At 47.4% G+C, this 72,089-nt stretch overlaps 2 protein-coding genes and 1 pseudogene across 2 annotated transcripts in view; all 3 read left to right on the top strand.

The window, feature by feature from the left end:
- The first annotated feature begins 15,122 nt into the window (after positions 1-15,122).
- On the top strand, positions 15,123-17,324 carry LOC109784903 (protein trichome birefringence-like 19). Its single transcript, XM_040392222.3, has 4 exons — positions 15,123-15,944; positions 16,078-16,632; positions 16,788-17,044; positions 17,158-17,324. Exons 1-4 carry the CDS (start codon positions 15,366-15,368, stop codon positions 17,210-17,212), a joined length of 1,446 nt encoding a protein of 481 aa, XP_040248156.1. The 5' UTR covers positions 15,123-15,365; the 3' UTR covers positions 17,213-17,324.
- Positions 17,325-57,166: 39,842 nt separating this feature from the next.
- LOC109784904 (cytosolic sulfotransferase 10-like) lies at positions 57,167-60,430 on the top strand (annotated as a pseudogene).
- A 10,973-nt stretch (positions 60,431-71,403) lies between these two features.
- Positions 71,404-72,089, top strand: part of LOC109784905 (uncharacterized) — a 2,358-nt gene continuing 1,672 nt past the window's right edge. Inside the window, exon 1 of the mRNA XM_020343516.3 lies at positions 71,404-71,673. Coding sequence (XP_020199105.3) covers positions 71,404-71,673 — 270 coding nt within the window. The remainder of the gene's footprint in view (positions 71,674-72,089) is intronic.

Genomic DNA, 72,089 nt, shown 5'->3' with positions numbered 1-72,089 from the left:
TTATTGTATTTTTATATGGGAAAATTTGTGTGTCATAAAACTAAACATGAACTTGGAAAAAAGAAAAAAAGAAACAGTGGTAATAAAAAAAATGATGGGTAAACGCGTCAATTAGTCTACAATAGCTTTCTTGCTAACATTCTTATGGAAAGCAAAGTTCAGCTGCATGGCTGGATCGTGCCGGTAGTTCACCAAGAGGTGCCTCGTTCGAAACTTCTATGTGGTTTTTTCTTTTCCATTTTATTTCTATCTAGCATACCCTATAAGCTGCATGATTAAATAAAACTCGAGGTTGGTTTCTGTAAAATAATTCCTCACGAGCGGGCACATGGGCCACTGCCGCGCTAGCACGCCACGCGAACAGCGCGTACGTTGGAATACAGATGAAGGCACCGTATTTGCACGACCGGACAAGTTTGAGCGTCAGTTTCGTGTATTTTACAAATTTAGGCACCAAACTGACCGCATAGGACAAGTTTAGGCACCTCCGATGTATTTAACTCTTTTTTTTTAATTTCTCCATGTCTACATGACACACACGTTTTTTAGAAATTGCCATCATGATGAAAACAAACAAATATCTTAAATTGTCATGTGAAACATCATAAACAAGTTCTGTTTTACGGATTTTCCCATTTTTAAAGGTGACCCAGGAAAATGGAGAGGGTGAGGGCGTCCCGCGCTCCGCCGCCCGCTACCCCTGACGGCAAACCCATTCGCCGGCGGGTCGGTGGGAAGTTTTGGACGCTCGCGGGAGATTCGGACTGTGAAGATGAAGATGAAGACGCCGACCCTCGAGGTTCATCGAAGGCTCTGTCGCCGACACCGTCAGACACCTTGTGCGAGGCGCTCAGGGTGGAGTACTCTAAGGAGGTCCTTGCGGGCCTTGTCGACACGACCGTACCAGACGGAGATCCGGCATGGAAAGGGTTATGTGCGGCGGAGATTGTAGAGGTGCTTCGCCGGCAAACGATCGCCGACGGGGGTTTGTCCATGGAAAGGGCCCATCCCTAAGGTACGTCTTCCTACGCTAACTATGCAAGATTTCTTTTGGCTGAAAACATGGACGGTGGTTTCAAGACGTCATAAGAAGAAAAGGCCGGTGGTGGAGATGCCGCCGACGGTGGTAACCGATTCGATCGCAGTGATCCGGGGGAGCTCCTGTGTGATGCTCTTTGCGTCAAAAAGTCGATGGTTCGCACAGGGTGTAGCTCACCTGGGCCGGCCCATTTTGGGTTCGAGCGTTCGCGAGGCAGGAAAAAATGTGTGTCATAAAACTAAACATGAACTTGGAAAAAAGAAAAAAGAAACAGTGGTAATTAAAAAAATGATGCGTAAATGCGTCAATTAGTCTACAATAGCTTTCTTGCTAACATTCTTATGGAAAGCAAAGTTCAGCTGCATGGCTGGATCGTGCCGGTAGTTCACCAAGAGGTGTCTCGTTCGAAACTCCTATGTGGTTTTTTCTTTTCCATTTTATTTCTATCTAGCATACCCTATAAGCTGCATGATTAAATAAAACTCGAGGTTGGTTTCTGTAAAATAATTCCTCACGAGCGGGCACATGGGCCACTGCCGCGCTAGCATGCCACGCGAACAGCGCGTACGTTGGAATACGGATGAAGGCACCGTATTTGCACGATCGGACAAGTTTGAGCATCAGTTTCGTGTATTTTACAACTTTAGGCACCAAACTGACCGCACAGGACAAGTTTAGGCACCTCCGATGTATTTAACTCTCTTTTTTTAATTTCTCCATGTCTACATGACACACACTTTTTTTAGAAATTGCCATCACGATGAAAACAAACAAATATCTTAAATTGTCATGTGAAACATCATAAACAATTTCTGTTGTACGGATTTTCCCATTTTTAAAGGTGACCCAGGAAAATGGAGAGGGTAAGGGCGTCCCGCGCTCCGCCGCCCGCTACCCCTGACGGCAAACCCATTCTCTGGCGGGTCGGTGGGAAGTTTTGGGCGCTCGCGGGAGATTCGGACTGTGAAGATGAAGATGAAGACGCCGACCCTCGAGGTTCATCGAAGGCGCCGTCGCCGACACCGTCAGACACCTTGTGCGAGGCGCTCGGGGTGGGGTACTCTGAGGAGGTCCTTGCGGGCCTTGTCGACACGGCCGTACCAGACGGAGATCCGGCATGGAAAGGGTTATGTGCGGCGGAGATCGTAGAGGTGCTTCGCCGGCGAACGTCGCCGACGGGGGTTTGGCCATGGAAAGGGCCCATCCCTAAGGTATGTCTTCCTACGCTAACCATGCAAGATTTCTTTCAGCTGAAAACATGGACGGTGGTTTCAAGACGTCATAAGAAGAAAAGGCCGGTGGTGGAGATGCCGCCGACGGTGATAACCGATTCGATCGCAGTGATCCGGGGGAGCTACATTAGCTTCTTTGTTAAACTAGCAGCCCAACCGTAAAAGAATTAAACGACACCGGTAAAAAGCTAAACATTCACAAAAAAAATTCCTAAAAACTAAAGCACAAGTGACGGATCGAACAGAGGACCTCCTACTAATGAACAAGGTCACTAGCGAACCTAATTCCTAAGAATATGTGTCTATAGCCTCAAACATTGCAAGAAAATGTGACATTTTTGGGTATTTGCAAGCTTTTTTTTAAGGAACAAAATTGAACAAATATCATTTTTTGAAATAGCAAATGACAATTTTTTTAAATTACAAACTATATTTCAAAGCACGAACAATTTCAAACTATTTGTAAAAATGGGATTGATTTTTGAAGATGTGTACAAATTTTGAAAAACAGGAACCTTTTTTACAAAATGTGAAAAAATAATGAATTTGTGAACAAAATTTAAAGCATGAACATTTTTTGAATTTCTGAACAAATCTTGAAAAACAAGAACCTTTTTTAATACCGATTAATTTATGAAAATCACAAACAGTGAACATTTTTCGACTTTGTGAACATATTTTTCAAAAAAGGAACATTTTATGAATTTGTGAACAAATCTTGAACAACAGGGACATTTTCTAAAAACTCCGAACAAATTCCGAATTTGTGAACAAATTTTCAAAATGGGAAAGTTTTGAATTTGTGTACAAATTTGGAGAACAAATTTTGAAGCACAAACATTTTTTGAATTCTGTGAACAAATATTGAAAAATCCCGAACAAATTTGGAAGCGTGAATTTGTTTTGAATAGGTGAACAAAAAATTGAAATCCGGTAAATTTCTGAATTTTGAAAGTTTTGAACTTTTTTGTGTGATGAGAACAATTTTTGAATTTTGAGAACATTTTTCTAAAAAAATTAAACATTTCTTGAAAACAATAATGTCAATTTTTACCTTATTTGTTCAACATGGCAATTTAACTTTTAAATTTTCCATGGCAAATTTTCCTTTTTTACATGGCAATTTTAATTTAATATACATGGAAAATTTACTTTATTCCCTCATGTAAAATATACTTCTATGGAGCATTGTAAGTTTACTTTTTATTTGCCACGGCAAAAGTACATTTCATCCCTTGCAATTTTTCTGCTTTGGAGAAGCCGTTGAGGAGGCGGCCGATTATGCTGACCTGTTTGGTTGCGCACTTGGCCAATTCCTGATTAAATATCTGGGAATACCGGTTCATTATCGGCGTCTCACCATTGCGGAGTGGAAGCATGTGGAGGAGCATCTAGAGAAACGGTTGAGCAGTTGGAAAGGAAAACTGCTCTCAGTTGGTGGTCGACTGGTTTTGATTAACTCTGTCCTCACAAACATGGTTCTCTATATGCTTTCTTTCTTCCAACTCCCAAAAGGGGTCCTGCAAAGACTGGACTACTTTAGATCCAGATTTTTTTGGCAAGGAGATGGTGAAAAGAAAAAATACACGCTGGCCAAATAGAGCGTGGTTTGTAGGCCTAAAGACCAAGGTGGCCTTGGAATTCATGACCTGCAGGTCAAGAATGAGGCCCTTCTCGGTAAATGGTTATTTAAACTTCTTACCGAGGATGGTGTTTGGCAAACCATGTTGCGCAACAAGTATCTAGGCCAAAAGGCGGTATCCCAGGCATATTGGAAACCTGGCGACTCGCACTTTTGGGCTGGCCTAATGGCGGCAAAGAAACATATATTTCGCTTTGGGTCTTTCGCGATAAAGGACGGGTCGGAGATTCGTTTCTGGGAAGACATCTGGCTAGGCAATGCCAGTCTCAGAGAACAATATCCAGCCTTATATAACATCGCTCGCGATTGCGCACGTGCTCGGTTCTTCCCCGCCGAATATTTCGTTCAGGCGGGATTTGATTGACCCCCGACTTGTGTCATGGCATAATCTTTTATCTCGGCTGGATTCGATTAACCTGGCACAAGGTCGGGATGTGTTTCGCTGGAACCTTACTACATCAGGGTCTTTCGCAGTAGACTCTATGTATCGTGCACTCACGCATTCTGAGGTACCAACGAGTAATAATAAGAAAATTTGGAAGTCTAAGGTTCCACTAAAAGTGAAAATCTTCATGTGGTATCTTCGTAGGGGAGTTGTGTTAACCAAAGACAGCCTCGCACAGCGCAACTGGCGAGGGAGTAAGTGAAGGAAGTATGCCCTAGAGGCAGTAATAAAGTTATTATTTATTTCCTTATTTCATGATAAATGTTTATTATCCATGCTAGAATTGTATTAAACGGAAACTTAGTACATGTGTGAATACATAGACAAAACAAAGTGTCCCTAGTATGCCTCTACTAGACTTGCTCGTTAATCAAAGATGGTTAAGTTTCCTGACCATAGACATGTGTTGTCATTTGATGAACAGGGTCACATCATTAGGAGAATGATGTGATGGACAAGACCCATTCGTTAGCTTAGCATTATGATCGTTACAGTTTCATTGCTACTGCTTTCTTCATGACTTATACATGTTCCTCAGACTATGAGATTATGCAAATCCCGAATACCGGAGGAACACCTTGTGTGCTATCAAACGTCACAACGTAACTGGGTGATTATAAAGATGCTCTACAGGTGTCTCCGAAGGTGTTTGTTGGGTTGGCATAGATCAAGATTAGGATTTGTCACTCCGTGTATCGGAGAGGTATCTCTGGGCCCTCTCGGTAATGCACATAACTATAAGCCTTGCAAGCAATGTGACTAATGAGTTAGTTGCAGGATGATGCATTACGGAACGAGTAAAGAGACTTGCCGGTAACGAGATTGAACTAGGTATGGTGATACCGACGATCGAATCTCGGGCAAGTAACATACCGATGACAAAGGGAACAACGTATGATGTTGTGCGGTTTGACCGATAAAGATCTTCGTAGAAAATATAGGAACTGATATGAGCGTCCAGGTTCCTCTATTGGTTATTGACTGGAGATGAGTCTCGGTCATGTCTACATAGTTCTCGAACCCGTAGGGTCCGCATGCTTAACGTTCGATGACTATATGTATTATGGGTTTTGTGATTTGATGTACCGAAGGTTGTTCGAGTCCCGGATGTGATCACGGACATGACGAGGAGTCTCAAAATGGTCGAGAGATGAAGATTGATATATTGGAAGGTTATGTTTGGACACCGGAAAGGTTTCGGATGAGTTCGGGCATTTTCCGGAGTACCGAGGGGTTACCGGAACCCCCTCGGAGTTAATGGGCCTTAATGGGCCATAGTGGAAGAGTGGAGGAGGCGGCCAGGTGTGGCGCACGCGCCCTAGGCCCAATCCGAATTGGGGTAGGGTTTGGGGGGGCCCTTTCCTTCTCCCCCTCTTCCCTTCCTTTCCCTCCTAGTTGGACTAGGAAAGGGGGGAAACCTACTCCTAGTAGGAGTAGGAATCCCCCCTTGGGGCGCACCCTAGGAGGCCGGCCCTCCCCCTCCTCCACTCCTTTATATACGGGGGAGGGGCACCCCATAGACACACAAGAGTATTTTAGCTGTGTGCGGTGCCCCCCTCCACAGATTTCCACCTCGATCATATTGTCGTAGTGCTTAGGCGAAGCCCTGCGTCGATAACTTCATCATCATCGTCACCACGCCGTCGTGCTGACGAAACTCTCCCTCAGCCTCAGCTGGATCTAGAGTTCGAGGGACGTCACCGAGCTGAACGTGTGCAGATCGCGGAGGTGTCGTGCATTCGGTACTTGATCGGTTGGATCGCGAAGACGTTCGACTACATCAACCGCGTTACTTAACGCTTCCGCTTTCGGTCTACGAGGTTACGTGGACACACTCTCCCCGCTCGTTGCTATGCATCTCCTAGATAGATCTTGCGTGATCGTAGGAAATGTTTTGAATTATGCGTTCCCCAACAGTGGCATCCGAGCCAGGTCTATGCGCAGATGTTATATGCACAAATAGAACACAATGAGTTGTGGGCGATAATAGTCATACTTCTTACCAGCATGTCATACTTTGATTCGGTGGTATTGTTGGATGAAGCGGCCCAGACCGACATTACAAGACCGCGTTCATGAGACTGGTTCTACCGCCGTGCTTTGCACACAGGTGGCTAGTGGGTGTCTGTTTCTCCAACTTTAGTTGAATCGAGTGTGACTGCGCCCGGTCCTTGTTGAAGGTTAAAACAGCACACTTGACGAAAAATCGTTGTGGTTTTGATGCGTAGGTAAGAACGGTTCTTGCTAAGCCCGTAGCAGCCACGTAAAACTTGCAACAACAAAGTAGAGGACGTCTAACTTGTTTTTGCAGGGCTTGCTGTGATGTGATATGGTCAAGACATGATGATATATAAATTGTTGTATGAGATGACCATGTTTTGTAAAAGTTATCGTCAATTGCAGGAGCCTTATGGTTGTCGCTTTATTGTATGAAATGCAAACGCCATGTAATTGCTTTACTTTATCACTAAGCGGTAGCGATAGTCGTAGAAGCAATAGTTGGCGAGACGACAATGATGCTTCGATGGAGATCAAGGTGTCAAGCCGGTGACGATGGTGATCATGACGGTGCTTTGGAGATGGAGATCAAAGGCACAAGATGATGATGGCCATATCATATCACTTATATTGATTGCATGTGATGTTTATCCTTTATGCATCTTATTTTGCTTAGTACGACGGTAGCATTATAAGATGATCTCTCACTAAAATTACAAGGTATAAGTGTTCTCCCTGAGTATGCACCGTTGCGACAGTTCTTCGTGCTGAGACACCACGTGATGATCGGGGGTGATAAGCTCTACGTTCACATACAACAGGTGCAAGCCAGTTTTACACACGCAGAATACTCGGGTTAAACTTGACGAGCCTAGCATATGCAGATATGGCCTCGAAACACTGAGACCGAAAGGTCGAGCGTGAATCATATAGTAGATATGATCAACATAGTGATGTTCACCATTGAAAACTTCTCCATCTCACGTGATGATCGGACATGGTTTAGTTGATATGGATCACGTGATCATTTAGATGACCAGAGGGATGTCTATCTAAGTGGGAGTTCTTAAGTAATATGATTAATTGAACTTTAATTTATCATGAACTTAGTCCTGATAGTATTTGCATAACTATGTTGTAGATCAATAGCTCGCGATGTAGCTCCTCGTTTATTTTTTTGATATGTTCCTAGAGAAAAATAAAGTTGAAAGATGTTAGTAGCAATGATGCGGATTGGATCCGTGATCTGAGGATTATCCGCATTGCTGCACAGAAGAATTATGTCCTTGATGCACCGCTAGGTGACAGACTGATTGCAGGAGCAGATGCAGACATTATGAAACGTTTGGCAAGCTTAATATGATGACTACTTGATAGTTTAGTGCACCATGCTTTACGGCTTATAATTGGGGCTTCAAAGACGTTTTGAACGCCACGGAGCATATGAGATGTTCCAAGAGTTGAAATTAGTATTTCAGACTCATGCCCATGTCGAGAGGTGTGAGACCTTTGACAAGTACTTTACCTACAAGATGGAGGAGAATAGCTCAGCTAGTGAGCATGTGCTCAGAATGTCTGAGCACTACAATCACTTGAATCAAGTGGGAGTTAATCTTCCAGATAAGATAGTGATTGACAGAGTTCTCTAGTCACTATCACCAAGTTACTAGAACTTCGTGATGAACTATAATATGCAAGGGATAACGGAAACGATTCCCAAGATCTTCGCGATGCTGAAATCGGCAAAGGTAGAAATCAAGAAAAAGCATCAAGTGTTGATGGTTGATAAGACCACCAGTTTCAAGTAAAAGGACAAGGGAAAGAAAGGGGACTTCAAGAAGAATTGCAAGCAAGTTGCCACTCCCATGAAGAAGCCCAAGGCTAGACCCAAGCCTGAAACTGAGTGCTTCTACTGCAAAGGAAATGGTCACTGGAAGCGGAACTTCCCCTAGATACTTGGCGGATAAGAAGGATGGCAAAGTGAACAAAGGTATATTTGATATACATGTTATTGATGTGTACTTTACTAGTGTTTGTAGCAACCCCTCGGTATTTGATACTAGTTCAGTTGCTAAGATTAGTAACTCGAAACGGGAGTTGCAGAATGAACAGAGACTAGTTAAGGGTGAAGTGAAGATGTGTGTTGGAAGTGGTTCCAAGATTGATATGATCATCATTGCAAACTCCCTATACTTTCGGGATTAGTGTTGAACCTAAATAATGTTATTTGGTGTTTGCGTTGAGCATGAATATGATTTGATCATGTTTATTGCAATACGGTTATTCATTTTAAGTCAGAAAATAATTGTTGTTCTGTTTACATGAATAAAACTTTCGATGGTCATACACCCAATGAAAGTTAATAATGATAGTGCAACTTATTTGTGGCACTGCAATTTAGGTCATATTGGGGTAAAGCGCATGAAGAAACTCCATGCTGATGAGATTTTGGAATCACTTGATCATGAATCATTTGATGCTTGCGAACCATGCCTCATGGGCAAGATGACTAAAACTCCGTTCTCCGGAACAATGGAACGAGCTACTGACTTATTGGAAATAATACATAACGATGTATGCGGTCCGATGAGTGTTAAGGCTCGCGGCGGGTATCGTTATTTTTTGACCTTCACAGATGATTTGAGCAGATATGGGTATATCTACTTAATGAAACACAAGTCTGAAACAGTTGAAAAGTTCAAAGTTTTTCAGAGTGAAGTAGAGAATCATCGTAACAAGAAAATAAAGTTTCTACGATCTGATCGTGGAGGTGACTATTTGAGTTACAAGTTTGGCCTTCATTTAAAACAATGTGGAATAGTTTCACAACTCACGCCACCTCGAACACCACAGCGTAATGGTGTGTCCAAACGTCTTAACTGTACTTTATTACATAATGGCACGATCTATGGTGTCTCTTACTGATTTACCACTATCTTTTTTGGGTTATGCATTAGAGATAGCTGCATTCACGTTAAATAGGGCACCATCTAAATCCGTTGAGACGACACCGTATGAACTATGGTTTGGCAAGAAACCAAAGCTGTCGTTTCTCAAAGTTTGGGGTTGCGATGCTTATGTGAAAAGTTTCAAACTGATAAACTCGAACCCAAATCAGAGAAGTGCGTCTTCATAGGATACCCAAAAGAAACTGTTGGGTACACCTTCTATCATAGATCTGAAGGCAAGATATTTGTTGTTAAGAATGGATCCTTTCTAGAGAAGGAGTTTCTCTTGAAAGAAGTGAGTGGGAGGAAAGTAGAACTTGATGAGGTAATTGTACCTCTCCCGAATTGGAAAGTAGTTCATCACAGAAATCAGTTCCAGTGATTTCTACACCAATAGTGAGGAAGCTAATGATGATGATCATGACACTTCAGATCAAGTTACTACCGAACCTCGTAGGTCAACCTGAGCACGTTCCGCACCAGAGTGGTACGGTAATCCTGTTCTGGAAGTCATGTTACTAGATCATGACAAACCTACGAACTATGAGGAAGCAATGATGAGCCCAGATTCCGTGAAATGGCTTGAGGCCATGAAATCTGAGATAGGATCCATGTATGAGAACAAAGTGTGGACTTTGGTTGACTTGCCCAATGATCGGCAAGCCATAGAGAATAAATGGATCTTCAAGAGGAAGATGGACGCTGATAGTAGTGTTACTATCTACAAAGCTCGAATTGTCGAAAAGGTTCTCGACAAGTTCAAGGTGTTGAATTCGATGAGATCTTCTCACTCGTATCGATGCTTAAGTCTGTTCGAATCATGTTAGCGATTGCCATATTTTATCTGGCAAATGGATGTCAAAATAATATTCCTTAATGGTTTTCTTAAAGAAAAGTTGTATATGATTCAACCAGAAGGTTTTGTCGATCCTAAAGGTGCTAACAAAATGCGCAAGCTCCAGCGATACATCTATGGACTGGTGCAAGCATCTCGGAGTTGGAATATACGCTTTGATGAGTTGATTAAAGCATATAGTTTTAGACAGACTTGCGGTGAAGCCTGTATTTACAAGAAAGTGAGTGGGAGCACTATAACATTTCTGATAAGTATATGTGAATGACATATTGTTGATCGGAAATGATGTAGAATTTTCTGGAAAGCATAAAAGAGTGTTTGAAAGGATTTTTCAAAGAAAGACCTCAGTGAAGCTACTTACATATTGGGCATCAAGATCTATAAAGATAGATCAAGACGCTTGATAAGACTTTTGGTGAGTACATACCTTGATAAGATTTTGAAGGAGTTCAAAATGGATCAGTCAAAGAAGGAGTTCTTGCCTGAGTTGCAAGGTATGAAGTTGAGTAAGACTCAAAACCCGACCACGGCAGAAAATAAAAAGAGAATGAAATTCATTCCCTATGCCTCAGTCATAGGTTCTATAAAGTATGCTATGTTGTGTACCAGACCTATTGTGTACCTCACCATGACGTTGGCAAGAGGGTAGTGATCTAGGAGTGGATCACTGGACAGTGGTCAAATTTATCCTTAGTGGAATAAGGATATGTTTCTCGGTTATGGAGGTGACAAAAAGTTCGTCGTAAAGGGTTATGTCGATGCAAGCTTTGACACTGATCCAGATGACTCTAAGTCTCAATCTGGATACATATTGAAAGTGGGAGCAATTAGCTAGAGTAGCTCCGTGCAGAGCATTGTAGACATAGAAATTTGCAAAATACATATGGATCTGAATGTGGCAGACCCGTTGAGTAAACTTCTCTCACAAGCAAAACATGATCACACCTCAGTACTCTTTGGGTGTTAATCACATTGCGATGTGAACTAGATTATTGACTCTAGTAAACCTTTGGGTGTTAGTCACATGGCGATGTGAACTAATCACATAAATATGTGAACTATTGGTGTTAAATCACATGACGATGTGAACTAGATTATTGACTCTAGTGCAAGTGGGAGACTGAAGGAAATATGCCCTAGAGACAATAATAAAGTTATTATTTATTTCCTTATTTCATGATAAATGTTTATTATCCATGCTAGAATGTATTAAACGGAAACTTAGTACATGTGTGAATACATAGACAAAACAAAGTGTCCCTAGTATGCCTCTACTAGACTAGCTCATTAATCAAAGATTGTTAAGTTTCCTGACCATAGACATGTGTTGTCATTTGATGAACGGGGTCACTTCATTAGGAGAATGATGTGATGGACAAGACACATTCGTTAGCTTAGCATTATGATCGTTACAGTTTCATTGCTACTGCTTTCTTCATGACTTATACATGTTCCTCAAACTATGAGATTATGCAACTCCCGAATATCGGAGGAACACCTTGTGTGCTATCAAACGTCACAACGTAACTAGGTGATTATAAAGATGCTCTACAGGTGTCTCCGAAGGTGTTTGTTGGGTTGGCATAGATCAAGATTAGGATTTTCCACTCCGTGTGCCGGAGAGGTATCTCTGGGACCTCTCGGTAATGCACATCACTATAAGCCTTGCAAGTAATGTGACTAATGAGTTAGTTGCGGGATGATGCATTACGGAACGAGTAAAGAGACTTGCCGGTAACGAGATTGAACTAGGTATGATGATACCGACGATCGAATCTCGGGCAAGTAACATACCGATGACAAAGGGAACAACGTATGTTGTTGTGCGGTTTGACCGATAAAGATCTTCGTAGAATATGTAGGAACCAATATGAGCATCCAGGTTCCGCTATTGGTTATTGACCGGAGATGAGTCTCGGTCATGTCTACATAGTTCTCGAACCCGTAGGGTCCGCACGCTTAACGTTCGATGACTATATGTATTATGAGTTTTGTGATTTGATGTACCGAAGGTTGTTAGGTGTCCCAGATGTGATCACGGACATGACGAGGAGTCTCGAAATGGTTGAGACATGAAGATTGATATATTGGAAGGTTATGTTTGGACACCGGAAAGGTTTTGGATGAGTTCGGGCATTTTCCGGAGTACCGGGGGTTACCGGAACCCTCGGGGAGTTAATGGGCCTTAATGGGCCGTAGTGGAAGAAAGGAGGAGGCGGCCAGGTGTGGCGCGCGCGCCCCCGTAGGCCCAATCCGAATTGGGGTAGGGTTTGGGGGGGCTTTCCTTCTCCCCCTCTTCCCTTCCTTTCCCTCCTAGGTGGACTAGGAAAGGGGGGAAACCTACTCCTATACTCCTTTATATAAGGGGGAGGGGGCACCCCATAGACACGCAAGTTGATTTTAGCCATGTGCGGTGCCCCCCTCCACAGATTTCCACCTCAGTCATATTGTCGTAGTGCTTAGGCGAAGCCCTGCGTGGTAAGTTCATCATCACCGTCACCACGCCCTCGTGCTGACGAAACTCTCCCTCGGCCTCAGCTGGATCTAGAGTTCGAGGGACGTCACCGAGCTGAACATGTGCAGATCATGGAGGTGCCGTGCGTTCGGTACTTGATCGGTTGGATCGCGAAGACGTTTGACTACATCAACCGCGTTACTTAACGCTTCCGCTTTCGGTCTACAAGGGTACGTGGACACACTCTTCCCGCTCATTGATACGCATCTCCTAGATAGATCTTGTGTGATCGTAGGATTTTTTTTTGAAATTCTGTGTTCCCCAACAGTAAGAAGTGTTCTTTTTGCACTCATGACGAGACAATCAGACACCTCTTTTTCCAATGCAAGTTTGCACGTTCTACATGATCAGTCATCCAAATAGCGTCAAATTTGTATCCGCCCACAAGTGTTGCTAATATTTTTGGTCATTGGTTGGACGGTATTACAAATAGGTTCAAAACGCTAATAAGGGTGGGAGCGTATGCCTTAATTTGGTCGCTTTGGCTATGTAGAAATGATTTGTTTTTAGTGACAAAAATGCTTCTCCTCTACAGGTTATTTTCCGGTGTACGCACTCGCTACGTACGTGGTCTATGCTACAACGGCCGGAGTACCAACCGCTGTTCATGGCGGTGTGTATGCGATTGGAGCAGGTGGCTACGGAGGTTTTTTCCCAACATGGGTGGCAGCATAACCTACGGATCGATCCACCACCCTCTTCGACATAGGCATAGTGTCGGTCTAAAGGACTCTGCTATTGCCGATTTGTCGATTTTTATTTCATGAATTTTTGTCAGACTTCTGGATTTGGCTGTGTGCATCTTAGTTATGCAGAGGCCGGGTGTTACTCATAATGCTTTGTATCCGCTTGATGCTACATTTTGAGATAATAAAGTCGCCCTTTATCGGAAAAAAATCCCTTGCAATTTTTGCCTTTTCCACCGTTCATGGATTTTTTTTTGCTTATTTAGACTATTTTACATTTACTTTACATAATTTTAATCCACTTTTTTTGTCTATTGACATATATAGCACAGAAAACTATACATTTTTAATCCATATTTTACTTGCCACCATGATACAGATGCAAATTGCATGAACTTTTCTGTTTAGTTCCTTTTTTCACACAAAAAAGACCTTTTTGACCATGGCAATTTTTTCTTATAAGGATGATGGCATTTTTGGTTCTGAACCATTGGGAGGTTTTTTGTAGTAGCTTGTTTGTCACTCTATCTATCATGACAAATTCATCTTTTAATTTTTAAAGCATGGTAAATCTGGGCTTTATTAGTCACTTCCAAAACTTGGGGTTTTGTTTACTGTAAAAACTGGGCTAAACTGGGTTCTTTTATTTAATATATACAAACTGGGCCAAACCGGGCATGTATGGGAGCTGCAGGGGATGTTCGCGTTGGGAGGCTTCTCGCGCCGAACAAGCTCGTTCGGTAGATGTCTCCCTAGTAGCGAACGATTCGTTCTATCCGGGGCTCTCCCATACCGAACGTCAGGCAGATATCAGCGTCCTTTATTTATCTTCTCTCTAGTACCAACACGTAAAATATGACTACGCTTAATAGTTTCAACTCCTGCCATAATGCTCTGCCATGTATACGAGGATTTGTTCTTTAGGTTGGCCTTAAGTAAATCACGCTCCGAGAAGTATTTAGCTCTTAGAACAGTAGCACAAAGGGAATCGGGATTATCAATAAACCGTCATGTCTGCTTAGCAAGGAGGGCAAGATTAAAACAATAGATATCACTTGGTAGTTGAGAATGGATGCCCCCTTCCTCTTAATTTCTCAATCACGGTTGGGAATCGGAGAAATGCAGCTGGTAGTTGGGAACCTGGGATGCCCCCTTCCTCTTTCTCGGTCACAACTGTTTTTACTCCTTTCAATCCTTGAAAAGTCAAAGCACGGATCCTCGGAAGAATCAAGGCACTCTCGTGGTTGAAAAGTCAGAGCTCTTTTTCCCCTTTGCATGAACGCAAGATTCCTACGTACCCGTGGTCTGTGATCGAGTGCACCTTTACCATTAGGACAGTTTTTCTGGTTGACAAAAAGAGTTTAGCATGTGCCTGTATATATAGAAAGCTTATCCGTGGTAGATCGAACGTTGGATACAGACGAGACTGCTGTTTCCGGTCCAAACCATAACCAAGCAAAAAACCCACGGAAAGCTAGCGGTACACTGACTGCAGCAAATCATCAGCTGACGTCGATTTTTCCTTTCCGGATAGCGACCTGCTTACGATCTGTTTTGAAATGCTAGCAATACCAAGTTTGGGCTCTTTGATTCCGCGGCGATCCTACTCGGTTTCAGAACATGCAGATTTTTGTGGCCACCTGAATTTGACTTGCTTGTGACGTGCTCCGTCAGAATGCTATAACCACCAGAATTCAGAAAGAAGGCACGGGTGACGTGCCCAGGAGAATGCTTTGTCAGAGAGAGTCTTAAACTATGGAACGAGGCAAATGCATGCAGTCTACCCGTGGTCCGTGGCCAAAGGAGAAACGGCTTACTCGGGCTTTGACCCCCGCCGGCGGCCGCCAAGAGAACGAGTAATTACGCTATCTAGCTCAAGAACACGGCACGCGCTGCGTGCGCGGCGCGCATTCTTCTTCTTCTTCTTCTTCTTCTTCTTCTTCTTCTTCTTCTTCTTCTTCCTCAACTCCTGATCTCCATCGCGTCCGCCTACGCCTCTCGACCATGAAGCCCCACAAGAGCAACCCCTTCTCGCGCAAGATCTCCGTTGCTGTTGCCACGCCGATCCTCCTCCTGCTAGCCCTCGCCGTCGTCTCGCTCTACGATTTCAACTTCGCCGACAGTTACTACCAGTACATACGCCGCGCCTCCTCCGCTTCATCGTCGGCGCCGTCGTTTCCGGCGACCACCTCCGCGTCTCCCACGATCCCGGCGGCAACCTTACCATCGTCATCGTCGTCGGCGTCTCCGCCCAACTCCTCCTCGTCATCTTCGGCGTCCCCGACCAACTCCTCGCCCACTGGCGCCTGCGACCTGACGCGGGGCCAGTGGGTGCCGGACGACGAGCCGCCGTACTACACCAACCTGACGTGCCCGTTCATCGACGACCTCCAGAACTGCATGAAGTTCGGCAAGCCGGGCGGTCTCGACATCATGCGCTGGCGGTGGAAGCCTGACGGCTGCGACCTTCCCCGCTTCGACGCCGGGCGGTTCTTGGAGGCCATGAGGGGCAAGTCCATGGCCTTCGTCGGGGATTCGCTCGCCAGGAACCACGTCAAGTCTCTGCTCTGCATCCTGTCCCAGGTACGTACACGCCACATCTCTCGGCAAGTCGATGGCACGGGAATAGCATGTCCGCGAATCATGCATGGCACGCCGATCGTCCACTTCTATAGCTGCTAGCTGCTGATGCAACTGGCGTTTGAACATGTTGCAGGTGCCAGAGCCGGTGGAGCTCGTCACCACGACGGAGACGGACGTGACGGGGAGGGCCGTCCGGCGAGACTTCCACTACGGCAGCCACGGGTTCAACGTCTCGCTCTTCTGGTCGCCCTTCCTGGTCAAGGCCAACCTCTCGAACGCGGCGTTCGGCCTGGGCCTGTGGGACGTGCACCTCGACACGCCGGACGCCCGGTGGGCGGCGCACATCGCCGACTTCGACTACATCGTCCTGTCCGGCACCAACTGGTTCTTCCGCCCCTCGGTGTACTACGAGGGTGGCCGGGCCGTCGGGCGCAACGGCGGCGCCAGCGGCGCCCACAACGCGACCGAGACGCCCGTCTCCGGCGCGGTGCGCGCCGCGTTCCGCACGGCGCTCGGCGCCATCGCGGCCCGCGAGGGGTTCCGCGGCAAGGCCGTGGTCCGGACGGTCACGCCCGCGCACTTCGAGAACGGGGAGTGGAACACCGGCGGCGACTGCGTGCGCACGCGGCCGCTCCGCCGCGGCGAGCGCGCCCGCGACGCCGTCGTGGCCGAGTTCCGCGCCGCGCAGGTGGGAAACGGAAACCATGCATGCAGCGCCATACGCATGCCCCTCTCTCTTTCTCGACGCGGCAACAAGAAAATTGGTTGCAAACGCGGAGACGTGACGCGAGTGGCTGGTGACGCGGTCCGCTGATGGTTCGTCTTTGGGCTGTGCGTGCGCAGGTTGACGCGCTGAGGGAGACCGAGGCGGCATGGCGGCGGAACCGGAGCGGCGCGGAGCTGCGGCTGCTGGACATCACGGGGGCGATGGAGCTGCGTCCGGACGGGCACCCGAGCCGGTACGGGCACCCGCCGGGCGGGAGCGTGGAGGGGAGCTTCGTGGTGGACTGCCTGCACTGGTGCTTGCCGGGGCCGATCGACCTGTGGAGCGAGCTGCTGTTCCACATGCTGGCGGCTCATCCACGGCGTGCTGACATTGAGTGAGTTCTGCAAATGCATCGAAGCCAGACTTGTGTAAATTGATCTTCTTTTTTTTTTTGCCGCATTAATGCGGAGCAAAGTGAATTCACTGTCTGTCTGTGTGTGTCTGTAGCAGCAGGGTTTCTGTAAGAGAAACTGAGAAAAATGGTGTGCAAGGCACGCTCTGAGCTCCAACGTTCAAAGGCAACACGCAAACTCTTCCATTCCACGTCTCCTAAGCAAAGACAACATGTCACGTGCTGACAATGCTGAATGCTGAACATGTCTGATTCAGATATACTTCCCCTGTGTCCAATTAGGAGAGATCCAACTCCCCCTTCATATAAGGGGAGGTGGACTGTTCCTTGATCATTAAAAAATAGGAAAAGCAAACGCCCACGCACATCGTCCACACGCCTCCATCACCACTCATTTTGCCATGTATGAATATGAACAGATGACATCAGCAGAAATCTTTTTGGTTTTCGGCTTAAAAATGTTTTATCTCATAATTAAAAATTGAATTAAAAATCCGTTTTCACCATTAAATCCGTCTCGACGAGATCTTCAAAACCAGACCCCATGTTGATATGTTTGGACGAATTTTTTTTTCCCAAAAGTTGCCATGATGTTTACACTGTAATTGCCATAGTGCTTAAACTAAAGTTGCCATGTGGCAATTTTAGTTTGTAGAGCCTGGCAATTTTAGTTTTTTTTTATGATGGCAATTCCAGTACTTTGTGTGACGTCCCCGATTCAATCGTACACTAATCATGCACGCAAACGTGTACGATCAAGATCAGGGACTCACGGGAAGATATCACAACACAACTCTAAAACATAAATAAGTCATACAAGCATCATAATACAAGCCAGGGGACTCGAGGGCTCGAATACAAGTGCTCGATCATAGACGAGTCAGCGGAAGCAACAATATCTGAGTACAGACATAAGTTAAACAAGTTTGCCTTAAGAAGGCTAGCACAAACTGGGATACAGATCGAAAGAGGCGCATGCCTCCTGCCTGGGATCCTCCTAACTACTCCTGGTCGTCGTCAGCGGCCTGCACGTAGTAGTAGGCACCTCCGGTGTAGTAGGAGTCGTCGTCGACGGTGGCGTCTGGCTCCTGGGCTCCAGCATCTGGTTGCGACAACTAGGTAGAAGGGAAAGGGGGAAAAGAGGGAGAAAAGCAACCGTGAGTACTCATCCAAAGTACTCGCAAGCAAGGAGCTACACTACATATGCATGGGTATATGTGTAAAGGGCCATATCGATGGACTGAACTGCAGAATGCCAGAATAAGAGGGGGGTAGCTAATCCTGTCGAAGACTACGCTTCTGGCCACCTCCATCTTGCAGCATGTAGAAAAGGGTAGATGGCAAGTTCACCAAGTAGCATCGCATAGCATAATCCTACCCGGCGATCCCCTCCTCGTCGCCCTGTTAGAGAGCGATCACCGGGTTATATCTGGCACTTGGAAGGGTGTGTTTCATTAAGTATCCGGTTCTAGTTGTCATAAGGTCAAGGTACAACTCCGGGTCGTCCTTTTACCGAGGGACACGGCTATTCGAATAGATAAACTTCCCTGCAGGGTTGCACCACATAACCCAACACGCTTGATCCCATTTGGCCGGACACACTTTCCTGGGTCATGCCCGGCCTCGGAAGATCAACACGTCGCAGCCCCACCTAGGCTCAACAGAGAGGTCAGCACGCCGGTCTAAATCCTATGCGCGCAGGGGTCTGGGCCCATCGCCCATTGCACACCTGCACGTTGCGAGGGCGGCCGGAAGCAGACCTAGCCTAGCAGGCGTTCCAGTCCAATCCGACGCGCGCCGCTCCGTCGCTGACGTCAAAAAGAGCTTCGGCTGATACCACGACGCCGAGTGCCCATAACTGTTCCCTCGTAGTTGGTTAGTGCGTATAGACCAAATGGCCAGACTCAGATCAAATACCAAGATCTCGTTAAGCGTGTTAAGTATCCGCGAACGCCGACCAGGGCCAGGCCCACCTCTCTCCTAGGTGGTCTCAACCTGCCCTGTCGCTCCGCCACAAAGTAACAGTCGGGGGCCGTCAGGAACCCAGGCCCACCTTTACCGGGATGAAGCCACCTGTCCTTTCAGCCCCCTCATCAGAATCACTTGCGGGTACTCAACGAGCTGACCCGACTTTAGTCACCACATGTGTCATGTATATAAAGTATATAGTATATACCCGTGATCACCTCCCGAAGTGATCACGGCCCAGTAGTATAGCATGGCAGACGGACAAGAGTGTAGGGCCACTGATGGAACACTAGAATCCTATACTAAGCAGTAGGATAGCAGGTAAGGGTAACAACTGTAGCAACAATGATAGGCTATGCAGCAGAATAGGATTAACCGAAAGCAGTAACATGCTACACTACTCTAATGCAAGCAGTAGAGAGAAGGAATAGGCGATATCTGGTGATCAAAGGGGGGGCTTGCCTGGTTGCTCTGGCAAGAAGGGTTCGTCGTCGATGTAGTCGATCACAGGGGTACCGGCATCGGTCTCAGGGTCTACCGGAAAGAAGTAACGAAGGGGGAACACAATAAATAAGAGAGCAATCAAAGCATCACAAAACATAACATGACAAACGCGGTGCTAGATGTGCCCAATCGCGGTAGCAGGCGATATCGGCGAAGGGGGGAAACATCCGGAAAAGTATTCCCGGTGTTTCGCGTTTTGGACAGATGAACCGGAGGGGGAAAGTTGCATGTTCGATATGTTAGGGATGTGTGGCAGACGAACGGGCTACGTATTCGGATTCGTCTCGTCATTCTGAGCAACTTTCATGTATAAAGTTTTTTCATCCGAGTTACGGATTATTTTATATGAATTTTATAAGTTTAAATGATTTTCTAAATTTCCAGGATTTATTTTAGTTCAAAAATAAAAGAGAAATTGCTAAATGTACCTAGCCCTGTGTACACAGCAGTTTACACAGGGGCTGACATGTGGGCCAGGGGGGCCCAGTTGACCAGTCAATGTTTGACTGGTCTACACAGCAGTTTACACAGGGGCTGACATGTGGGCCAGGGGGGCCCAGTTGACCAGTCAATGTTTGACTGGTCAACAGGGGGTGGGGCCCCCGTGTCATTGACAGATTAGGCTAAACAGGGTTTAATTAAGTTAACTAGTGATTAGGTTATACTAATTATGATTAATTAAGTTAATTAATTAATTAATATTTCTATTATTGTTATTATATTTTTAATTCTTTTTTTTATTAAAAACGTTCTGGGCAGTGGGCCCCATTTGGCAGTGGCCCAGAGGCCTATGCGGGTTTGGTCCAGCGGGTGCGGGCGCACCGGAGCGAGCACTCGCCCGCAGGGCGGGACGAGGCCGCCAGGGCACCGACGGCGGGGCACGCCGGCGCGGCCAGCCGGGGACACGGCGGGCGAAGGCGAGGGGTGGCGCCGATGCGGCCATTGGCGCGCGGGCGGCGCGGTGGCGCGGCCACGGGAGGAGGAGAGAGCGGAGACGAGGCGCGCCGAGGCACGGGGCCATGGGGCGCGGGCCGGAGCGGGACGCGGGTAGGAGGCCGGAGTGGTGGTGGCGGTAGCGCCGCAGCACAGCAGCAGCTGTTGCATCCCGCGACGGGGCAAGGCCAGGAGCGGCAAGGGGGCGTCGGCGTGGCCGACGCGGTGGTGCACGTGCGACAGAGGAGGAGAGGAGGAGTCGGGGCACGGGGTCTCACCCCCGATGTAGGGGAGTGGCAGTGGGGCGCGGGGAGGAGGTCGTGGACGACGGCGACGACGGAGTGGAGAAGAGGACGACGGGGCGACGGCGGTGGCGGGGTCCGGTGAGGAGGAGGCCGTGGCACGGGCGCGAGGGAGGGGGGTCGTCGCCGGCGGGTGGCTCGTCCACCGTAGCAGGGTCGACCGGGCGGCGCGGGGCTCGAGCACGGAGCCAGGGCGTCGGCAGGCGCAGGGCGAGGCGCGGGCACCGGGTGGCGGCGACGGCGTCGGGTCGTCGAGGCGATGGGGGAGTCCGGCGACGGGGTTGGGGCGCTGGCGTCGCGAGAGGGGGGGAGGCAGTTCGTCCCCGATCCAGATCGGATCGGGAGGGGAGAGACGTGGGGAGTGGGGGGAGTGGTGCGTGGGCTAGGGTTTCGGGTAGTGGGGGGTTATGGAGGGGAGTAGGTGGGCTGGCCGGTTGGGCCAGGTGGGTCGGCCAGCTGGGCCGTCTTGTCCAGTTGGCCAGGGGGCTTTCTCTCTTTTTTATCTTTTTCTTATTTTCTTTTCTCTTTTATTTATTTTAGTTAGCAAAACAGTTTTACAAAAATACAACCCCTACTCCTAAATTAGCATAATAACATAGGCCACCTACTCCAAAAAGTTTGGTGATTATATAAACTAGATTAACATTTGTTTAGTATTTAAAAGCATTTAAATAATTGTTTTGCTGATGTTTTTACTTACTAAAGTGCAGTTAAATACTTTACAAAAGTGTGGTTTCTTCACCAATTTAATATGGACTATTTGGCTCACTCCGAACATTTTAGTTGTAATATTTGTAAACTTTTATTATTTGCCTTTATTTAAATTTTGAATTTGTTTCGGTTCTGAACTATCGAGAGTTTATCAACAGTAAACAGGGTGACGTGGCATCGTTAACGTGGGATTACTGTAGCTTAATTATCCGGGCGTCATACTTTGACCATGAAAATATTATTTTGTATGAACCATGGCAATGTTAAGTGCATGTATCATGTCAATTTTAGTTTATGGTGCATGGCAAGTCTAGTTTCTTAATTTTCTGTTTTATAATATGTCAAAATTTACTTTTAAATGTAGAAGAAAATAGTTGAAACATATCATGGCAACTTTAGTGTAAACATCATGGCAATTCATGTGCAATAGACATGACAACTTTTAATAAAAAAAATTGTTGAAATATATTGATATGAGATCCAGTTTCGAAGATCTCGTCGCGAGGGATTTAATGGTGAAAACGGATCTTCAATCGGATTTTTCATTTAAGAGATAAAACATTTTGTAAACTGAAAAGCAAAAAGATTCCCACATGCATGCATGCGGTGACATGACGTAGTCTATATATTATAGGACGTGTGGGCGGGTTTGGCTCCCACCACACGTGTGAGCGTTAGCGTTATCTAAAAAATATTGTGAAAACATGAGGTGTTTTTTTGCTCAGCTCACCCGAGACCACAAAATTACCGGGGAAAGAGAATTGGATATGCTCTTAAAGTGGTGCCATATATCACGTTGGTGCTTGAAAGTGTCATCTTGCACTTAGAATGCACCGGGGTGAACAGTAAATTATGAAACAACAACAACACAGCCTCTCAATCCCAAACAAGTTAGGGTGGACTAGAGTCAAAACCTATGAGATATCGAAACCAAGTCATGGTTCTCGCACATAGATAGCTAACTTCCACGCGCCCCTGTCCATGGCTATATCTTTGGTGATATTCTAGTCCTTCAGATCTTTCTTTACATACTCCTCCCATGTCAAGTTTGGTCCACTCAAACTTTTCTTGACATTATCAGCATGCCTTAACCGTTTGCTATACACTGACGCTTCTGGAAGCCTGCCTATATATGCCCAAACCATCTGAGGTAATGTTGGACAAGATTCTCTTCAATCGGTGCCACCCAACTCTATGATGTATATCATCATTTCAGAACCGATCCTTTTTTATGTGGCTACATATCCATCTCAACATGCGGATCTTTGCTACACCTAACGGTTGGATATGTTGCCTTTTAGTTGGCCAACATTTAGCTCCATACAACATCGCATGTCAAATTCTATAGAGCGTACCTTTTGGCTTTTGTGGCACTCTTTTTATCAGAACACTAGAAGCTTGGCGCAACTTCATCAATCCATTTTTGATTCGATGGCTCACATTTTCATCGATATCACCATTGACTCAAATATCAAACAATATCCTTCTGAGGCACAACCTACCCATCAAGACAAACTTTCTCATACTCTCGTGCCTAGTAGTAATGAAAGTGCACCTCAGGTATAACATAGGCTAACTCTACCTATGTTGCCTCAACATAGGCGACCCAAGCGCAGATAAAGAAAAGGGTTGTGATAAACTTGGTGAGCTAACGTCAAAACTCATCCACTCCTATGAAAATGAAACCCAAAAAGAACAGTAAATTTCAAAAATTGAAAGAAAAATAAAAAATGATTTTTTAAGAAAATATTCTTGACTTTTCCCCCTACATATAAATTTTCGTGAAGAGATTACACTCGTGATGCTTTGGTAAAAAAATGAGGCCCCAAATGCTTCAGGTATGAGCCATTTTACAATATCAATTTGTTTTTTAATATATCATGACCACATTGAATGCTTTTTCTTCGCGAAATACTGCACGGGGATAAACATTCAAACATTTGTGTTGTATATATTTTTAGATTCTTTTACAATTACTTTGGATTTTTTCTGTTCGGGATGCGTGTGCACTAGGAGCAGAAAACTCCAAATACCTTGGTGCTTGGTGCTTGGAATCACTGACCTCTCATGTATTGTCAGTCTCTGAGGGGAACATCTATTTTGCAATTTGCACTGTAGATGTGACTTGTGAGTCGGAGCTGGGTTTGGTTCCATCGGCAGTGGACGACGCCACGACGGACTGTAATAGTGACAAAGAAGCTGATCAACCCACCTCCGCGACCGCACCAACGGCGATCACTCTTGTGTTGCTGGCTCGTCGGTCGGGCATACCAGTTCCTCTCCGACTTTGGGGTCCTTTCCAACTTCACTCAGCAAGTGCAACTATATTGGTAAATGGCGATCTTTCTTCAGTTGTCCCTTTTTGTGTGATAATTGGATACAATTCATTGTTATGCCAATTGTTGAATTGCCTTCAAATTTATAATTGAGGCAAGAACACTAGAGACCCAGAAACTTGCAATGAATGTTATGGTTTAGTTCACAAACTTATAAAAGGTAATCAAACTACCCCTAAACTTGCATTCCATGGGATGATTTAGTACAGAGCCAATCATGAGTGGACCAATGGCACCCCTAAACTACCCCTGGCCGCATCATGGCAAAGCAGCTCGCCCCAACATTTTTGCAAAAAAGCCCTTGACCTTTCTATAAATTACGCGTGCGGTTCAATCCAGCTTATGTTTTGGCGCGCGGCGGTACGTACAATCACGCGCGGGGTAAAAAACCCCTTTGTCCTCGTAATCTCCTCCTTTTGTTTTGTCTTTTTCCTAACACTTGTTGTTTGGGCTGCATTACGGTAGCTACATGAGGACGGCCACAAGCCTAAATGCCTAATCAATTGGCTCGATCAACAAACGTCAATACTAGTTCGCAAAGAAAAAAACATATGTGAATTGTTTTGCATGTGCATGTCTTTAAAAAAGACGCCTTTTTATTTCAGTTTATGATTTTTTTACTTTTTCGTATTTTTATTCATTTGCAACCAAAAAAATAGAAAATTATAAGTTCAATCCAGAACACGTGACAAAAAAGTAGAAAATACAAAAGAAACCCTCTAGTTACACACATATTGCCACGCTAGCAGTTGCACGTGGAGTGCTCGTGTGTAGTTAGTTGCATATGGCATGTAGGTGTGCCCGACGAAGGAGAGCTACAGAGCTCAAGTACGTGTGCGCATGGCATGCCGTTAGAGCGTACTCCAGGAAAAGCAAATTTCATACCGGCGGATGTCAAGTTAGACATGTCATGCCATGCCCATGCCGATTCATACTTCCCACGGCCGAGAGCCGCCTCTCGCGCCTTGTTGCGCTCCGGCCGCCGGCTGGCCGTCTTTGAGATCACCAACATGCGGATGTTGGACACCCTCGTGTTCCCGCTCTTTCACGCCCGGCTGCGTGATCGTGACTTCAAAGCGCAAGACGAGGTCATGGAGACCACCCGGCTATCCCCTCCATCACCCTCCGGCTCGTACACAAGCACGGCCTCCGTCAGATGCTCTTTGTCCTCGCCGTCGACTTTGCGAGCCGCCCAAGCGACCACCGCGCACGCCCATACGTCCGCTCCGGCCGCGCTCCCCGCCTCCCCGCACTAGTGCTGCTGCGCCGAAGAACATCAGTTACTTGCAGCAAGGGCCGGGCGATGACCGCCGCGAATTGGCCGTGGTCAATCCCATCCAGACGAGTGCTACATACGAATACAAGTGGGGGCGTACACTTGTTTTGGAGGCGCGGGAGACAAAAAATGGTGCAGCCGTAGGATGTTATGCCAACGGTCGCGGTGCACAGATGGGAGCAAGGGGCGGAGCAGGCAAGCCGCGTCCAGATGCAGCCCAAACAACAAGTGTTAGAAAAAAGACAAAGCAAGAGGAGGAGATTTGGAGGACAAAGGTGGTTTTACCGGGCGCGCCCAAACATAGGCTCGATTGTACCATGCACATGATTTCCAGAAAGATCAAGGGTGTTTTCGAAAAAATGCCAGGGCGAGTGGTTGTGCCACGTCGCGGCCAGCGTGGCACCATTTGTCTGTTTGTGATTGGTTGTGGACTAAATCTTCACATATATTGCAAGTTTCGGGGTGACTTGATTACCTTTTGCAAGTTTGTGGATTAAACCATCATATTCATTGCAAGTTTCTGGGTCTCTAGTGCCCTTGTCTCTTTGTAATTGGTGTAGAATTCAGTATGTTAGTGTCTGATGAGGTCTGTAGAGTTCAGTGACAAAATCCAGCATTCTAGCTTGTATGGGGTCATTTGTTGTCTGCAAAATGCGAAGCTCCAAACTGATCTGAAAGTGTATACAAATTGGGACGCAAAAGTGTCGAATCATGATTTCAATCTATTGACCGAGACTTGTCAAAGAAAAAGTACTACTACTTGACTCAAGGAATCCCTTAAAAATTGCACTTGGATTACGTTCTATTTACAACAATACACTCATAATGTGGATCATGATGCTTTTAGAGTCAACTAAAACTTTGGTTATCCTAATCCTTTTCACTGTGGTCATTGATATGCTTCAACAGATCAGGAAGCATTTTGACGCTAATGGTCACCTTAAGCATCTGATACTCCCTGATCAACCCTGTCTCGTGCTTCAGGTGCTCTTCCTCCGGTACGAGCAGATGCTCCGGGACCCCGTGAGCAACGTGAAGAAGCTGGCGGAGTTCATGGGGTGCCCGTTCTCCGGTGAGGAGGAGGCAGCCGGGGTGGTGCAGGCCATCGTGGAGTTGTGCAACTTCCAGAGCTTGAAGAACATGGAGGTGAACAAGAGAGAGGAACATGGAGGTGAACAAGAGAGAGGATAATGTTTGTTTTAGTAGTTTGGATTACTTACCACATTCACATGGTAATAAGAGGATAATGTTGCAAGAAAATGCAGATGGATTTATAGATCACTGGAGGGTAGTTTCCAAACAATTTTCTTACAGAAAACGTTAGTGATTCCTACTACATATTTTGCATATAATGTGTACAATAAAAAAACTTAAAACTTGCACAAAGTTTATTCCAGGAGAAGTTTTTCTAAGTTGAAAAATATTATTTTCATGTTTATATTTAGAGGGCTTAGTTTGTCGTTTCGCCTTGGGCCCCCAAAATCTCAGGACAAGCCCTGGATGTTGTGCTAGTTGATGATGTCAGATGAGGGTCAATAGGAAGTTAAAGATACGGAGACAAACCTTCGATTTGAAATGGTTTAGACTTAGTAGAACTAAAACTGAGTACATATCTATAGCTATACCAATAAAAGAAGACCCAAAGGGGCAGATCCAATTAATCGCGGTTATCAAATCATGTCAATCCAACGACCTAGACTGCTTCAATGTCGAGCGCTCAACACGTTTAACATGCAGTTATTTCCATGCTAAATATAGTGCTAATCACATAATAACACACAAATAATATGCTACTTAATATCCGCATGCACTTAATACACTTTCAAATTAACGTGCATTGCACGTGCATATTGACTAATGAGGTACAATTTCAGTACTACTAGGCACGAGCATGCATGATGTTGTGCCCTCGATATATGTCGAGCCCTTTGTGCGCTGTGCTTGATTTTTCATAAGTCGAACATAAAGCTTACAAACACAATGGTGTCCAGTCCTTTGATTTTGCATCGCATTGTTGGATGACAGATAAATAGGTTGCTAGTGAATTGGGAATCAACTTCAGGAAGTCGACATGGAAATCAGTGTTGGCAGCCATGGCATCAATCGATGAATCAGCTTCACCAGGAAAACAATTGTCGACCATTCAAAGTCAACTACTCCGATCCAAATTACAAGAGATACTAGTTCAGTAATGATATCATGAATAGCCACAGGTGCAACCTACTGGCTACTACACTACATCACAGATGCTAATCTCGCTTGAAAGCTTCAGGGTGGACGCGGTCGGGATCAGATAGGATTGGCGGGGCGGGGCAGTGCATCTCCTCTTAGCTTCTCCCAGCTCCATGTAAGCGATCTTCTTGCCGGCAGCATTGGTTGTTGCGACGGATTGGTGCGGCAACGACGACGGCGGAGCAGAGCGTTTCTTTCCAACCGCTTCCTTGGTAGCGTTTGCCGGGGACTTGACGGCGGCAGGGCCGTTTGAGATGGAAGAGATCATCGCGGATCGGCATGCTGACGGAGAGGCAGATGACTTGTCGGGAATTCTCACGCTCGCTACGCCGGAAACCTTCATGGTGGACGAGGTCAGGGTCCTCATCGTCCTCTTCGGAGCTTCTCCCAGGTCGAAGTAAGCGATCTTCTTGCCGGCAGCATTGGTTGTGGCGATTCTGGCGAACGGGATGAGCGCGGGTCGGTGCGGCGTCGGCGGCGGAGCAGAGCGTTTGTTTGCTACCCCTTCCTTCCCTGCGTTGGCCCGATTCATGATGACAGCGCCGGTTGACGTGGAAGAGATCAGCGCCGATTGGCGTGGCGACGGCGAGGGCGACGCGAAGGACTTCCTTGCAACTCTCTCCTTGGCCGCGTTGACGACGTTCCTGCGGCGCTCGAGATCACGATAGATCTGGTCCTGCAACGCTGAGGAAGAGCACTGCGCCATGAGAGCGGGCGTGCTGAAGGTTGCGGAGGAACGAGACGAGGGCTCGGCGAGGGTGTTGCGAGTGCCCTGAAGGGGCCGCCCCTAGGCTTATATCCAGCGGAAGGTCGGTGAGGTGGAGTCGAACTCAAAGCGGGAGGTGTGCATGTCAAGCACTGCGTCACCTACATTGAGGAGGAGTCGAGTTGCAAAGCCTCATCTTGGAGCGATGCGCATGCTTTTTTTTCTCTTTTGAGATCAGAGCGATGCGTATGCCTTTTTTTTATTTTTTTAAGGGAGCCCCACACTTTAATTATTTCGAAGCAAAATTCAAAGGAATAAAAAGGGGTCATGAGGAGTTAACAGCCACAAGTGGCGACCTTGAGAAAGTGAAACAGAAAATTTTACAAGGTTATGTGCTTCACGATTAGAAGCTCCGCCCTGAAACATAAAATCGCCGCTCACAAAACTGGCTCTTCTTTTCTCTATCTCCTTGACAATTGTGATATGAGTGCCTCCCAACCCATTTTTGATGTCATCCACAACTGTCTTGCAGTCGCTAGCGATCGTCAAGCGCTCCAGAGACAAATCAGCAGCTAGAGCCAACGCCTCACAATTTTTTTTTTGCATACAGCGATGAATACCTCGACAACTTTTTTTTACATACAACAATGCGTATGCCGTTCATGGCGTTCGGCCGGCGTGCGCCGCAAGTCATGGGCTTAGATTAGGCCCAATACCATGGCTGCGTGACCCATATAAACAAGCGACTGACCTCTTACTAGTAGTACTAGAACAATGTCCATGCGTTGTAACAGGATATAAATATTATATTGCGTTAGCTTGTGATTTACCTGTTCATAATATTGTCCGGGGAAGGCCTCTCGAGATCGGCATATGGTTATTTGGTGGCAGAGAAAAAGTTCCTTATGCAAGGGAGACAGTTTATTCGCATGAAAATCAAGCGTGAGCGAAAAAGGCTGGCAGATCAGTTGGCGTCGTATAGTTGAGTAGAAAGTAGTACTACTTTATGGCTACATAGCGCACCATGTGTAGAGGATATCTTGCCTCACGATTGTAACTCTATTATGATGGAATAATACTCTTTTCATATTGCAAAATAATAATAATAATAATAATAACAATAACAATAACAATAACAATAATAAGAATGTGATTGTATAAATAAATGTTTATCAAATTCTGCATGTGAATTACCTTAATTATATTTTGATCAGAAGTTTGGTAAGTAAATTAAAGTAGAATTGGTTCAGAAGGTAAGTAAATTAAGTTGATTTATTATCATACATGGAAGGTTGGATGAAGTTCTGATGGGAAGAAAGGTGAAATAAAAACCATACGTTCTTTTTAAGTAGTATAAAGATTAGCGATTATTATTCCAGTGAACATAGCCATCCTGAGTCAGCCGTAGCAAGGAGTGTATATGCATACATATAGAACATTTTTTGCATGGAATAAAGGTAGGGCGGCCGCCCTGCCTTCCCCGAAGGGGTCCTCCGCCAGTGTTCTGCTGGTGAGGGTTGCAATGTCACATATGTAATCATGGAAGCAACACGGCTTAAATTGTAAACATTCTGGTACAACTGGCGTGGCTCATGGATCAGACATCTCTTGTCACGAAATCTAACAACTTGAAAGGCGGCCAATTTTCTTCTCGCATCAGTCGGCTATTCGCTAGTCAGTTGACTATTTTTTCTTCTGAAGGACACACACTGATGATGGACTAAAATTCGTCAGTTAGCTAAAAACAAATTTCATGACAGTCGACTTTTTTCTCTACCGTGTAGCAGCCCATATAAAAAGGCTAGGTTTCTCTTCTCTATAGTCTGGAGCAGCCCTCGTCAAAAGCCTATTAGCTGGCTGGAGCAGCTCGCAGGTCCCGTGAAAAGAAGGGAGTTGCTTTGTCTCGCCTTCAGCAGACACTGGAGCTATATCTTACTTATTACAATATATGTAGCTTTGCCTCGCCTCTGGCATTGGCCGCGTGGTGGCTTTCGTGGGCCAACCCATTAAGGCGGTTTTGAGAAGGTTCTTTACACCGGTTTGGACCGGTACTAGAATCTTCCATGTTTTTTTTTTCCTATGTTTCTTTATCAAATTTGTTTGAATCTATTTGTTTTTTCTTTTTAAATACATGTCTATTTTTTAGTACAAGTTGTACATTTTTCACATACACGTGGAATAATGTTTGATACATGTTGAACATTTTTTCTATACATTACGAACATTGTTTACAAATATATGTTTGATTTTTTTGTGAAAACATGCAAAATATTTTTTATATATAACCATTTATCTTTTTAAGTTGTAGTAAACAGTTTTTTAAACTAGGTCACATTTTCTTACACTGGGTTTTTCTTAAATATCACAAATATATTTTTAAATCATGCGAACATATATGTCATGGACATTATTTTGAATGGCAGGAACCTTTTCAGAAAATTATAAGTATATTTATTTATGTTGTATAATTATTTTAAGTGTGACGAACATTATTTTTTTACATTTGTGCAAACACTTTTTTATAAATATCATTAACATTTTTGTCACGTTATAGTTTTTGAATGGCATCAACATTTTCTAAAAGTTACGCTGACATTATTTTAGCACTGCATGAACTGTTTTAAAATGTGCGATGAATGCTTTTAAAGTTTTTAGTAAATTAATTTCTGATGTATAATCATTTAGAGCATTTCCAATATATTTTGTAAGAAGAAGATATTTCCAATATATAAACAAAAGAAAAACAACAATGACCAAACTAGAGGTTACCCTAGGGCGAGTGGATGCTCTGTCTTTGCAGCAGGCCAGACAAAGGGGCGCGGCGCAGAGGGGTCGAAGCGACTGGGTCGGACGAGTAACGCTACATCGACGGAAGATTACAAGCATTTTACGGGATGATACTGATTTGTCAAGTTGTGATTGGATTAAGGGGGAAGGGACAGGCCCCACCCCGGTGAAAATCAGGGGGGCTGGAGAGATTATTAAGAAAGGGCCTGTAAAACTCCTGTAATAGGCCCGTACGTTTAGCATTTTTGGGGTCGGACCACCGGGCACAAAGTGAGTTGTTTCTTGTTTGCAGCACGCCACGTGGAAACCCCCAAAAAAAGGACGACCAAGTAAGGAATTGAACTCGCCACGTGCAAAATGGTACAGGGCGCACACACCCTGTCGCCATCTAAGTGCGCTGTGGCCCAATATCTCTCCTCCTGCCGGTTTTTTGGGCTGGGTTATCTGTGGGTTCATTTTTCACCGCTTTTGTTGTTCGGTTTCGATTGTTTTTCGTATTGTTTCTTTTTTCCAATTTTTTTTCGTTCTACTTTTTATTTTCTTTAATTTTTATTTTTCCTTCTTTTTATTTATATTTTCTTGTTAGGTTTTTATTTATCTTTTCTCTTCTTTTATTCATTTCCAAATAATGATTTTTTTCATTTTCGTGAACCTTTTCGAGATTAGTGAACTTGTCTTCAAGTTCGCTAACATATTTAAAATTTGTGAACATTTTATAAATCCGGGAAATCTTCCAAATCTGCAAACTTTTTTCAAATCTTCGACTTTTTAACAAATTCGTGAACATTTTGAAATTCTGAGAACTATTTTTCATATCTGTGAACTTTTTTTAAGAAAAACTATTTTTCAAAATTGTTCAAAAAATTTAAGTTTAAGTGCAACTTAACTAAACGCTTTCCTGTGTCCACCAATCCAAAAGAAGTACAATCTCATTCATTGAAATGAGAAAAGAAGGTTCGAGCTTAGATCAAGTACAATAGTCCTACTTAGCAGGCTACAAGCGATTCCACCTCAGCAACAATCTGAGCTGGAGGAGAGTAAATGCATCAAAGAGAAGAGAGCGAGCGCTTCGTCAATCGCCCAGCTGCAGCACAGGACGCGAGAAATAGCCGCTCGCTTGCAGCCCAAAGCCAGCGCTAGCCCTGCTGCTCACAGTCCCCTATGTCTCACCATCCAATCAATTGTATTTTACTTTCTCCCCATGCATGCAAACATTGGTTACTCTGGTCATGCAACAGCTCGTATAGACCCAGCCTATTACACGAGGTTACTTTTACAGAGGCTATTGCTGACATGGCACAGATATATAGCCCGCGTTTCTATTAACCATGCTCTTAGACTAAACTGACATTTTTTTGGTAAATTAGTTCGATGCTTCTGCTTGTGGAGCTATCATTATTGGAGTGCTGAAGAAAAATCTATTTCAGTTTTCATACAAACCAACTGATGCCAGCAAGTGTAAAATCTGTTCTTACTATATTCTGCACAATCTACCAGAAAAAGTCCATTTAGCCCCAACCCCCGGTCTGAGGTCTAGTGCACACAAAAATAAACAAAATAATAGTGTCAACCAATCGCAAGTAACTCGTTTTCATTTTGTTCAATCACACCTCTTGTGCATGTGTCAAAATGTCAGCGCGACTAAGGGAACAACAGAGGGATAAATCTAAGTAAGGAAAGGGCCTGAACTGTCGAAGGGGAAGAAGATAGCAGTTGGGAGTTGGCAAAGCTGAATGCACCATGTCTGATGAAAACACAACACAAACTACTCAGCCCAGAAACAAGGTTTAAACTGCAAAACTTAGCTTTTCACAACAGATAAATATGTTTGTGCTTAATTTTCTCTTCTAGGTTTAGACTGATGCTCATAGCTAGAAGACTACCATGATTAGAAGTGGCAACAAAAGATCAGCTACAGCCCCCCTATACGTAAGTAGCAAAAGGTGCCCCCAATTATTTGTAGATTGCATTCCAGAACCACTTTGATTTTTTCATTTTTTCATTTTGACAATGGTACCAACTACCAATCAAAATGCATCCACTAGCGAGCAAGAAGCTAATAGCACTAAGAAGAAACAAGTCTGAAGCATTAAGAAGTAATGTATCTGATAATTTTGAGGCTTTAAGTTTTCAGCTACTATAGTTGTTGAGTTACTGGCTCCTTTTGTTGCTGAGCGAATCTGCAACAGCAAACACAGTAATTCAGTTAGCCAACATTTACCTGCTCATGACCCTGCATTGCGGCTTCCTAGATTGTCCGCTTTACTGGGAGTTACAATGCAGATTAATTACATGCTAGTAATTTGTACGTGCTTTGCACGTTAGATTAAAAGTAAATATCCTATCTCATAAAAATCAGAGTACTACAATGAATTCATATATGAAGAATGCATTAGAAAAAGCATATAGTTTTATTCCAAAAGAAATGATAAGGGCGTGTTTGTGAAATCTTTTAGTTTTTCAAATTCAAACTTATAATATAGGTAAACTTAATTTGATGTTATAATTTTCATCTTTCCACACCTTCAAGTCAGCGTTTTCTCATAAACTCTATCTCATCTGTGTGTTGTCGACCGCACAGCATTTTAAGTAACTTAGTGTCCCGTTAAGAAAAATAAAGTAAAGTCTAAATCTAAAATTTATAATGATATTTTGAATATTTCACTCAGCGAACAACAATATTGCCATGCGTACACTTTTTTTCTACTGTGTACTAATTCTTTTGAGAAAAAAATAATACTTCCCTACATGCATTCAACAGTATTCATGTGAGGAGCAAATTACTAATATAGACCGCTAGCCTCTACATGCACACTTGTTTAGATGCTTCTGGTCTGTACTGGAGTATTAACAGGAACAGTTCACAATATGAGGCTAGCTGCTCGCGCGAAGCTCTAGAAAGATCCTCCCAGCCTCGTTTTGGCGCCCAGCCGTGGGAGCGAATCCCACTGACCATAACCGTTGGATCATTAGGGTTCCACTTTGATAAACGGCGGCGATTCAACCCGTGGAGGAAATCAATTGCTAGCAAACGATTCTGCGTCACTGCGGGTGGCTATCCAAAGTTTGAAAATTGATGTACTATAATAGTAGAGATATGTCGTTCCGTCCTTGGCAGCCAGAGTGGTTTCATGAGTTTTATTATGGTCTACGATTTCTAATGATATGCTCACTGCCTGATGCACGACTGGCCTGGTAACTTGGGTACTGTTTGAGCTAGGATGTTGAGAGTTGAGACTCAGAAGGTGAAACCCCGCTCCAACTGGATGGCTCTCCCCTCCCCCCTCCCTTCCCCTGCTCCCCTGGCGGCGGCGGGCTCGCTCCCCCCTCTCCGTCTCCGGCGTCCCCGTGTCGCCCCTGTGCGGGTTCGCCCTCGGTTCCCTCTCCCTCTCCGTCATCCTCTCCTCGCTCAGTCCTGAGGGCTCCTGCCCCCGCTAACAGGTTCTAGGCTCTAGGTTCTGAGGCTTCAGACTCCGATTCTGATTCCCCCCTTCCCCTCCCCGTTCGGGGTCTCCGCGCGGCGTGCCTGTTGCCCCGGCTCCGGCGCGGCACCGGAAGTTTGCGCCTGGTGGGCGTGGACGTCCGGCCCCTGTTTCGGTGGTCGTAGATGGCTGGTCGCGTGTATCGCGCGGACGTCGTCGGGCTCCTCCGCCGTCCCCTGATCGTGGTATCCTTGGGTCGGGCTGTTGCTCCGCGCCGGCGTCCGAGTCTGGCTCTCCTTCCCCTTCTCCGGCGTCTCCCCCCGTCTGTGCTCCGTGCGAGGGACATGTGGTGGTCTCGCCGCCGGCGGCTGTTCCGGCCGTAACCCTAGATCTGGGGCTGCTCCCTGTGGTGGTGCCTGCGTCTGGGTCGCGGGCCTCCGCGTCGCTGGGTGGGCCTGTTGGGTCGGGGGCCCACTTCACCCTGGCTTGCGTTTCGGAGTCCCCCCCCTTCCAAGTGTGGCTCCTGGGCCTCGGGTGGCCCAGGCCCACCCCCCTCTCCCTCACCAGCCCAACCCACCGGCCCCGGCCTGGCGTGGTCCGGGTATTTATGGGTTCAGAAGGGTTCTCTCCCCCCATTTCTAGGATTTCCAGCATCTCTTTCCGACCATCGTCGTCTCCGCTCCCCCATTCATGTCTTCTCCAGATCTGCTCCTCTCCCCTTTCTCTCTTGTTCGCGTGCGTGGTCGCGATGGATCGCTCGTGCGGGTCCTCCAGCGAGGCCTTGTCGGGCCAAAAGCGGAGGCGGGAGGGTTCGACGGAGGGTGAGGTTGATCTGGAGTATGAGGCCGCTCTCCGCTCCAAGCTTCAGGCAGAGCGCGGCCTGGGGGGGGGGGAGGGGGGCGGCGCCTGGCGGTCCTCCTTCCCTTGGATCTGGCTCGGTGGCGGCCGACCCTTCGGCTCCGGGTGGATCTGCGGCGCGTGCTTTGGATCTGGCTCGGTGGCGGCCAATCCTTGGGAGGCGGCGGCCGCGGCGAGTCGGGCTGGCTCTGCTGGCCTGACCTCGCGTCCCCCTCCCCCTCGCGGTGTCCTGGCCCTGGCGCGGGCTCCGGTGCGGGCTCCGGCAGCCCTGGTCGGTACGGTCCTCACGGCTCTTCCGAGGCGCCGGACCGTCGTCCCTCCTCCGGTGGTCGTGGCCTTGTCGCTGCGGCTGGTCCTGTTGGTGATGGTCTGCTTCCTCCGCCTCCCTCCGCTCCGGCGCGTGTTCCTCCTCCAACTCAAGTTGCTAATCCCACCCTCACCTGCTTCACGTGCCACCGTCCTGGGCATTTCCAATCTAGATGCCAAAATCCCCCCTTTTGTCTGATCTGCAGAGAGGCGGCCACCTAACTGTTGACTGTCAAAATCGCATCAAACCTCCTGCTTTTGTGCATTATGGTCTCGGCCTTCCTGGATGCTCTTTCTTCGCCCTCGATCGTGAGGTTCCCCATGTGGTTCTGATCCCTGCCCTATCCAACTCCGGCATCATTACTGTCAAAGATAAGAAAATCACTCCCCAGGTCCTTGATGAGCTTCGCCTATGGGATGATGGGGGTTGGGATTGGCAGATCCGCCAACTTTCTGAGTATGAGTTCGCTACTTTGTTCCCCTCCAAAGAAAGCCTTCGGATGATTTCATCTTGCTCCAGTTTCACTCTTCCCCTAAACCAGCCGGTCGTATCTGTCAAGGCAGCCTCCAATGGATCGAAATATATCTCCTTGCAGACTGACGTTTGGGTCCTAGTCGATGACGTTCCACCTGCACTCCGCTCCACCTCTTTCCTCATGGCTTTCGGTGTTCTGATTGGCAAACATATCGTGGTCGATCCGGATTCTCTGTGTGTCCTGGGCCCTGTCAGAATGCGGGTGTGGAGCATAGATCCTCTCTGTATCCGCGGCTCTGTTGATGTCTTCCCCTCCACTGGTGGTTTCCGTCTCAGGGTTCGGGTGGAGGGTGATGCGGCTCCGGTTTCGCCCCCGCCTCCACCACCCGAGCCTATCTCGGACGACGGCGACAATGACAAGGACGGTGATGGCCTCCCGGACGATTCTAACCATGGCAATGAGCATCACTTTACCCAATCGGAATGGGATGGACTGACTTCTGAGGACCGCGATCTGCTCAAGGAGAATGCCCCGGTGGGGGGCGGGAACAAGGACGCGTTGGATGGCATTGGTGGGGGGCTGCGGCTTCTGGTGGAGCTAGGGGCACCCCCTTCTCTGGTGTTTGCTCCAACATCCCAGCCTGCCCCGCCTCCCCGTCCCTCTCTGTTATTGAAGACCCCCCCCCCCCCCGTCCGGCCCGGTGACCAAGAGAAAGAAGAAGAAATCTTCCGTCAAGAAGTTCTCAGCGCGCAGCAGGGCCTCCGGTGATTCCAAGCAGTCTGCGGCGGGGCTTTGCCGCAGGCTTGATGCTGATTTGGGCGCGGCTTCAGGCCCCTCGTCGGCGGTAGCCTCTCCAGGTCGCGCCCGCCCCGCGCCGGTGCGCTCTCCTGCTTCCACGGCCCGCAAGAGCGGGCGCATCTCCAACTGCGGCGAGCGGGTGGCTGATCGGGCGGCGTGGCGCGCGGTGGCCAGGGATCTGCCTCTCTCAGGTATTCCCCAAGACTCCCCATCTCCCCCCATTCCTGCTTCCTCTCCTGTTCGTCTCGTTCTTCAGTCGCAGTCCAATGCTCATCTTTTGCGTATCTTAGAGGACGTAGGTATTTCTTGTGATCCTAGTTTTGGGTCTCCCTCGTCGCTATTGGATATTATTTGGGCTAATGAAGTGGCACAGGCTGATATTGCGAGGGCTAAGGAGGCCGCGTCTAGGGCTGACGCCTCACTGGTTGTGGCCGGTGGGGTCGAGGGGGGGACCTGAAAGGGATCAGGCTCCCTCCGCTGCGCCTCGGCGCGGGGCTGGCAAGCGCTCTAAATCCTGCATTGCCCCTAGCAGGTTGAGTCTTCGCATTAAGAACCTCTCTCTCTGATGAAGGCCTTATTTTGGAATATTAGGGGTTTCGGCGCTAGGGGGCGCAGGGATCAACTTAAAGATCTTGTCCGGTCTGAGAACATAGATATCATTGGCCTTGTTGAAACTCTTAAACCTTCCTTCTCCTCGAACGATCTCTCTACAGTGGCTGGGATCGATAGGTTTGACTGAAATCATTTGCCGTCCTCGGGTCACTCGGGTGGAATTCTTCTTGGCACTAAAAGAGATATGTTCAACTTTGCTGCCTTTGATTATGGTATTTTTTGGGTTAGTACTATTGTATCTCACCGCTCCCTCAATTTACTCTTGGAAGTTATGGTGGTTTACGGGCCGGCTGATCACTCTCTTTCTCATATATTCTTGGATGAAATTCTGAAAAAGATAGAATCTTGTGACCTCCCTCTGCTTATTAGTGGCGACTTTAACCTGATGCATTCCCCTCTGGATAAAAATTCACCTAACTTTTCCTGGCTGCTCGCTAATGCGTTCAACGCTTTTATTAGGGACTCTGCTATCCGTGAAATTCCTAGGGTTGGTGCCCGTTACACCTGGACGAACCACCAAACGGCTCCCATCCGCTCTGTTCTTGATCGTGTTTTTATATGCCCCAGGTGGGACACTTTGCTCCCTCGGGCATCCCTACGGGCCTTGCCCATCGTGGGATCTGACCATGCACCCTTGATTCTTGACGATGGGATTCACTTTGTTTCTTCTTCGCGATTTCAGTTCGATGCGTCTTGGCTTCTGGTCGATGGTTTTGCTGACTTGGTTGCAAATAAGATCTCCTATTTCCTTCTTCGACTTGGCGTTCCTTTGGTCTGATGGACGACTGGCACCAATGCTCCTATTTCCTTCGTAAATTCTTGCGTGGGTGGTCTATGAACCATGCTGCCGAATCTAGGCGTGATAAGGCTCGGATCGCTGCCCAAATCGGGGCCTTGGACGCTCGTGCGGATGGCTCTGGTCTCTCTCCCTCTGAATGGCAGGCCAGGTACAGTTTAGAAGAGGCCTTGCTGGTTTTGCACCGGCAAGAGGAAGTTTATTGGAAGCAAAGGGGCACCATTAACTGGACTCTAAAGGGCGATTCCCCTACTGCTTACTTCTTCGCCATAGCCAACAGCAGGCGTCGCCATTGCATGATCGATAGCCTGCTTATTAATAACGCTAGGGTCTCTGACCCTTCCCAGATTATGTCACACGTGGTTAACTACTTCTCCTCTCTGCTCTCTGCTAAGCCTGAGGTAGGCTTTAGATTGGCCAGTTCTTTCTGGGCCTCTCAGGATCAGGTTTCGAGTGATAATAACGACGCCTTGCTGATTCCCCTCTCCGATGAGGAGATTTTCGATACGATTCGCACAACCAACTCAAATGCGGCATCAGGTCCTGATGGTTTCTCCATTCCCTTCTTTAGGCATTTCTGGCCTCAGCTGTGGGGTCTTGTCCATGCTATCATTCAAGGATTCTGGCTGGGAACCGTTTGTTGGGGAACATAGTAATTTCAAAAAAATTCCTACGCACACGCAAGATCATGGTGATGCATAGCAACGGGAGGGGAGAGTGTGTCCACGTACCCTCGTAGACCGAAAGCGGAAGCGTTAGCACAACGCGGTTGATGTAGTCGTACGTCTTCATGATCCGACCGATCAAGTACCGAACGTACGGCACCTCCGAGTTCAGCACACGTATAGCTCGATGACGTCCCTCGAACTCCGATCCAGCCGAGCTTTGAGGGAGAGTTCCGTCAGCATGACGGCGTGGTGACGATGATGATGTTCTACCGACGCAGGGCTTCGCCTAAGCACCGCTACGATATTATCGAGGTCGATTATGGTGGAGGGGGGCACTGCACACGGCTAAGAGATCAAGAGATCAATTGTTGTGTCTAGAGGTGCCCCCTGCCCCCGTATATAAAGGAGCAAGAGGGGCGAGGCGGCCGGCCAGGAGGAGGCGCGCCAGGGAGGAGTCCTACTCCCACCGGGAGTAGGACTCCCTCCTTTCCTAGTTGGAGTAGGAGAAAGGGGAAGGAGGAGGGAGAGAGGAAGGAAAGGGGGGCGCCGCCCCCCTCCTTGTCCAATTCGGACTAGAGGGGGAGGGGGCGCGCGGCCTGCCCTGGCCGCCCCTCCTCTTCTCCATTAAGGCCCATCTTGGCCCATTAAACCCCCGGTACTCCGGTAAAATCCCGATTTCACCCGGAACACTTCCGATATCCAAATATAGGCTTCCAATATATCAATCTTTATGTCTCGACCATTTCGAGACTCCTCGTCATGTCCGTGATCACATCCGGGACTCCGAACTACCTTCGGTACATCAAAACACATAAACTCATAATATAACCGTCATCGAACTTTAAGCATGTGGACCCTACGGGTTCGAGAACTATGTAGACATGACCGAGACACGTCTCCGGTCAATAACCAATAGCGGAACCTGGATGCTCATATTGGCTCCTACATATTCTACGAAGATCTTTATCGGTCAAACCGCATAACAACATACGTTGTTCCCTTTGTCATCGGTATGTTACTTGCCCGAGATTCGATCGTCGGTATCTTAATACCTAGTTCAATCTCGTTACCGGCAATTCTCTTTACTCGTTCCGTAATACATCATCCCGCAACTAACTCATTAGTTGCAATGCTTGCAAGGCTTATAGTGATGTGCATTACCGAGTGGGCCCAGAGATACCTCTCCGACAATCAGAGTGACAAATCCTAATCTCGAAATACGCCAACCCAACAAGTACCTTCGGAGACACCTGTAGAGCACCTTTATAATCACCCGGTTACGTTGTGACGTTTGGTAGCACACAAAGTGTTCCTCCGGTAAACGGGAGTTGCATAATCTCATAGTCATAGGAACATGTATAAGTCATGAAGAAAGCAATAGCAGAATACTAAACGATCGAGTTCTAAGCTAACGGAATGGGTCAAGTCAATCACATCATTCTCCTAATGATGTGATCCCGTTAATCAAATGACAACTCATGTCAATGGCTAGGAAACATAACCATCTTTGATCAATGAGCTAGTCAAGTAGAGGCATACTAGGGACACTCTGTTTGTCTATGTATTCACACAAGTATTATGTTTTCGGTTAATACAATTCTAGCATGAATAATAAACATTTATCATGGATATAAGGAAATAAATAATAACTTTATTATTGCCTCTAGGGCATATTTCCTTCAGTCTCCCACTTGCACTAGAGTCAATAATCTAGATTACACAGTAATGATTCTAACACCCATGGAGCCTTGGTGCTGATCATGTTTTGCTCGTGGAAGAGGCTTAGTCAACGGGTTTGCAACATTCAGATCCGTATGTATCTTGCAAATTTCTATATCTCCCACCTGGACTTGATCCCAGATGGAGTTGAAGCGTCTCTTGATGTGCTTGGTTCTCTTGTGAAATCTGGATTCCTTTGCCAAGGCAATTGCACCAGTATTGTCACAAAAGATTTTCATTGGACCCGATGCACTAGGTATGACACCTAGATCGGATATGAACTCCTTCATCCAGACTCCTTCATTTGCTGCTTCCGAAGCAGCTATGTACTCCGCTTCACACGTAGATCCCGCCACTACGCTTTGTTTAGAACTGCACCAACTTACAGCTCCACCGTTCAATGTAAATACGTATCCGGTTTGCGATTTAGAATCGTCCGGATCAGTGTCAAAGCTTGCATCGACGTAACCATTTACGACTAGCTCTTTGTCACCTCCATAAACGAGAAACATATCCTTAGTCCTTTTCAGGTATTTCAGGATGTTCTTGACCGCTGTCCAGTGATCCACTCCTGGATTACTTTGGTACCTCCCTGCTAAACTTATAGCAAGGCACACATCAGGTCTGGTACACAACATTGCATACATGATAGAGCTTATGGCTGAAGCATAGGGAACATCTTTCATCTTCTCTCTATCTTCTGTAGTGGTCGGGCATTGAGTCTTACTCAACTTCACACCTTGTAACACAGGCAAGAACCCTTTCTTTGCTTGATCCATTTTGAACTTCTTCAAAACTTTGTCAAGGTATGTGCTTTGTGAAAGTCCAATTAAGCGTCTTGATCTATCTCTATAGATCTTGATGCCCAATATATAAGCAGCTTCACCGAGGTCCTTCATTGAAAAACTCTTATTCAAGTATCCCTTTATGCTATCCAGAAATTCTATATCATTTCCAATCAGGAATATGTCATCCACATATAATATCCGAAATGCTACAGAGCTCCCACTCACTTTCTTGTAAATACAGGCTTCTCCAAAAGTCTGTATAAAACCATATGCTTTGACCACACTATCAAAGCGTTTATTCCAACTCCGAGAGGCTTGCACCAGTCCATAAATGGATCGTTGGAGCTTGCACACTTTGTTAGCTCCCTTTGGATTGACAAAACCTTCCGGTTGCATCATATACAACTCTTCTTCCAGAAATCCATTCAGGAATGCAGTTTTTACATCCATTTGCCAAATTTCATAATCATAAAATGCGGCAATTGCTAACATGATTCGAACAGATTTAAGAATCGCTACGGGTGAGAAAGTCTCATCGTAGTCAATCCCTTGAACTTGTCGAAAACCTTTTGCAACAAGTCGAGCTTTATAGACAGTAACATTACCGTCAGCGTCAGTCTTCTTCTTGAAGATCCATTTATTCTCAATGGCTTGCCGATCAACGGGCAAGTCAACCAAAGTCCATACTTTGTTCTCATACATGGATCCCATCTCAGATTTCATGGCCTTAAGCCATTTTGCGGAATCTGGGCTCACCATCGCTTCTTCATAGTTCGTAGGTTCGTCATGGTCTAGTAGCATAACTTCCAAAACAGGATTACCGTACCACTCTGGTGCAGATCTTACTCTTGTTGACCTACAAGGTTCAGTAACAACTTGATCTGAAGTTTCATGATCATCATCATTAACTTCCTCACTAATTGGTGTAGGGGTCACACGAACCGGTTTCTGTGATGAACTACTTTCCAATAAGGGAGCAGGTACAGTTACCTCATCAAGTTCTACTTTCCTCCCACTTACTTCTTTCGAGAGAAACTCCTTCTCTAGAAAGGATCCAAATTTAGCAACAAAAGTCTTGCCTTCAGATCTGTGATAGAAGGTGTACCCAACAGTTTCCTTTGGGTATCATATGAAGACACATTTCTCCGATTTGGGTTCGAGCTTATCAGGTTGAAGCTTTTTCACAGAAGCATCGGAGCCCCAAACTTTAAGAAACGACAACTTTTGTTTCTTGCCAAACCACAGTTCATAAGGCGTCGTCTCAACGGATTTTGATGGTGCCCTATTTAACGTGAATGCAGCCGTCTCTAAAGCATAACCCCAAAAAGATAGCGGTAAATAAGTAAGAGACATCATAGATCGTACCATATCTAGTAAAGTACGATTACGACGTTGGGACACACCATTACGTTGTGGTGTTCCGGGTGGCGTGAGTTGCGAAACTATTCCGCATTGTTTTAAATGAAGACCAAACTCGTAACTCAAATATTCTCCTCCACGATCAGATCGTAGAAACTTTATTTTCTTGTTAGGATGATTTTTCACTTCACTCTGAAATTCTTTGAACTTTTCAAATGTTTCAGACTTATGTTTCATTAAGTAGATATACCCATATCTGCTTAAATCATCTCTGAAGGTGAGAAAATAACGATACCCGCTGCGAGCCTCAACATTCATCGGACCACATACATCTGTATGTATGATTTCCAACAAATCTGTTGCTCGCTCGATAGTTCCGGAGAACGGCGTTTTATTCATCTTTCCCATGAGGCACGGTTCACAAGTACCAAGTGATTCATAATCAAGTGGTTCCAAAAGTCCATCAGTATCGAGTTTCTTCATGCGCTTTACACCAATATGACCTAAACAACAGTGTCACAAATAAGTTGCACTATCATTATCAACTCTGCATTTTTTGGCTTCAATATTATGAATATGTGTATCACTACTATCGAGATTCAACAAAAATGGACCACTCTTCAGAGGTGCATGACCATAAAAGATATTACTCATATAAATAGAACAACCATTATTCTTTGATTTAAATGAATAACCGTCTCGCATCAAACAAGATCCAAATATAATGTTCATGCTCAATGCTGGCACCAAATAACTATTCAGGTCTAAAACTAATCCCGAAGGTAGATGTAGAGGTAGCGTGCCGACTGTGATCACATCGACTTTGGAACCATTTCCTACGCGCATCGTCACCTCGTCCTTAGCCAATCTTCGCTTAATCCGTAGTCCCTGTTTCGTGTTGCAAATATTAGCAACAGAACCAGTATCAAATACCCAGGTGCTACTGCGAGCATTAGTAAGGTACACATTAATAACATGTATATCACATATACCTTTGTTCATCTTGCCATCCTTCTTATCCGCCAAATACTTGGGGCAGTTCCGCTTCGAGTGACCAGTCTGTTTGCAGTAGAAGCACTCAGTCTCAGGCTTAGGTCCAGACTTGGGTTTCTTCTCCTGAGCAGCAACTTGTTTGCTGTTCTTCTTGAAGTTCCCCTTCTTCTTTCCTTTGCCCTTTTTCTTGAAACTAGTGGTCCTGTTGACCATCAACACTTGATGCTCCTTCTTGATTTCTACCTCTGCAGCTTTTAGCATTGCGAAGAGCTCGGGAATCGTCTTATCCATCCCTTGCATGTTATAGTTCATCACGAAGCTCTTGCAGCTTGGTGGCAGTGATTGAAGAATTCTGTCAATGACGCTATCATCCGGAAGATTAACTCCCAGTTGAATCAAGTGATTGTTATACCCAGACATTCTGAGTATATGCTCACTGACAGAACTATTCTCCTCCATCTTACAGCTGTAGAACTTATTGGAGACTTCATATCTCTCAATCCGGGCATTTGCTTGAAATATTAACTTCAAGTCCTGGAACATCTCATATGCTCCATGACGTTCAAAACGTCGTTGAAGTCCTGGTTCTAAGCCGTAAAGCATGGCACACTGAACTATCGAGTAGTCATCAGCTTTTCTCTGCCAGACGTTCATAACATATGGTGTTGCTCCTGCAGCAGGTCTAGCATCTAGCGGTGCTTTCAGGACGTAATTCTTCTGTGCAGCAATGAGGATAATCCTCAAGTTACGGACCCAGTCCGTGTAATTGCTACCATCATATTTCAAACTTTAATTTCTCAAGGAAAGCATTAAAATTCAACAGAACAATAGAACGGGCCATCTATCTACGATCAACATAGACAAGCAAAATACTATCAGGTACTAAGTTCATGATAAATTTAAGTTCAATTAATCATATTACTTAAGAACTCCCACTTAGATAGACATCCCTCTAATCCTCTAAGTGATCACGTGATCCAAATCAACTAAACCATGTCCGATCATCACGTGAGATGGAGTAGTTTCAATGGTGAACATCACTATGTTGATCATATCTACTATATGATTCACGCTCGACCTTTCGGTCTCAGTGTTCCGAGGCCATATCTGCATATGCTAGGCTCGTCAAGTTTAACCTGAGTATTCCGCGTGTGCAACTGTTTTGCACCCGTTGTATTTGAACGTAGAGCCTATCACACCCGATCATCACGTGGTGTCTCAGCACGAAGAACTTTCGCAACGGTGCATACTCAGGGAGAACACTTATACCTTGATAATTTAGTGAGAGATCATCTTATAATGCTACCGTCAATCAAAGCAAGATAAGATGCATAAAAGATAAACATCACATGCAATCAATATAAGTGATATGATATGGCCATCATCATCTTGTGCCTGTGATCTCCATCTCCGAAGCACCGTCATGATCACCATCGTCACCGGCGCGACACCTTGATCTCCATCGTAGCATCGTTGTCGTCTCGCCAACTTATGCTTCTACGACTATCGCTACCGCTTAGTGATAAAGTAAAGCATTACAGGGTGATTGCATTGCATACAATAAAGCGACAACCATATGGCTCCTGCCAGTTGCCGATAACTCGGTTACAAAACATGATCATCTCATACAATAAAATATAGCATCATGCCTTGACCATATCACATCACAACATGCCCTGCAAAAACAAGTTAGACGTCCTCTACTTTGTTGTTGCAAGTTTTACGTGGCTGCTACGGGCTGAGCAAGAACCGTTCTTACCTACGCATCAAAACCACAACGATAGTTTGTCAAGTTAGTGATGTTTTAACATTCTCAAGGACCGGGCGTAGCCACACTCGGTTCAACTAAAGTTGGAGAAATTGACACCCGCCAGCCACATGTCTGCAAAGCACGTCGGTAGAACCAGTCTCGCATAAGCGTACGCGTAATGTTGGTCTGGGCCGCTTCATCCAACAATACCGCCGAACCAAAGTATGACATGCTGGTAAGCAGTATGACTTATATTGCCCACAACTCACTTGTGTTCTAATCGTGCATATAACATCTACGCATAAAACCTGGCTCGGATGCCACTGTTGGGGAACGTAGTAATTTCAAAAAAAATCCTACACACACGCAAGATCATGGTGATGCATAGCAACGAGAGGGGAGAGTGTGTCCACGTACCCTCGTAGACCGAAAGCGGAAGCGTTAGCACAACGCTGATGTAGTCGCACGTCTTCACGATCCGACCGATCAAGTATCGAACGTACGGCACCTCCGAGTTCAGCACACGTTCAGCTCGATGACGTCCCTCGAACTCCGATCCAGCCGAGCTTTGAGGGAGAGTTCCGTCAGCACGACGGCGTGGTGACGATGATGATGTTCTACCGACGCAGGGCTTCGCCTAAGCACCGCTACGATATTATCGAGGTGGATTATGGTGGAGGGGGGCACCGCACGTGGCTAAGAGATCAAGAGATCAATTGTTGTGTCTAGAGGTGCCCCCTGCCCCCGTATATAAAGGAGCAAGGGGGGAGAGGCGGCCGGCCAGGAGGAGGCGCGCCAGGGAGGAGTCCTACTCCCACCGGGAGTAGGACTCCCTCCTTTCCTAGTTGGAGTAGGAGAAGGGGGAAGGAGGAGGGAGAGAGGAAGGAAAGGGGGGCGCCCCCCTCCTTGTCCAATTTGGACTAGAGGGGGAGGGGGCGCGCGGCCTGCCCTGGCCGCCCCTCCTCTTCTCCATTAAGGCCCATCTTGGCCCATTAAACCCCCGGTACTCCGGTAAAATCCCGATTTCACCCGGAACACTTCCGATATCCAAATATAGGCTTCCAATATATCAATCTTTATGTCTCGACCATTTCGAGACTCCTCGTCATGTCCGTGATCACATCCGGGACTCCGAACTACCTTCGGTACATCAAAACACATAAACTCATAATATAACCGTCATCGAACTTTAAGCGTGCGGACCCTACGAGTTCGAGAACTATGTAGACATGACCGAGAAACGTCTCCGGTCAATAACCAATAGAGGAACCTGGATGCTCATATTGGCTCCTACATATTCTACGAAGATCTTTATCGGTCAAACCGCATAACAACATACATTGTTCCCTTTGTCATCGGTATGTTACTTGCCCGAGATTCGATCGTCGGTATCTTAATACCTAGTTCAATCTCGTTACCGGCAAGTCTCTTTACTCGTTCCGTAATACATCATCCCGCAACTAACTCATTAGTTGCAATGCTTGCAAGGCTTATAGTGATGTGCATTACCGAGTGGGCCCAGAGATACCTCTCCGACAATCGGAGTGACAAATCCTAATCTCGAAATACGCCAACCCAACAAGTACCTTCGGAGACACCTGTAGAGCACCTTTATAATCACCCGGTTACGTTGTGACGTTTGGTAGCACACAAAGTGTTCCTCCGGTAAACGGGAGTTGCATAATCTCATAGTCATAGGAACATGTATAAGTCATGAAGAAAGCAATAGCAGAATACTAAAGGATCGAGTGCTAAGCTAACCGAATGGGTCAAGTCAACCACATCATTCTCCTAATGATGTGATCCCGTTAATCAAATGATAACTCATGTCAATGGCTAGGAAACATAATCATCTTTGATCAACGAGCTAGTCAAGTAGAGGCATACTAGTGACACTCTATTTGTCTATGTATTCACACAAGTATTATGTTTCCGGTTAATACAATTCTAGCATGAATAATAAACATTTATCATGATATAAGGAAATAAATAATAACTTTATTATTGCCTCTAGGGCATATTTCCTTCACCATTGATATTTCTTGACTAAACTATGTTGTGCTTACCCTTATTCCTATAGTCAAAGGGGCTAACTTGATTACTCAGTTTAGGCCTATAGCCTTGATCAATAACTTCGCGAAGCTACCGGCTAAAGGCTTTGCCACTAGGCTATCCCCCATTGCCCACCGCTCCCTTAGCCCGTTCCAAACGGCTTTCATTAAGGGCAGGTTCATTCTGGATGGTATTCTTTGTCTTCATGAGATCGTTCATGATCTGCGAGCCCATGCCTCCAAAGCGGTGATCCTGAAACTGGATTTCGAAAAACTTACGACTCGGTCAGTTGGAAATTCCTTCGGCAAGTGCTACTAGCCAAAGGGTTTGATGGTGCGGTAGTTCATAGGCTTATGCAGTTGGTCACGGGTGGCCACACTGCGGTTTTGGTCAATGGAAATGTTAGCCACTTCTTCGCCAACGGTAGGGGCCTGAGGCAAGGTGACCATGCTTCTCCCCTTCTCTTCAACTTTGTCGCGGATGCCTTATCTCATATTCTAACTAGGGCTGCCGCAGCCGGGCACATTACTCCTATCAGCTCCCACCTTGTTCCTAATGGTATTTCCCACTTACAATATGCGGACGACACCATCATTATGGTTAAGTTAAATGAGGAGTGCATTACCCACCTGAAATTCTTGCTCCTCTGCTTCGAAGCGCTGTCTGGTCTCAAAATTAATTTCGCCAAGAGTGAAGTCATTGTTACTGGGGTCTCGGACGCTGAGGCCCAAAGAGTTGCTCACCTCCTTAACTGCTCTCTAGGATCCTTTCCTTTCAAATACCTTGGCCTCCCGATCTCCCCCTCAAACTCTTGGCTAGAGACTTTGCTCCGACTGTCACTAAGGTGGGAAATCGGGTCTTACCTTGGAGAGGTTGGTACAATACCCAAGCGGGCAAGGTTGCCCTTACCAATGCTTGCCTCTCTTCCCTCCCCATGTTCTTGATGGGATTCTATCTTCTCTCTGGAGGGATCCATGCATGGATTCGACAAGCACAGGAGTGCCTTCTATTGGAATTCGACTGATAATAAACACAAATATAGGATGGTGAAATGGAAACTCATTTGCAGACCCAAAAACCTGGGTGGGTTAGGCATTATTAATACGGCTGTCATGAATAAATGCCTTATCTTAAAATGGTGGTGGAAAATCATGTCTTCTGTTGAGAACCCTCTTTGGCTAACCATCATCAAGGCTAAGTACTTTCCGGGCTCGAGCCCCATGTTTGCTTCGCCCGCTGGTGGCTCCCAATTTTGGCGCCAGCTCGTTAAAGTTCGCCCAATTTTTCAGTCTCTGGTCAAATTTGTAGTTAGGAATGGTAAGTCTACTCGTTTCTGGTTAGATTGGTGGTACGGGGAGTCCACCCTCGCTGTGGCCTTCCCGGCTCTTTTTTCTTACTACCATAATCCGGAGATCTCTATCTTCGAACTCTCCCTGAATAACTGGGACCTAGACCTCCGCAGGACGCTCTCTCCTGTAGAGTTGGAAGACTGGCATCGCCTTACTGCTTGCTTCCCCTTGCTCTCGGAGGAAGAGGACTCGGTCATCTGGCCCCATTCTTCTTCTGGCCGCTTTTCGGTCAAGTTGGTCTATGCTAAATTGATCTCTGGCTCTCCCACGTCTAAGTTCAAATGCATTTAGAGAGCTCGTGTTCCCCCTAAGATCAAGATTTTCTTGTGGCAAGCTTTCCGTAGAAAACTTCCCGCGGCGGATCAAATTCGGAAAAGGAACGGTCTGGGCTCTGACAGATGCACTTTATGTGGGGCTATCGAAAACACTGATCATATTTTCTTTCATTGCTCTCTGGCCAAATTCGTGTGGAGCTGTATTCTTTTTTGGCTGCAAGAGCACTGGAACCGTCGTCCTTCGGGGACTTGAGGCGGCTTTCCAGCGGCTTATCTGGTACATCTAAAAGGATTTTCTGGGTTGGGTTTGCGGCGATCTGTTGGTCGCCGTGGACCATTCGCAACAAATTTACCATTGAGCTTTCCTTTCCGGCTAATTCTGTGAGTTGCTTATTTAAAACTGGTGTATTCCTGCAGCAGTAGAGATTATTGATTAAGGAGGCGGGACCTCGAACCTTTCGACGCTATGACATCCAAGATTCGGTCTACGGCTTCTTCCTTGATGCAGCGGAATCGGTCGGCGCCTTAGTTCTGCTGGCTTTTATCCTATCTTTTGATTGTGGGCCTGCGTGCCATGATCGGCTCGTTAGCCATGTACGCTAAAATTCTCTCTGCTGGTTGCTACCTTGTTGACTTGGTTGCTGGATGTTGTCGGTGATACTTTGCGTGGTGGCTTTATTTATAAAGTCGGGCGTATGCCTTTTCTCTAAAAAAAGGATGTTGAGACTTGAGGAGGTTATGTGATAAAGAAAAATTGAAGACCTGTTGGACGCGAGTTGGTGCGGATGCAAGCCAAGATACATACGCCCACCGTTCCTAAATATCAGTCTTTTTAGAGATTTCATTACAAACTACATATGGATGTATATAGACATATCTTAGAGTGTATATTTACTCATTTTTCTTTGAATGTAGTCTATACTAAAATCTCTAAAAAAATAGATTTAGGAACCGAGGGAGTACATGTGCATGCATGAACATGAGCATGAGCATGAGCATTGCTCTTGATTAATTAGTTTTTGCATGTACACCTGTGCTGTGCATGAGCTATTTTGCTCAAGTAGGCACCAGCTGGGGGGCGTATCCGGCAGGCTCATACATACGGCAAATTCAGAAGGAAAATACGTACAATTGCCAGCAGTTGATGCTTATCTTATCGTCAGCATCGCCCGTGCTGACGTGCACGCGGAGCAGCTAACGATCAAACTACCTCGCGTGGCGGGGCATCGTTATCTAGCGAGTTACTCTTATCTAGCTGCTGCTTGGAGCATCTTCAACAGGCGCCCAAAAAAAGCTCCACGTATTAAAATTTCAGTTTTTTGGGCGTCCAACAGCTCCAGCAGATGCTGTAGCGCTAAAAAATTTTGGACGCGCGCTGAAAAACGCTATCCCGCGCAGTATATTATGGGCTCCGGATTGGGCGCGCTTCATGAATTGCACTGTCTGCTTTTTAGGCACGCGTCTTTGGGCGTCTGTTAAAACAATGTTGGTCCCGACGCATTAAAAGTGCTAAAGTGGCGCGCTATAACTTTTATTGGGCGCGAGATTTTTGTGCGGTCGTTGGAGATGCTCTTATACAAGGCCACAACACAACTCACGCACCAAGCCACCAATACAGCCGGACGCACGCACGCACAGCGGCGCTATCCATGGCTGCCTCTGCCGTCGACAACATTGCCGAGCTCGCGATCACCTCGCTTCCCCTCTGTTAGAATATCTGTTTAAACTCAATTGTAATCTAAACCTCCCTCTATCTGTACTTCTCTCGTCTCCTTCTTGGACTCCTCATGTATCGATGAATCCTAGCGATCATTGTAATCTTGTACGCTATGACAGGGGTGATTCCTGTCTCTCATAAATAAACACAACGCGGCTCCCATCGGGAGTAAGAACGCTTCCACCATATCAATCTCACATGGTATACAGAGCTAGCCTCTTCCCTTCTTGTGACGCCCCCGATTTGACCGTACACTAATCATGCACGCAAATGTGTACGACCAAGATCAGGGACTCACGGGAAGATATCACAACACAACTCTAAAACATAAATAAGTCATACAAGCATCATAATACAAGCCAGGGGCCTCGAGGGCTCGAATACAAGTGCTCGATCACAGACGAGTCAGCGGAAGCAACAATATCTGAGTACAGACATAAGTTAAACAAGTTTTGCCTTAAGAAGGCTAGCACAAAAGTAGCAACGATCGAAGAGGCAAGGCCTCCTGCCTGGGACCTCCTAACTACTCCTGGTCGTCGTCAGCGGCCTGCACGTAGTAGTAGGCACCTCCAGTGCCGTAGGTGTCGTCGTCGACGGTGGCGTCTGGCTCCTGGTCTCCAACATCTGGTTGCAACAACCAGATAGAAAGGAAAGGGGGAAAAAGAGGGAGAGAAGCAACCGTGAGTACTCATCCAAAGTACTTGCAAGCAAGGAGCTACACTACATATGCATGGTTATATGTGTAAAGGGGCATATCAGTGGTCTGAACTGCAGAATGCCAGAATAAAAAGGGGATAGCTAGTCCTGTCGAAGACTACGCTTCTGGACATCTCCATCTTGCAGCATGTAGAAGAGAGTAGATTGAAGTCCTCCAAGTAGCATCGCATAGCATAATCCTACCCGGCAATCCCCTCCTCGTCGCCCTGTAAGAGAGCGATCACCGGGTTGTATCTGGCACTTGGAAAGTTGTATTTTATTCAGTATCCAGTTCTAGTTGTCATAAGCTCAAGGTACAACTCCGGGTCGTCCTTTTACCGAGGGACACGGCTATTCGAATAGATAAACTTCCCTGCAGGGGTGCACCACATAACCCAACACGCTCGATCCCAATTGGCCGGACACACTTTTCTGGGTCATGCCCGGCCTCGTAAGATCAACGCGTCGCAGCCCCACCTAAGCACAACAGAGCGGTCAGCACGCCGGTCTAATCCTAAGCGCGCAGGGGTCTGGGCCCATCGCCCTATGCACACCTGCACGTTGCGAACGCGGCCGCGAGCAGACCTAGCAACCCACACGATCACGGCGGTTACGTCAAAGCGGTCCAACACGGCGCGCGCCACTCAGTCGCTGACGTCACGAAGGCTTCGGCTGATACCACGACGCCGGGATACCCATAACTACTCCCGCGTAGATGGCTAGTGCGTATAGACCAAATGGCCAGACTCAGATCAAATACCAAGATCTCGTTAAGCGTGTTAAGTATCCGCGAACGCCGACCAGGGCCAGGCCCACCTCTTACCTAGGCGGTCTCAACCTGCCCTGTCGCTCCGCCACAAAGATCCACTTGCGGGTACTCCTACGAGCCGACCCGACTTTAGTCATCACATGTGTCATGTATATAGTATATAAGTATATACCCGCGATCACCGCCCAGGTGATCACGGCCCGATAGTGTAGCACAGCAGACGGACAAGCATGTAGGGCCACTGATGGAAATCTAGCATCCTATACTAAGCATGTAGGATTGCAGGTAAAGGTATCAACAGTAGTAGCAAGGATAGGCTATGCATCAGAATAGGATATCGAAAAGCAGTAACATGCTACACTACTCTAATGCAAGCAGTATAGAGGAGAGTAGGCGATATCTGGTGATCAAGGGGGGCTTGCCTGGTTGCTCTGGCAAGTAGGAGGGGTCGTCGACTCCGTAGTCGAACTGGGCAGCAGCAGTGTCGGTCTCGTAGTCTACCGGAGAGAAGAGGGGGAAGAAACAGTGAATACAATGCGAACATAAGCATGACGATGCGTGACATGTCAATGAGCGGTGCTAGGGGTGTCCTAACGCGACAGTAGGAGGTACCGGTGAAGGGGGGGAACATCCGGGAGGTATTCCCGATGTTTCGCGCTTTCGGACAGACGGACCGGAGGGGGAAAGTTGCTAGTTCGATAGGTTAGGGAGGTGTGGTGGATGAACGGACTGCGTATTCGGATTCGTCTCGTCGTTCTGAGCAACTTTCATATAGAAAACATTTTCATCCGAGTTACGGTTTAAAAGATATGAATTTTCAAAGTTTATTTGAATTTCTGGAATTATTTAATTAACAGAAAAAGGGATATGACGTCAGCATGACGTAGGAGTGACGTCAGCGGTCAACAGTCCGGGTTGACTGGTCAAACTGACACGGGGGACCCACCTGTCATAGACAGTGGGTTAACAGAGGATTAAACTAATTAGTTTTTAGTTAATTAACTACTGGGCCCACCTGTCAGTGAGAGATTAATTAAACTAATTATTTTTATTTATAAAACATTTTCTTTTTTTAATTTTTGCGGCGGGGCCCGCATGTCAGTGACTGGGCCTGCCCAGTCAGCAGTTGACTGGGTCAACCCAGTCAACTGGGGCCCGTGGGGGCCACTGGCAGGGACACTGGGGGTGGGGCCAGGCCAGCCACGTCGGCGGCCGGCGCCGGCGCAACTCCGGCGACCAAAACCGCGGCGGTCCCTCGCCGGAGTTGGCCGGAATCGCGCTACGGGGCTCGGGGAGGAACGGGGCTAGGCCCATTCGAAAGAACTCGCAGCGCCGCATCCAGTGGTGGCCGGGGCTTCGCCGGACTTGGCCGGAATCGGCGCCGGCGAGCGGCGGAGGCGGCGGCGCGCACGGGTGCTCGACGGAGACATGGCTACGGCGAGCTATCGAAAAAGCGGAGGGGCTGAGGGGCATCTACAAACGGCGGGGAGTGTAACGGGCTTGACCCCGTGACCATTTGGTCACCGGAGACCCGCCGGCGGCGAGCCTCGCGGCGCGGCGTTCGGGCGCGCGTGGGGGGGCAGCTACGGAGCGCGGGCGAGCTAGCGGAGAGGGGGAGGAGGTAGAGGAGCTCACCGCGCGGCTGTAGGGGGACGGCAACGTGCTCGGGGAGGCTCGTCAGAGGCGAAACGGGGCGGCGATCGACGGCGGCCGTGCGGGGAAGACGAGCTCGGTGTGCTCGTTGTAGGGGCTCCGGTCTCCAACGGGATGCACCAGACGATGCAGCGAGCGACGGCGGTCCTTGGAGACACCTTGGGGCGGCGAGGTGGGTACGGTGGCCGTGTGAACGACGGTGAACGGCGGCGAGCGCGTCGGGCGTGGGGAAGAGGAGAGCGGCGCGGATCCGGGGGAGAGCCGCAGAGGCCGAGGGAGTGAGCGGGGTGAGTGGGAGAGAGGCCCGAGGGAGCGGGGGCTGCTGGCGCCCTTATCCTCTCGCGGGGTTCACCGCCGGCGAGGGGGTGCGGCGGCAGCGCGCCCCTGTTCCGACCCGGTCGGGGGAACAGGGAAGGGGCGAGGGAGGAGGTGGGCTGGGCCGGGGGCGCGGGGGTGCGGGTGGCGGCCCAGCTTGGGCCGGGGAGGTCAGTGGGGGGGGGAGGCCTGCTCCTTTTTTTCTTTTTCTCTGACTGTTTCTGTTTTCTTTTTATTTGCTTATTCCCTTTTCTGTTTTATTTCATTTAAAGCATTTAGGCATTTTATAAAAATGTGTTCTCTCCACCATAATTACCAGTGTAATATTTGGCACCCACTGAACATTTTTGTTTGAGTTTTTGAAAACTTTTATTTTTCACTTTAATTATATTTGAAGTTTGAACTAGGAGTTAGAAAGGAAGGTGATTCAAATGTGATCAAGCCCTGTTTAGCAACATGATTAGCTTAATCACAGGGAGTTACTGTAGCATGATTCCCATGGTGTTACACTTCTATCTAGCAAAACAGGAACCAAACCCTATCAGCGCCATGGCCGCAAGCTCAAGCGTCGTCGTCCTCAACCTCGGCGCATCTCCAACAGAAAAGCTTGCAAGGGGGAATTACCTCCTGTGGAAGGCGCAAGTAATGCCGACGCTGCGTGGAGCGCAAGTGACCGGCCTCCTTGATGGCAGCGACGCCGCACCACCGAAGACGGTGGAAATCACCAAGGCGGACAAGACCACGGCCATAGAGCCCAATCCTCTATATGGCCCGTGGCTGTCGAAGGACCAGCAAGTCCTGAGCTATTTTGTCAATTCGCTGACCCCGGAGATTCTCGCACAAGTCATCGGTAAGGAGAGTACCTATGATCTTTGGATTGCCCTTACTACCTTGTTCGCTGCGCAGTCTCAATCCCGGATAACAAATCTGAGGATCGCAATCTCCAACACCAAGAAGGGCAACATGTCCAGCAATGCATTCATCGCCAAGATGAAGAGCCTCGGAGATGAACTCGCTGCAGCGGGTCATCCAGTAACCGATGGAGAGATGGTTGATTACACCCTGGCTGGGCTCGATCGGGATTATGATCCTATTGTAGCAGCAGTTGGCACCATCAAGAACTCCATTACGGTCGATGATCTCTTCTCGCAGATCTCCACCTTTGACCAGAGGATGGAGATGCTAGGAGATGGTCCAGGCGGTTTTCGCTCCTCTGCCGATGCCGTCTACAGAGGGCGTGGGCAGTACAGACCAAGAGGAGGCCGTGGGCGAGGAAACAGGGGGCGTGCCCGTGGTGATCGCGGTGACCGCTCCTCCCCCTCTCCTGCTCGCGGCGGCGGCTACGGCGGCCATCAGCAACGCCCACGACAACAACTACAACAGCCACAACAGCAAGAATGGGACTACCCCGAATGCCAGATCTGCTACAAGCATCACCCCGGCGGCGCAAGGGCCTGCTGGCATCGGCATGATGAGGATCAGGAAGAAAAGAAGGTCAACATCATCACAAACTCCTACGGGATTGACACAAACTGGTATGCAGATTCTGGCGCCACTGAACACATTACATGGGAGCTTGATAAGCTGACGATGAGAGAGATACCATGGAGGTGACCAGGTGCATACGGCAAGTGGTTCAGGTATGGACGTTACACATGTTGGAAATTCAATTGTTAAAACCCCCTTAAAAGACTTGCATCTAAACAATGTCTTACATGTCCATGATACATCCAAGAACCTTGTCTCTGTTCATCGCTTTACCCTCGATAATAATGTTCTCATAATTTTTTACCCTTACTCTTTTGTGGTCAAGGACTTGGCAACGAGGAGAGTCATCCTTAGAGGAAAATGTGAGGGAGGCTTGTATCCACTCATATCATCATCTTCATCATGGTCGAATAAACAAGCCTGGAGTGTCACCAAACCATCTTCGGCAAAGTGGCATAGTCGTTTGGGTCATCCCTCTTCAGTTATAGTTCAGCATGTCCTTAGTAAAAATAAGCTCTCCTATGAGCCTAGTTCTGAGTCAATTTGTGATGCTTGTCAACAAGCTAAGAGTCATCAGTTACCCTATCCTATTTCTAGTAGTATTTCCACTGCTCCATTGCAACTTGTTTTCTCGGATGTGTGGGGACCAGCTCCTACCTCAGTTGGTAGATTTTCATACTATGTTAGCTTCATTGGTGACTATAGTAAATTTACTTGGATTTATTTGCTAAAGAAACGATCCGATGTTTTCCAAGTTTTTAGCAATTTCCAAAACCTTGTTGAACGACAATTGAACTCCAAAATTCTTGCTATGCAAACCGATTGGGGTGGTGAGTATGAGAAACTAAATTCCTTCTTCCAAAATATTGGAATTTCTCATCATGTTTCGTGTCCCCATGCTCACCAACAAAACGGGTCGGCTGAACGCAAGCACTGCCATATTGTTAAAGTAGGACTAGCATTGCTAGCAAACACTTCCATGCCTCTGAAATTTTGGGATGAAGCTTTTTTTACTGCCACATATCTTATAAACATTCGTCCTAGCAAAGTCATCAACTTTGAGAATCCCATCACTCGTCTTTTTGGTATTTCACCAGATTACAAGTCTCTTAGAGTTTTCGGATGTGCTTGTTGGCCCAACCTCAGGCCTTATAACACACGCAAACTTGCGTTTCGTTCAAAAAAAAGTGCTTTCATAGGCTATAGCCCCATGCACAAAGGATTCAAGTGTCTTGACATCTCTACGGGACGAGTATATATCTCTAGAGACATTGTGTTTGACGAGTCAGTATCTCCTTTTGCATCACTTCATCCCAATGCCGGTGCCCTTCTCCGCCAAGATATACTTCTCCTTCCATCCATGACTCCTAGTTTTGATCAAGGGGGAGATAACAATTGTACTAACCAACATGATAATGTTCCTAGAAACAGTGCTCCTTCTGTACGTGTGCAGGTCTCTGAAGAAAACGGTGCAGCAAACGGTGTAGAAAATGGTGTTCAAAATGATCAAAACAATATGTTATTTCATGTGCAAGAAGAAGGAGCAGGCGCGGTCTTCGAGGACGATCTGGCAGCGCCTGCCACTCCTGTGCGGGAATCCTCCTCGGATCACGGGCGCGCAGCAGCCTCGGATTGGGAGCCCACCAGCCGAGAGCGACACCGCGGGCACATGCAGCGCGGGCGCATGCAGCCAACCGCTGCGGCGCGCTGCTCCCACATGCAGCCAACTGCTGCGTCAGGCTCCGGATCGGCTGCGGCTGCTGACTCTGCGGCCACAGAAGAAACGGCTACCACACAGGAGGCTACTGGATCATCTGCGGCTGATTCTGAAAACTCTCCGGGATCTTCTGCATCTAACCGGTCTGTGCATATTCCTGCACAGAGTTCAGCACGACCACAACCTGTTGCTACACGTGTCATGACTCGACTTCAAAAAGGTATTAGAAATCCTAAAAAAAGAATGGATGGCACAATACCATACGGCATGTTGTGTATTTCAGGTGAACCAGCAAAACTAAGTGATGCATTTGGAGATCCTAAATGGAAAAGAGCTATGGATGAAGAATATGGTGCACTTATGAAGAATAAAACATGGCACTTGGTACCAAATCAGAGAGGTAAAAATATTATTGATTGCAAGTGGGTTTACAGAATAAAAAGAAAAGAAGATGGCTCCATTGATAGGTACAAGGCACGTCTAGTTGTGAAAGGGTTTAAGCAAAGATATGGTATTGATTATGAGGATACATTCAGTCCGGTTGTTAAAGCTGCTACTATAAGGCTTGTGCTAGCCATTGTTGTTTGTAGGGGATGGAGTCTTAGACAGCTAGATGTTCAGAACGCGTTTCTGCATGGTGTTCTGGAAGAGGAGGTCTATATGAGGCAACCACCAGGGTATGAGAATAAACAAACACCTCATTATGTTTGCAAGCTTGATTAGGCTCTTTATGGTCTGAAGCAGTCACCTAGAGCTTGGTTCTCAAGGTTAAGTTTACAATTGAAGCATCTTGGATTTGTTCCATCCATAGCAGATACATCTCTTTTTATTTATAATAAGGCACATACAGTAATTTTTGTGCTTATATATGTTGATGATATCATAGTTGCAAGCTCATCACCAAATGCTACTAATGCTCTCTTGCGTGACTTGAGTTCAAAGTTTGCATTGAAGGATCTAGGTGACTTACACTTTTTCTTAGGCATTGAAGTTAAGAAGACTCAAGATGGCATAATGTTAAATCAGGAAAAGTATGCTACTGATCTTCTAACTTGTATGGGAATGAAGGATTGCAAACCTTCACCTACGCCATTGTCTTCTTCAGAACAGCTTTCGGCATATCAAGGAGAACCGCTTAATGAACAAGAAAGTACAAAATATATAAGTGCTGTTGGAGCTCTACAGTATTTGACTTTGACATGGCCAGACATATCATTTGCTGTAAACAAGGTTTGTCAATATTTGCATGCTCCTACCTCCACTCATTGGACATCTGTGAAAAGGATTATACGATATATTAAGCACATTGTGAGTTTGGGACTTCAGTTCAAACGTTCGAGTTCTACACTTGTTAGTGCCTTTTCTGATGCTGACTGGGCAGGATGTAGTGATGACAGAAAGTCAACTGGAGGATTTGCAGTGTTCTTTGGATCAAACCTTATTTCTTGGAAACAAGCCACAGTGTCAAGGTCAAGTACAAAGGCTGAGTATAAATCTCTAGCAAACGCAACTGCTGAAATTATTTGGGTGGAATCATTGCTTCATGAGTTAGGAATCAAGCAACATCGTACATCTTGTCTATGGTGTGACAATTTGGGTGCTACATATCTGTCTGCTAATCCAGTTTTTCATGCTAGAACCAAGCATATTGAGATAGATTTTCACTTTGTACGAGAAAGAGTTGCTGACAAGAAATTCAAGATACGATTTATTCCATCCAAGGATCAATTAGCAGATGGGTTCACTAAAGCTCTTCCAGCAAGGCCATTTGAGGAGTTCAATTTTTTTTTTGAATATAGGGTAATTTAGATTAAGGGAGGGTGTTAGAATATCTGTTTAAACTCAATTGTAATCTAAACCTCCCTCTATCTGTACTTCTCTCGTCTCCTTCTTGGACACCTCGTGTATCGATGAATCCTAGCGATCATCATAATCTTGTACGCCACGACAGGGGCGATTCCTGTCTCTCATAAATAAACACAACGCGGCTCCCATCGGGAGTAGGAACGCTTCCACCATATCAATCTTACACCCTCGACACGCGGTTCCGCCCGTTCCATCTGAGGCAGTACAGCGGGTTCTGGCTGCTGGAGGAGTTCCTCATGGCCGTTCCGACCGTCCACTCGGTCTTCGAGCCGAGGCCGTCAGACGTCCTCCTTGCCAGCTTCCCAAAGTGCGGCACCACCTGGCTCAAGGCTCTTGCCTTCACCACGCGCAACCGGACCGAGCACCCACCATGTGACCTCAACCACCCGCTCTGCCGTGGCAAACCCCACGATGTCGTCAGGTACCTGGAGATGGCGTTCGCGCAGTCGACGGACGACAGTGGAGCAGGCGACGCGTTCGCGGCGCTCCCTTCGCCACGCGTGGTCGCCACACACCTTCCCTACTCTCTCCTGCCACGGCGCATCACCGCGAAGGAGTCCGGCTGCCGGATCGTGTATCTGCCGGGACCCAAAGGATGCATTTGTTTCCTCGTGGAGTCGTGGTTCTTCGCCAAGAAAGGGGCAGCCGCCGTTGCACGAGCTCGAGCCCGAGCCCGAGCCAACGAGGACACGGACATGTAGCAGCCGCCACCGTACACATTTGAGGAGGCGTTCGAGCTGTTCTGTGACGGCATATGCGTGAGCGGCCCGCAGTGGCGCCACGTGGTGGGCTACTGGGAGATGAGCAGGAAGCGGCCGGAGAAGGTGCTCTTCCTCCGGTACGAGCAGATGCTCCGGGACCCCGTGAACCACGTGAAGAAGCTGGCGGAGTTCATGGGGTGCCCGTTCTCCGGTGAGGAGGAGGCAGTCGGGGTGGTGCAGGCCATCGTGGAGCTGTGCAGCTTCCAGAGCTTGAAGAACATGGAGGTGAACTAGAGTGGCAGCCAGGGTCCGGCGGCACACGAGTCCTTTTTCCGAAAGGGTGTGGTCGGGGACTGGAGCAACACATGACACCAGCGATGGCGGAACGGCTGGACAAGATCGTCGAGGACGCACTGCAAGGCTCGGGGTTCAGCTTCGCCGTCGCAGGGTCGTCCTCGTCAATGTGCTAGCGACATGGATGCATGGATGCATGATGTTGTACCTTCGATATATGTAGAGTCCTTTGTACGCTGTGCTTGATTTTTCATAAGTCGAAAATAAAGCTTGTCGTCGTGGCGCATTTTCCTCAAAGACAACTTCCTTGACACAAGCCACCTCCATTTTTACAAACACAATGGTGTCCAGTCCTTCGATTTTGCATCGGAATATTGGATGACAGATAAGTAGGTGGCTAGTGAATAGGGAATCAGCTTCTGGAAGACAGACAAATCAGTGTTGGCGGCCATGGCATCAATCGATGAATCAGCTTCACCATGAAAACAATCGAGTAAATGGCACTAGCGGTCACAGAACTTGTGCGGTGGGTGCACTACTCGTAAACCGAAAAAACTGGTCACAGAACTTGTGTTTCGGGTGCATATTGGTCAAAACTGACTAACTCCGTTAGTTTTTTTTACAGCAAAGCCCCTAAACTCTTTGTATGGGTTTTTTCTTGCAAAAAACACCACCATAGACGCCTACAAGGTGTTCGATGAAATGAAAGACGTCCGCGTAGTTGTTGATGTGCTACACCGGCATGCTGACTTTGTCGTCCAGCTTCTGCACCAACACCGGTGACGCAGCACGTACGCGCAGACTGGAGCACGCACACACCACGCAGCACACAGTACACTCCACGAGCACGCACACAGCACACACCACATCACGCACACACACCAGATCACGCACGCAACACACATCAAGCGCACACATCCGGCTCCCTGACTACACGCCCTCCGTAGCTCCCACACAACAACGACACGACGACTGACTTGCCCAGACACCAACGCGACGGTCCTTGTTGGAGATGACCGGCGACCGAGCGGAACTGGGCCAGGAGGCAGGAGCCCTCCGCGACGACGACCCGCGGCCCTAGAGCCAACTCTGCCGGTTGTCCCGGGACCGGGAGAAGGTGTCGTCGGCGAGCTCTTTGGGCAGGCCTGCATGTCGGCACGGCGCCAGAGCGCCCGGCGGAGCCCCTGAGCAGGTTGAGCCTGACGACGTCCACACGTCCTTGCCCCTCATCCTGACGCCAAGGACGACGTGGGTGTCGTGTCTGTCGATGTAGGCGCCCTTGTACGTGTATCGGTGTATGTGAATTTGAGCGCCTTTCTGGCGCTGGCGAGCAGCAGCTCGGCATACTCCCAGTGGCGACGGCATTCTTCCCTCTGCGCGCACGGTAGCGATACGTTGCTGCCACCATCATCGTGGTCGCTTCGCAATGTTAGGGGAGGTGGCGGTGGCAACTGGCAAGCACAGTCGCGGGTTGCCGGCGAACGACGTCGCGTTGAATAAGATGAGTTGCTGGTTCAGCGGCACCATGTTGGACAGGTTACTATGGTGAGAAGTCGTCGGCCGTGAGGCTCTTCATACCGCCCATCTCCGTCGCGACGCCACCGCCCAGCTTGTTCCACGGCACGTTTATGTACTTGAGCACCTGGATCTCCGCCAGCCACACCTCCAGGATCGCTCTGCTGGGGTGAGCGTCAGCTAGGGCCGGTCACCGAGCCCCTCCCGCACGATGGCGGGGCACCAGAACGTGGCACTGTCATCCGTCATTTCATCGAATACCTTGCCCGCGTCCACCGTGGTGTTTTTCCCGCAAGGAAAACCCGTATCAAACAGGTTAGGGGGTTTGCTGCAAAAAAAAAACTAACGGAGTCAGTCAGTTTTGACCAACTTGCACCCGAAACATAAGTTCTGTGACCAGTATTTCCGGTTTGTGAGTAGTGTGACTAAAGCGCACCCACTGCACAAGTTTTATGACAGTCAGTGCCATTTCGATAATAAAGCTTGTCATCGTGGAGCCCGTGGCCCATTGGCGGCGATGGCATCAATCGATGAAACTCAAGCGCCTTTCACCAGGAAAACAATCGTCGGCCATTCAAAGTCAACTACTCCGATCCAAATTACAAGAAAAATACTGTAATATTTTTCACTGGTTCAGTACTGATATCACAAATAGCCACAGGTGCAACCTACTGGCTACTACACTACATCACAGATGCTAATCTCGCTTGAAACCTTCAGGGTGGACGCGGTCGGGATCAGCAAGGATCGACGCGGTGGTGATCGGCGCGGCGGGGCAGTGCATCTCCTCTTAGCTTCTCCCAGCTCCATGTAAGCGTTCTTCTTGCCGGCAGCATTGATCCTCGCGACGGATTGGTGCGGCAGCGGCGGCGGCGGCGGCGGAGCAGAGCGTTTCTTTCCAACCGCTTCCTTGGTAGCGTTTGCCGACTTGACGGCGGTAGGGCCGTTTGAGATGGAAGAGATCGGCGCGGATCGGCATGCCGACGGAGAGGCAGATGACTTGTCGGGAATTCTCACGCTCGCTACGCCGGAAACCTTCATGGTGGACGAGGTCAGGGTCCTCATCGTCCTCTTCGGAGCTTCTCCTAGGTCCAAGTAAGCGATCTTCTTGCCGGCAACATTGGTTGTGGCGATTCTGGCGAACGGGATGAGCGCGGGTCGGTGCGGCGGCGGCGGCGGAGCAAAGCGTTTGTTTGCTACCCCTTCCTTTGTAGCGTTGGCCCGGTTCGTGGTGACAGCACCGGTTGACGTGGAGGAGATCAGCGCCGATTGGCGTGGCGATGGCGACGGTGGCGCGAAGGACTTCCTTGCAACTCTCTCCCTCGCCGCGTTGACGGCCTTCCTGCGGCGCTCGAGATCATGACAGATCTGGTCGTGCATCGTCATGAGAGCGGGCGTGTGCTGAAGGTTGCGGAGGAAGGACAGGAGGGATCGGCGAGGGATTTGTGAGTTGCCGGGAAGCCCCTAGCTAGGCTTATATCTGGCGGAGGGTCGCCGAGGTGGAGTCGGACTCGAGGAGAGATGCGTGCGTGCCAAGCACTGCGTGAACAAGGAGGAATCGAGTTGCAAAGCTTCATCTTGGAGCGATGCGTACGTACGTACGTACACGAATTATGTAGCCTTTCCGTTGAAGATGCACAGTTTATTTCAGAGCCTTGTGGACGTCCAGCAGCTAGGAGTCTTGAGAGACTTGATAAACGTTTTTCCCCGAAACCTAGGAGCGCTCTTGGCGGCGACTAGGGTTTCGACGTAACTTCGCGGCGGCCGCAGATCTCATCGGCGGAGCGCTTGGGGAATTCGTCGGGGGCCTGATGGCGACGTCCGCCTTCTCTGGCAGCGGGCAGAAAGAGCAAGGGGCCTTGTCCCCTAGATCGGCAAGGGCGAAACTCGAGGAAGCACTGGGGAAACTAGACATATCTGAAGAAGAAGCAAAACCACTGATCCTAGATGATCGAGTGGAGGAGGGGACGGAGAAGTGGCTCCTGGCTGGTAAAATCCTTCACAAGAACCAATTCCACATCCATACCATTACCAATGCGCTTCGTCCAGCATGGGGGAATCCGAGAGGGCTTCGTTCTCGTTCGGTTGGACCCAATATGTTCGTCGCTGAGTTTGAGAACCAGAGGGACAGAGACCGTGTTTGGGGAGGATCACCGTGGCATCTTAATAAAAAACGCGGTGATTCTCGCCGAATTTGAGGACCACATGAGACCAGATGAGTTGAAGTTCGACCGGCTTCAGGTTTGGGCCAGGATCTTAAATTTGCCATACAATCTGAAAGATGATGCTTGGCCCCTACCTATCGCTCGGCAACTTGACAAGAACGTACAAATTGCCAAGTTTGATCATGTTGGAGGTTATCTCCGAGCAAGGGTCACAATTGAGGTGGATAAACCTTTGAGGAGAGGGATCCTTATAGATTCGGCTAGGAGAAAGAAGGTTGACCCATATGATATTCAATACGAACAGATTCCGTACTTCTGTCTCTCTTGTGGCCAACTAGGGCATTCAGATATCTACTGCCCGACGCCTGGCACCCGTGATGCTAATGGTGATCATTCTTTCGGGTCCAAGCTTAGAGCACCTGAGGATTACAAGTTTGCAGCGTCTAGCAAAGGCTCTACCAAGGAGCAGCCCTTGGAACCGAACAACAAGGATGCAACAAAGAATTCAAGCAGCAAGACGGATGCTGGGGATGAAGTCACGTCTCAGATCAAGCCCAGGAGCCAGTCCAAGCGCAAAGAAGCTCCGAATCAAGTTTATAGGCCAGTGGCAAAAACTCTCTTACTTCTTACCTCGGGTCAGAATGGGGACGTCACCGACACTAGCGAGAACCCTGCTGCAGATGATGGCACTGATGGGGAAGGACATGTGCTTGAACGTGAGTCAAAGAAGAAGAGGCCTACACCAGAGAATTCGGCAGAGACCGCGCCGCGGTCCTGCCCAGCCCAATGAGTTGTATCAGTTGGAACTGTCGGGGGCTTGGGAACCCCGAGACAGTTCGAGAGCTTCGCAGCATTTTGAAGCAAGAAGGCCCCTCCCTACTCTTCGTTATGGAGACGAAGATTAGAGGAAAACATGTGGAGAAATTACAGCATAACCTTGGTTTTAATGGCTGTTTTGCCGTTGATAACGTAGGTCTGAGTGGTGGAATTGGCCTTTTTTGGTCAAGAGATGTCACAGTTGAACTCAAGAACTACAGTGTTAATCACATTGATGTACTAGTGCGTAATTCGGATCAAAACTCTCCTGAGTGGAGATTTATTGGTTTCTACGGTGCGCCAAGAGCGGAGGACAGAAACTATAGATGGACTGCATTGCGTACTCTTCATGCTCTTCCGCACTCGGTGTGGCTCTGTATGGGAGACTTCAATGAAACCTTGTACGCTTCTGAACATTTTAGTAATCATGCTAGACCCAAGGGCCGAATGGGTGCGTTTCGTGAGGTTACTGATGAGTGTTCTTTTCAAGATTTGGGGTGGTCCGGGTGTGCCTATACCTGGGACAACCGCCAATTTGGTGATTCTAATGTAAAGGCGAGATTGGATCGGGCTTTTGCTAATGAAGAATTCCGGCAACGTTATGAATATACCCGAGTTAAACACCTAACTTCTGTGGAATCTGACCATTGTTTCGTTGTTGTGGAAATAAGATTAACATTAACAGGGAGGAGCCGTCCGGTGAAACAGTTCAAATATGAGAATGTATAGCAAACTCATGTTGATTATGACAGTATTGTGGCGGAGGCCTGGCGCGGCCTGCCGCATAGGCCAGGCATGCAGGGGGTGGCTGACTCCCTTGATCATATTCGGCGCACTCTGGCTCCATGGGGTGCGAAGGAGTTCGGGAGGTACGCCAACTACAGAAAAAAATTGAATAAAATTAGGAGCTCGTCCTTGGGACGCGGTCCTGGTGATGAGGAATGACACATTGTTAATCAGTTAAGAGAAGCCCTTCACCAAGAGGAGATTTGGATGCGGCAACGTTCACGTGTGCCCTGGCTTCGAGAAGGAGATCGCAATACCTCCTACTTCCAAGCACAAGCAGCCCAACGTGAACGTATAAACCGAATTGTCGGTCTCCGGCGACAAGATGGGTCTGTTTGTGTTGATGCAAGTGAGGATAAGTGTGAGGTGCAATCTTTCTACCAAAATCTGTATGAATCAGATGGATTTCATGATCCAAGTGATCTACTACATTATGTCCCGGTTAAAGTCACTTCGGACATGAATGTTGTTCTTGATAAACCTTTTGTTGCGGCCGAGGTCAAGGAGGCTCTATTTCAAATGCACCTTCAAAGGCTCCTGGTGTAGATGGATTTACTGCGGGGTTTTATCAACGTCATTAGGATCTTCTGAAAGATGATGTTACAGTAGCCATTCTAGACTTTCTGAATGGAGGGGAGCTGCCTGCGGGTATCAATGATACTACCATTACTTTAATCCCAAAGGTACGACACCCCCAGACAATTTCTCAATATCGCCCAATCGCTCTCTATCCGATATTATACAAGATTGCTGCTAAAGTGATTACTAACCGAATGAGATGCCATATGGAGTCGATAATCAGCGAGGAACAAAGTGTGTTTGTGCCAAATCGTTTGATCACAGATAATGTATTAGTTGCATATAAAAGTGTGCATACTATGAGACGACGTAAGAAGGGGAAGAACTTCTCTTGTGCGGTCAAGCTAGATATGATGAAGGCTTATGACCGGGTCGAGTGGCATTATTTGGAGGCCATAATGATAAAACTGGGTTTCAGTATCATTGTTAGACTAATTATGAAGTGTGTTTCGTCGGTCAGATTCTCAGTGAAGGTGAATGGGGAGCTTTTGCCCTATTTCACTCCTTCTAAAGGATTGCGGCAGGGCGATCTAGTATCCCCATACTTGTTTCTGTTATGTGCAGAAGGTTTTTCCTCTCTACTCAAGTACTATGATGGTGGCTTTGTGGATAGAGGGATTCGAGTCAGCTATAAATCACCCTGGGTGAGTCATCTGTTGTTCGCCGATGACAGTCTTATTTTCATCAGTGCAACCCAACAAAGTGCAGCAAGATTAAACGCAATCCTTGAGATTTATGGGAGTGCCTCCGGTCAGCGTATAAACAGAGATAAAAGTGCCATTTTTTTAGCACTAACACATCGGAGCCGGTGCGGCAGCTTCTGAAAACTACCTTAGACATTTATGTCGAGGCGTTTAGCGAGAGATATCTTGGTCTTCCGACAGCTGTGCGCCGTATAACCAGTGGCACCTTTGCTCACATTGGAGATAGAGCTCGAGTTAAGATGCAAGGATGGCCAGAAAGGTTGCTGGCATGCGTGGGTAGAGATGCTTTGATGAAGTCTGTAGTTCAAGCACTTCCAACATACAGCATGACAACCTTCCTGTTAAACAAAAAAGTATGCAAGAGCATTACTTCACCAATGGCAAAATTCTTCTGGAGTAGCTCTTTGGAGAAGAAAGCAATGCATTGGGTTGCTTGGGATAAGATTGCGATGCCGAAGTGCAAAGGGGGCATGGGATATCGAGACATGCACCTGTTTAACTTGGCTCTGTTGGGAAACACGGCTGGCGATTTTTAACCACGCCGGACTCCTTGTGTGCTCAAGTTTTAAAGGGCCGTTACTTCCCGGACGTGGACTTCATGCAGGCAGTTATTCCAAAAACTGCATCAGCTACATGGCGAGCAATTATTGCCGGAAGGGAAGCACTACGGGCTGGACTGATCAAACGAGTTGGTGATGGTTCATCAATTTCGGTTTGGGATGACATGTGGATTCCTGGAACCACGACCATGAAACCAATGCCGAGACCAGAAAATACAGTGATTGAAAATGTCTCCGAGCTTATTGATCAGGAGAACTGGACATATGGAATCAGCAGTTGGTAAGAGATACCTTCATCTTGACAGACGCAAATGCTATATTAAATATCCCAATTCGGCAAGGTGGAGGTGATGATTTTCTAGCTTGGGCTTTTCAGAAGATAGGCAACTACACTGTTAAATCGGCGTATTGTGCTCTCGCGAATCAAAAAGAGTGCTTAGCTCTAGATGAAGGGACGGCTACCGGCACCTCAACGAGCGATCAACAGATGTGGAGTGCACTTTGGAAGCTGAATGTCGTACCCAAGGTGAGAGTGTTCTGGTGAAGGGTTTTGCGTGGCATACTCCCGGATGAACAAACACTACGGACATGGCATATTAGCGATTTGAGCAGATGCAAAATCTGCCACGTGATGGAGGAAGACCTCAAGCATGCCTTGATTCACCGTGCTCATGCTAATTGTTTCTGGAATGTGGCTTTGCGTTGGTTTGACCTCCGGCTACCTCAACTTCACCCAGTTTCATGGGCCAAGGAAATTATGTGTGATCCTCGCTTCTCGGACAAGGACAGGCCACTGATCATCACCATTATGTGGTCTATTTGGCACTCTCGTAACAAGTTAAAGCACGAGGAGGAGGAGTCGGATCCAACAACTTGTATGCGTGTGACTAGGGAGGCGCTTGCACTACTTGAGTTACCACGGAAACATACACTGGTCATGTCGGGTCATGGCTGGAGACCACCTGAAACGGGGTTAGTCAAGATCAATACAGATGCATGGTGCAATATCTATTGACACAACTACTGCTGGTGCAGGTGGAGTTGCAAGGTCTAATAATAGGCTGCTGGGTGCATGGTGCAAACCATACACTGGTATTACGGATCCTCTTATCGCTGAGGCAATGGCGCTGCGTGATGGTGTGCTTTTCGCCAAACTTCGAGGTTACACACATGCGATAATGGAGGTGGACTGCCTGGAGATGGTTAATCTCTGGAATACTCGCCACAACTCTCGTTCGATTGTGGCTCCTATCTTAGTTGAAATTGGAGAGCTTGTTAGTGATTTTTCTCTTTTTGTAATCCAACATGTAATAAGGTCAGCAAACGTTCTAGCGCATCTATGTGCAAAGCGTGCTTGCACATTGAATGTGACGGAAAGCTGGCTCGAAGACAACCCTGGTTTTCTCCTGACCAGCTTATTAACTGATTGTCGGGAGAATGCCTTCGTTTGAATAAAGCTCTCTACATTGCCTGCAAAAAAAAGAGCCTTGTTAGGTGTAAAATCGTTGCCCTGCATACGTGAAGAGTCAGCTTGTTATAGGGGTGCAAAAAAAAATTTGCCGCTACAATATGTTGGCATATTTACATTCGATCCTTGTTTACTCGGTGTCATCTTGAACTCGCAAAACTTTCGTACTAGGAGCATCTCCAATAAATCCCATAAAAACTCCCCCTGAAAGTAGTTTTATCGGGTGTTCTTTTAATTACCAAATCTGATACACGTACATGTACGTGTGTAAATTAACTGCTGAGTAAATGAGCAGTTTTTTGATTAATTTAATCCAGAAAATAATCATGAACATGACATAGATAGAATTAACAACATACTGATTATGATTTAGATAAGCACGTACTACGCAAATAGCAGACACGTCTACACATAATGCTAGTATGGCTAACATATAAATAAACAGGAGCAGGATAAATGAGTATACTCTCCAGTAGGCCAGGCAGAAGCCACGGCGGCAGTGGTGGCAGCAATGGCGTGAATTTTTTTTGATTGAATATATTAGCAATTTTTTGATTGAATTAATCAAAAAAATAATCATGAGCATGGCATTGACAGTATTAAACACGTGCTGATATTTGACCACATAAGCACGTACTAGATGCATATCAGAAAGATCTACACAAATAGTTAGTACGGCCAACACAAAGATAAACATGAGCGGGTTAAATGAGTTATACCCTCTAGTCGACAGGTCAAAGCCGCGGCCGTGGCGGCATTCTTCTCGGCTTCAGTGGACCTGTTGATGACGAAGGAGACAAGGACATAGATGAATGGCGGCGAGGTCAATAGAGTGCTCACGATTGTTCAAGGTCCCTAGTAGCTGGTCATAGGCCTCAAAGAATGCCTCCTCCTCATCTTGCTGCTCACTATAATTGATGCCATTGGCCTGGACAGAGAGTATGATTTTATTTTGTGTGTCTTCCATTGAGCACAAGCTGGAAAAGCTTGGTGTTGGCGTCTCCCTCCTTGAGCCAGCGAACACGGGAGTGTTGGCGTGCAGTTGTTCTTTCTAGTGAGGCCAAGCCTAGAACAACTAGCTTAAGCATGCGTCTTAACCATAGCTCACCAGCAGAGAGTTGCCGCCACTCCATAGCCACGTCAAGCCGCATGATGACTATGTTGGCGATAGCTATTTGAAGTTTAACGTGCCCCACATTTCTCTGTCCCCAGGCTTGTAGAGCAAACATTGTGTTACGCAACAGCGCATCCAGACGCTTGAACAAATCAGTACTAAGATAACTACAAGTTCAAGGCTCGCGAACTGCCTCCTCAAAGCCCTCCAGCTTGCACCAAAACAGCTCAAATCAAAACCTCCTCTTTGGTTGGTAAGCACTATTGAGAGAAAGCAAAAGGGATGCATGGTCATAGACCGAGTGGACAAAGCTTGCAAGAGATTGTCAGGGTGCAGGTGTTCCCAATCAATCGACGCAAGGACCATGTCAATCATGGTCAGCGTAGGTGTATCCCTTTCATTGCTCCATGTATATTGCCGGCCATGCATGTAAATCTCCCTTAATTCATGTTCGTCCACAAATGTACGCGATCTGTTCATAGTCTGACGATCCAGATTAATGTTGCTTTTCTCAGAGGCTCTCAAGATCATATTGAAGTCGCCAAGCACGAGCCACGGTCCAGAGCACGCAGCATGACGAGCCCTAAGATCCAAGAGGTATTCGACTTTGTTAGGAAAGCTCCACGGCCCATAGACAACTGAGATCCACCAAGAGCTTCCGTTGATCTCATTCACCTTGTGAGTAAGGAAGTTTGTGTCATACGAGAAGCTGTCCATAGACAGAGCAGTGGGGTCCGAGGAACCAGTATACCTCCAGAAGATTGAGTAGCAGGCAAGAACTAGAAGTCGGCAAACGCAGGACCAAGAAATTGCATGACCATGAAAGCATCAAATGTCTTCAATTTGGTTTCTTGTAGACAGGCAAGGTTTATTTACTCTCATCGTGCTAATGAACTCCCTCAAGGCTTTAGGTTTCGTAGGATTATGCAATCCACACACGTTCCAGCACAACATCTCGGGATGCGTTTCTGCTCCGGTGCTCCCCCCCTGGGCTGAACGCGAGGGGGAGAAACACAAGGACGGCTGAGATCTGTCAAAAACGATTCGTGAAGAGGGGCACGATCGTCTTTTTATGTCCGTGTAGAGCGCGCGTAGAGCCCGGTACGAGCCCGCACCGGCCCGATTACTTTTGTACGCTGAGGGTATACACGTATTATACGTGGGCGTTTCGGTTTCCCTTGTCACGTGCCCGTTGTCACGTGCGGCGGTCGTGGGCTAGCCACGCGCCACGCCACGCACGAAAAATTCCAAAAACGTCCCATCCTATAAGAAGGGAGGGGAACCACCACCGGCCGCATCCGCCCACCATTTCCCCCCAAATCGGCTCACTCCCTCCTCCCTCCTTGGCGCATCGTCTCCCCCTCGTCTCCATCGCCCCGCCACCTCACCTACTCGCTCAACCCCACCGCCTCCCTCTCTCCAGCGGGTTCTCTCAGGCTTCGATGGAGCAAGGTCGTGGCGTTGCCGTCGCTGCGCACGGAGATGTGGTCGAGGGCGCGGAGACCGCGGCAGATGCCGTCCAAGAAGTGGCCGCCGTCGGCGGTGCGGGAGATGCTGCATCCGCAGTCGCTGGATCGGTCCCTGCGGCGGCGGATCTGGTGGCGCAGGGGGTGGTGGGCTCGGACTCCGTCGTGGCAGACCTGGTGGTGACGGCGTCTGGCGGCGCACTGGATGTAGGTGCGGAGGCGAGCGACAAGCAGGTGGTGGATGTGGTAATGCTTCTCGTTCCCCTTCTTTCATACTTGTAGTAGATTAGCAGAAGATTTAGTAGATGGGGTTTTTTATAGTAGATTTGTGATTGATTGCGGCACCCCCTTCTGCTTGTTAGGGTTATTTGATTGAATGGCGAACCCCATTTCAGAGTTAGGGTTTTTTCTAGTTGATTCGTGCTTGAATGCTAGAGACATCATAATGAGAGTTAGGTTATTTATATTAGAATCTGGATTGCCGCATGTGCTCAGATTCTGTTCTGTGTTGTATATTTTGTTAGATTTGTTGTGCATATTCCCTCAGTGGGCCACGGCAGGGGCTGAGCAGCCACCCAGTGTGTCTATTAAAGTTGATATTGTAGAAATGAGGTTTAAATCCTACTTTGTGTGACAGAAGTGTATCAGTTAATTGTTGAAAT

The sequence above is a fragment of the Aegilops tauschii genome, chromosome 6 (assembly GCF_002575655.3).
Source record: "Aegilops tauschii subsp. strangulata cultivar AL8/78 chromosome 6, Aet v6.0, whole genome shotgun sequence".
Classification (NCBI taxonomy): Eukaryota; Viridiplantae; Streptophyta; class Magnoliopsida; order Poales; family Poaceae; genus Aegilops; species Aegilops tauschii.
The sequence above is the reverse complement of the archived record's forward strand: the minus strand, read 5'-3'. Positions and strand labels throughout refer to the sequence as shown.

Excerpts from the sequence above, each read along its gene's own strand:
- LOC109784903 (XM_040392222.3), top strand. The coding sequence starts at position 15,366 with ATGAAGCCCCACAAGAGCAACCCCTTCTCGCGCAAGATCTCCGTTGCT. Across the intron at positions 16,633-16,787 it reads CCGAGTTCCGCGCCGCGCAG|GTTGACGCGCTGAGGGAGAC; the intron begins GTGGGAAACGGA and ends GTGCGTGCGCAG. Across the intron at positions 17,045-17,157 it reads CCACGGCGTGCTGACATTGA|CAGCAGGGTTTCTGTAAGAG; the intron begins GTGAGTTCTGCA and ends GTGTGTCTGTAG.